Raw genomic sequence first — 72,089 nt, forward strand, 5'->3', positions numbered from 1 at the left:
GATGTCATCCTCTCTCCCTTTCAACTACTGTAAAAGTCACCTCTCTCTAAATCCCCCTCTCCTGGCCTCCCCCACCAAAGACTTGCTTTAATCTAAACAGTCACTCTCTCTCTCTATGTTTCCCCTTTGCTTGATTATTCCCTAACGGTGTTTTACCTTTGTTCTTCTAATATTTAATGAGCGCTAATTGCCTACCTGGCTTAAACATTCTGACGTTTCCAGGAAGTAGTTACTGTTGTTAGTGCTCTCAGCGCACAGGTAAGAGAAAGTGATCTGGACGGTTAACAACTTGCCAAGACAGGGCCACACAGAGAGCAGTAAGTGGTGGCCCTCAACTTTGAACCCTCGTGGCTTAACTTCAGACTCAGTTGTGTCTGCCCTACGTGGCAGGCTGGCTTACTCCGCCCAGCTGGAGACACGAATCAGTGTTTGATGGACAGCTTGCTTCCTGGACCACTGGGCCATTATCACTACGGGGACATAAACATAGGAAGAGTCATGTCCCTCCCCTCATGGATTGTTGAAAGTCACCCTACCTACTAGAGTCAATGGATATTTCTTTAGTTTTTAATGCAAAGAACTGAGCCCTGACTTATAGGAAGGAGTTGTGAAACTAGAATCAAAGTCAAAATTTGGGGAAAACACTACATTCTTTTCAAAAACAAAGTACACCATTAATAAATTAGGGATACTTCTATTTATTCACAAACTCATGTTTAACATTAGGTAAAAGAGGAATACAGAAACTCCAGCAGGAGCCTGGCTTCTTTGCTATTCCCATCTCTAAGACAGAGTGTGAGGTTGTTTCTTCTTCACTTCCCCAAATGCCTTTCCAGTGGTTTCAGCATTTTATTTTCTGGGAATTGTACTGGAAATGCCTATTGCTTCTTACATGTGTTTGTTTCCCCATGACATTTAAGTTAAGCGAATTTTTTTTTTCTTTTTTGGTCCCTAGATAAACCTTTATTACGTTTAGAGAAAATTGAAGGCCCCTGTTGCTAAAAATAAGAGGGATGAATTGATAGTTAAACGTATTAAATAAAAACATTATACTTGGCTGAATGTGAGAATAGCAAAACATAAGAAGTACCATTATAATATATTCCACTTCCCTTAATTTGACACTAAACTGCTTGCTTTCCTTTATACATAGTCAACATCAGCTCACCAGAAGGTTGGTCGTTAAGAAACAAGCTGTTAAATATTAAAGCTGTATGAATGTTTTTGGTATGGCTGTGTTCTAAATATATGCCATTAAGATACTGTTCTGCAAAGATATTTAATTACTGACATCTAATCATGTTACTGCTGTTTCTTTAACAGAGCAAAAATATGAAGTGCTGGAAAGAAAACAGTTTCATTTTAAACAACAACATTTTATTAATCTCAGCAATAAAACCAAGCTCAAATCTCCAAATGAAATTATCCCATTTTTAAAGATAACACTTTTCAGCGTGGTAATCCTTGTGTACTGCTGAGATAGATGGCTATACTTAATGTGTTAAAACATTCCCACAAATAATGCGCACAATAAAAGTTAATTATGCTTGTTTATTACATCAAAATAAAATCTAAACTGTGAAATTCACAAGGAGAATTATTTCATAGTCAACTATGGAGCACTATTATAGATGTTTATCACCATAACGTTTTTAATGCCAGAGACAATTTGGAAAGATGTTAAGGCAATAATCCGATAATAATAATATCTTTCACTTACATAGAGTTTGCATGAATTCACCAACATTACATCATTTTATTGTAACAGCAGTTCCACGAATTAGGTGAGGAATATATTGTTATAATGACTTTACATAAGGAGAAATTGAGGCTAGGGAAATATATATGACTTGTAGTTCACACAGCAAGTTCATGGCAAAACTGGAATTATGACCCAAGACTCTTAATTCCAATTCCTGAGTATTAGAAACTAGATTAAATGTTAGTAGTTTTATAATAGTGGTTACTAATGTACATTTTTGCCAGGTCAGTGTTACTTTTTTTTTTAATTAAAGGGGTATTATTTAAAGTGATACGACAAAAATGACTTGACCAATAAATATTTTCTTTCAGATATATGAACAAAAGTTCTAACTTCATGCAAATACCACACATTGTGGCTTTTGTTTTTGTTTTGTTTTATTTTTTTTAAAACTAGAAAACCATCTTTGTTAAAACATAGCATTTTAGAAAAAAAATTTTTTTACTTTCTGACTTTTCTTCTCATCCTTATTCTGCTTCCTCTTGCAAAAACATTAATTTTTATCAGAATTGAGTGGCTGTTTTTCCCTGTTGTCTGTGAATGCATTCTGAAGAGGCAAGGAGGAAGCAGAAACAATGCATCGTAAAAGCTGAAGTAATTTTCTAAGGGTGCCACTGTTAAGCATTGGTAAGACAATTCAATCCACATTCATAAGGATGGAGTTAGGAAGTCGGAAGTTTGATTATTGGATAAGAAATTAGATACACCACTATTTTATCTCAGCTATCATTAATATATTCAAAATATATCAACTGACCAACTTTATAACTTCATGACTAGAATGTCAGCATACTAATCTAAAAGGTGGAGGGAACCCAGCCAAGTAGCTGGGCATTTGACTACCATGATAGTTGAATAGATGAATTCAGCTTTCAAAATTCATATTCTGACTTATTTGAAACAAAATTCTGATTTAATCTCTCATTATCTAGACCAGAATTCAGCAAACATTTTGTATAAAGGGCCAAATGCTAAATATTTTAGGCTTGCAGGGCAGATAGTCTCTGTAGCAATACTCAGCTCTGCCACTGACACACAAAAGTGGCCTTAGCCAATATGTCAACAAGTGGACATAACTGTGCTCCAATAAAACTTTATTTAAGAAAACATCTGGCCATGAGCTATAGCTTGCCAACCCCTGATCTAGACCTGTTGGATTTTGTTGTTCTGTGATTATCTATGAGACATTATGCCACATTGCTGAATTTGATTGAGTTTTTCCAATGATTTGTTTTGCCATCCATGTAGATGCAAAAATTTGTTTATTATATTTTCTTGTCAAATTATAGCCTTACAGTTGAATCATCCTTACTCTTTCCCTACCTGATTTTCTTTTCTACAAACATCTGATTCAATTTACTGAACAATCACTAAGTAACAAGCAAAATTCTAGACACTGGAGAAGAAAACTTAAAGACTCAAGGTATCTTCTGGGAGACAATAGGCTGTTAGGGTGATTTTTATAAACAAAATGCACTGGAATGTTATGCAGCTAACATGGATAATTGGAACCAGACAGTGGGGCTTCAAAAAGAGGTGCTGTAAGCAGAATAACTGCCCCCCAAAGATGTCTACGTCCTAACCCCCAGAACCTGTGAATAGGTTACCTTACATGCGAAAGGATCTTTGCAGATGTGATCAAATTAAGAATCTTGAGATGGGGAGATTTTCCTGGAATACCCAGGTGGACCCCATGTAATCAGAAAAGGTCCTAAAAGAAGCAGGAGAGTCAGGAGTTGGAGAGAAGGAGGAAAATGTGAAGGAAACAGACAGCAGAGTGATTTGGGGGAGGGGTCATGAACCAGGTAATGCAGGCAGCCTCGATGGAAAAAGGAAGGAAAGGAATTCTCCCCTCCCCACTTCCAGAAGGAGCACAGTCTTGCTGACACCTTGAGTTTTAGGACTTCTTACCTCGAAAGCTTTAAGATAATAAGTTTGGGTTCTCTTAAGTCACTCCATCTATGGTAATTTGTTATTGTAACAGTAGGAAACTCACAGAAGGAAGGAATTAATTCCTCTGCAGTGGAAAGGCTGTGGAAAGGATGCTGGAGAGGTGGTTCCTGAACTGGGTTTTAAAAGTTATTAGTATTAGTATTTGGAAAGCAGGAGGAAGTTGGGGAAAGAAAGGCCATTCCAGGCAGAGAGAGCAGTGCAGGAACAGACTCAGAGGCTCAGAAGAGCTTGCTGCATTTGGGCAATTCTGAGAGCTTTGCTAATTCAACATGGGGGTTCTGTTGAAGCAGGGCTATGGAGAGCGATTGAGGTGGAATGTGGGTGGAGGAGAAGAAGATACACTAGTAAGCGGTCATGATGACAAAGCCTCATTTGTTCCAAAGTCCTCAAGGTCATGACTGGAGGAGGCAATAACCCAGAACCTCTGCTCACTGTTCCTGAAATTTGGTAGCTAGAGGCTGCCACTGTGTCCCTCAGTTTTCCCATCTTGGACGTCCTTCAGGTGTCATTTGCCGCAGCAGGAATGGGGATAAGTGTGCAAAAAAATGTATTCTGATGGTAGTTTATCTAATAAACTCTTTTGGACCAGAAGATGAAATCTGGAAGCCTACCCTGAAAGAAAATATAGCCAGATGCCAGGCAAGGATGTGCACAGCTGAACTGCTACTGTTACTCAAAGCAGATCACTCCCCCTTAAGCAGAGATGGTGAAAAGGGGTTGGTGTTTTTATTCCAGCACATGATCAGGTATTTACTAAAAATAACTATGTTCTTTACACCGTGCTCATATTTGGGATATATCCCACCACCAACAGAAAAATGCAGCCTTGAGTTTTGCATTTGCATTTGCTGCAATGGCACACATATTTGCAAATGTGTTGAGATTAGCTTGTTTTCAGAGATAGTCCTCCCTGATCATTGGTCGTTTCTATTACAAAACATGTGTTAAACAAAGTCTAATTGATCACTTGCGAACTGACTTTGCTCTGATTATCCTGTTTAGGGAATGTAACTGGATTTGATCTTTTGCATTTCAAACCACTGACCTGGTCCCAGGAGAAAACTTTTCAAGGGGGAACAGCTCTGATTTAGGCAGATACCATCAAAATAGAAGGAGGGAGAAATAGATAATGTATTTGTGTCTAGCTCAGACATATGCTCACATCTCCTCTTATAAAGGTGGAGTTCTGCTTCCCAAGGTTTGTTCTAGGATGCTGCATTTGGGTGTAAATTACTTGAAGCTAAGAATCATATCTAGTCTTCATTGTTGCATCTTCCACAATCCCTAATACAATATCTGACGCTCTAGGTGTTTAAGAAAATGAATGAATGAATGAAGAAGTGCATTCAGAATAAATGTAAAGTTGGAATTAAGAACTATGCATCTTCGCCTTATTATTGATGGCCATGTTTTCTTATCTTTCCCAAATTATCTGGTTGAATGGGATTTCTTTTTTCCACTTGCATACTTCCTTGTTAAAAGACTAGCACCCTCTTTTCTAGGGACCAGTGAAGAAAGAAAAAGATAATCAGATTCACACCAGGTTCATAGGGCTTTAAACAAGAATTCAATCTGATCCTGGCCACCTATTGAAATTCTCTCCATCCATGTCTGTGCTGTATGGGAGGATATCATATTGCTGAACTTGTAATAAGATTCAGTCATTCTGATAAATATAAATTATTTATCACTTACTTCCCATTTTATGGCCTTGATGGTATTTGGAATTATATTATCCAGCATCATAATGCTCCCTTTGCCACTTCTCACAGTATTGAGCCCCTCTGCTAAAGAGACAAGTTGCAAATGCAGCATAAGAGTGACAGGCTTTCTAACGGATAGATGACGTGATTGGATAATTTAATCCCAGCCACTTACTGCATGGGAGCCTTTAGGAAGGAGAGAATCACATTAGCTATTTCTCCCCTTCAAGGATGTAAGCAAAGGGACATTAGTCTTCTATGACTGAGGTATTGGCTTGATTGCGCAGCTCCCTTCTCCAGGAGAGGGGTATGTGGCATGAGCTATGTGGGTTGTTAGTCTCCCATAGCAGCTTGATGAGGGGCCTTCAGATAGTTCAAATCAGAGACTGTCTGGGAAGAGGTCCCCTGGCAGATAGCTGAGCATCTAATTCCACGGGGAGAAATATGAGTGCACTAGGAGACTGGAGATCAATGTCTCATGGCTTGTTGAGGTTATTAACTCAAACACCCTCACCATTGACCTCCAGAGCCCAACAGCACTATTCCTGGAAGTGAACAGAAATGAGCAGAAACCAGCAATAAAAGCAGAGAGAAAGTAGAGGGGTTATCTGATTATATAAGACTCTTAGAGCAAGAGCCCTTCACTGCTGACACCTTAGGAGATACATGTATGTAAACTGAAGCAATCCTGGAACTGGGATTTGGCAAGGTGTTCACGTTCTTCTAAAGCAAGGCAAACAGAGTCGGGGTTCAAGAAGATCACTGAGCCAGGGATAGGGAACAGCAGCTATGAGAGTTAGGCAGCTGGTGATTCAGGAAGATGGTATGGTCTTGGGAACATCAAAGATGTACGTGCTGATAGAATCAAGAATACATTAATTAGAAAGGAGGTTCTGGCCAAAAGACATGAAAAATGAAATAATCAATATGTCAAGGGGAACTTGTTTGCAGTGATGGATGTAACATCTGGTAGGTGGTGACCTCCTGTAAAGAAGTCAATATTGATAGAGCCAGTTGGTCATTTGGGGATGTTTAAAAAGGGGGATAGGGTCAGCAAGTGTGCCCTCTCTAAATGAAAAGACTGCAATGCTTCAGAGAAGTCAGTGAAATGTTAATACGGGGTGGATTTCATTGATAAGCAATCTTGGGATTTATTTAAACTGAAACGTATTCATTCAAATAAGTCCTCCCTGGCACAATTGTGCTTCCCTTTCACTCCCCATAATACTTTTTACTTTACTCTGTGTTCTCATAGCAGGAGGAAATCACCAAACCACCTCTCATAATTGTCTCTTAATAAAATATAAACTCTACAAGTGCAAAGGTTGAGGATGGGATTTTTTCCCACTATATCCCCAGTGCCTAGAATGGGGTATGGCACTCTGTATGTGCTCCATGCATATTTACTGAATGTCTAGATTCTCCCTTTCCCCCCCTTTCTTTTCCTAGTTGCTTTCTGCTCACTCTCCAGCTTCAACTTGCAGCCAATACCCTAAGCTACCTAAGATAAAGCGAATAGTAGAAACCTTTCTATAGAGCTGAAAGCACCTCAGATGTATCCACTCTCCTTTCCAAACAATATCAATAGGGAGAAAACAATCTGGAGCAGTTCTGAGTCATTATTTAGTCTGAGCTTGATTACCTTCACAACTGGGAGCTCACTTCCATTCTGAATTCTCCATTGCAATTTTTGGGAGGTATTTAACTATTTCTTTATATTTTCCTATAGTTAACTTAATATACCTTCTTACAACTATCACAGAATCATGATTTTTTGCCCAGTACCAACAGAGTAAGTCTACAGACATTCCATTACTTGAAGAAAGACAAGTATTTCCCCCCTCACCTCAAGCTGTCAAATTGAGCAGACATTAATTTCTAGACTCCTCACCATTTTAGCAATCCCCCTTTGGCTGCATGGTAATTGGAGGATTTCTCCTCTTAAAATGTTATGCCCAGAAACAAATCTGTCCCAAGAAAACATAGTGGGACCAGCACAGAATAGAGTAAAACTATTCTCTTCCAGAAACTAAAAATAAATGCACATAGAAGAGTAGCAGTAACAGCGTTAAACTAACAGCATTTTGCTGTTGAACAAAACTTGTTTCAATAATCACCTCCTGAAACAGTCCTGGCTTTCTTTTCTTTTCACTCATGTTTGCGTCAATTCCATGCTTTTGCTTGTTTTTGGTTCTCATTTCAGCCTGTTGGGGTTGCTTTGTGGCTTGATCATTATCCTTTTCCAGGCATCTATTCCTTCCATATCTCATTTCAGCCTGTCGGGGTTGCTTTGTGGCTTGATCATTATCCTTTTCCAGGCATCTATTCCTTCCATATTTTGCATCATCTGCATATTTGTAAGCATGCTTGCTTGGTTTCCATTCAAGTTATCGGTAACAAGATTGAACAAGACAAAGCCAGAGAGCAAGCATTTCGTCTTTCACTAGAAACTTTGTTTCAGGCTTCTGTGGCTGCTAATGCACCTTCTTCAGGAGGGTTCTATTTTCTCTGTGCAGTAGATCCATATTGCAGCTAACATTAACCATCTTATCCACAAGGATATTGTGAGATACCCGATCTTACTGAAATTGTGATATAGGTCTGAATAATACGTTCTTTACCTACAATTGTAGTGACCCATCAAGAAAGAAGAAGTACAAGCCACTTGCCTCTTACTGTGAAAGAGAAGGGTTGTGCTATCAGTAGGAAATTGGTCGTCTTCTGAGCCAGGCAGGAACATATATGGGATCCTGAAAAATATGTCATCAGTCGTTTCTTTCAGGCTTAATCAGTAGTGTTCTTAAACGACCTGGAATTCACAACAACCTAGGTGGGGGAGCTTGTTAAAAAAGCAGAATCCTGGACCCCAACTCCAGAGTTCCTGATTTAGTGGGCTAGGGTAAAGTCAGGGAAGTTGTGTTTTCACTGAGGTTTCTTAGAAGGTTCGGATGCACGTGGGTGACAGACCGCACGTGGACAGAGTGTCATACTTACTCCATGGAGAGGGTCAGTCTTGGCTCTCATTCACTAGCCCCCCACTCCCTCCATTATGAGCCCTCCCTGCTAGATCCCTGGGCATCATTTGCTTGAGACTGTTGCATTGCTTCCTAGACATTTAAATTGACCCATCCTGGGATACATTCACTTGAAGCCTAACTTCCTAATCTAAATATGGTTACACATTGAATATTAATGTTGATCCCAAATATGTCGCTTGATCTTGGTTCCAGCATCTCACCAGGCTTGGTATGGCATGTTTTAGGGTAAGTTAAACTTTGTATAATCTGTAAGCAATACCATTATACGGTAGCCTTTTCTGCATTTACTTAATGCCAGACCCAAGCATTTGGCCTGTGAGTCTGGTGACAGTAATACCATTTATTAGACAATTGCTGTGGGCCGGTTACCTTATGTTTATTATTCTGTGTAATCATCATATAAGGACTAGATCCAGAACTGGTAGGCCTGACATTTATGCAAGTTGAGGAGCTCTGTTTAAGAAAAGGAGTAAAAAGTAGACATACAGTATTAGATAGAGGGCATTGAAGACACCCATACAAATGAACTATGCTGGATGTTAATCTTCAATAGCTCCACTGCAACTCCACCTGGATCTTTGACGACACTGACATATATGCGCATCACCCCGGTACCAATGAAGAAACGGACTTAGCAAGCTTGAACACCTCGTCAGGGATCACACAGCCAAATATGGGAGAACTGGGATTTGAACCCAGTTCTGCTTCACTTTGAAGATGACACCCCCAACCTAACAATGGACCTCTTCAAATGAGATGCGCCCATGCCTCCCAGCTGCTCTTGGTTTGGGTGACATCTCGTTTTAGGATGTCCCTGCACACCCTGAACTGAGGGCAAGGAAGAATGAAGACACTTGACTTGAGATAGGACATTTAATTGATGTGGAAGAGAGAAGGCTCAGTGATTAGGTTTATAGGTGCGTATGTTCTGCCTCAGTCCCTCTCATCAGTTTATGTTGTTTTCATGAAATAGAACAAAAATTGAACTTTACTAGTTAAGGATATTTAACGTAAAATCTTGACAAAAAGATGGTTAATAAGTGGGAGAAGTGGGTAGTTAATTGTTTGAGAAACTATTACATGCCAAGTATATATTCCTCACCACAGACCCATGGGATAGACACACAAACCTCAATTTCCTCAAGGACTGAGGAAACTGAGACTCAGAGATTAAATAGATAGGTTAAATCTTTACTACGATCACAGTAAAGAAGAGGTTGCTATTTATTTTAAATGGCAGCAGTTTAAAATAAAGGAACTTTCTACAAAACGTTGTGTCAAATTCACATTTATTTTAACACAAAATAAGTTAACATAAGATAGTGGTTTCTTGAAAAAGGAAAAAAAAGATGAGGTTTATTTTCACAGATATGAAATATGATTTATCCTATGTGGTAGAGCATCATTGAAATTCTTTAATTGCCGTCTACTTAAGGGGTTAGTTAAAAAGAGTTTGAAGGACCTATTAACACCCTGTATGAAAATGTGACAGAAAAGTAAGAGAGTAGACATTCCAACTTCTAATTGTGAAATCGTTCTGTGTTTGGGTTCAGTGCGATTTTCAGCAAGCTCATTAAAAGTCCTGTAAGGGACCATCTTTCTACCCAGAACTGATTGCAGGCAGCCCCCCTGAGAAGCAGTCTGACTGCTAAGCCACATCATTCCTGTCATGTGGGGCTAGATGTCAGCCTCTGACCTTACAAAGGTGGGAACTTTCCGTGAAGGCTGAGACAATATTTCTCTCCCTTGATTATCTATAGAGGACTGTCCCTAGATTGTTCTCAGCACCAAAGGAAAGTCAGGGTTGTGAATGCATGCTTTGAGTGTGCAGAATAATAAGGAAGAGTTTGTAAGTGCTCCACAATAGGCAATAATGAGAATGCATACATTAACTTCTGCCCAGAATGATTTTATCCCAGCTTTGTGTGGTGCAAACTTGCCAACTTCATACAAGGGCAGGAAAGTAGATTTATGTTGCTTGGCCCACAGGGCATTTGTTATGCTATAGAGGTTACACAATACTGGTATATATTTACTTTTATGCTTTTCCCCTCGTCTACATTTTAATGACTACTTCTTTCCAGAGAAGGTCTCAAATAAAAGTTGCAAATCTAGTTGAAGGCAATATAGTAGAAAAAATTAGATAGTAGAAAAAAATAAATAGTTCCTCCTTTAATAGTGGTAGTCGCTCCAAAAGAATTGTATAATCTAGCAGGTTACAATTATAGTAGGGTTTTGAGTTAGGCTTACAGTACTTTAACATTGTCACGGAATCATGTTTCCTGGATTTTCCTCCGTCTACTCTATTGCTGGCAAAGAGGTTTTGTGATTCAGTCCAGTTGTATTTCTGCAGGTATCAGTCAGTGCCCTTTCCTGGGGCTGAGTGGGTCTTATTCACAGAGAGCTGACCCAGACCACCTGAGCAGAGGCAGCTGGGCTGCAGCAGAAGTTGGCATGATTTCCCCACTCAGTTTCCAACCATATGCCTGATTCCACATTCTGGCACTTGGCCCTACGTGTGCGTTCATGCATACGTAAGTGTGTGCTTGTGTGTGTCTGTGTGTGTGTGTGTGTGTAGGAGCAGTCTAATGGGCAGCAGCAGCCTACTCCAAGGAGGCAGCCCTTCAGAGATAATCTGATTTGCTTCCTCCGTGGCGCTGTGGATTTTACCTTGCCCCTCTGTAGGGTGAGCGCCTCTGATTATTGCCATGGTGATCAATTTGTCCCCTGGGAACCAGCCAGAGACCATCACACTGATTCTATGCAGGCCATTAGATAATGCTGAGAATCTTGGAGAGAATTGCATTTTTGTATGAAAGGAATCCCTGTGGACAACCAGTGCTAGGTTTAATTGGACTGTATAGTTAATAGTGGTGGAGAGGGGACAAAGGGTCTGCAGGAATTGTCACAGAAGTGACCTGATGGATGGGTTAGTCATATTCTGCTCCATTGTCCTTTTCCTGACTTTTTAGATATTTAGCAGGAAGGAGGTGAATCTCAGTGTTTTATGCCAAGAGCTATAGGCTCATTGCAAGTAATGGATTTGCAGATAATGAATAGTTGGGAAATTTTTAGAGTGCAGCATGTATGTAGGCCTTCATCGACAGAACACCTGAAAAGTAATTGTTGCTTCTTAGAGACAAATTATTGGACATCAGCCCAGCTGGAGAGTGCATTCCCTCCCTCCTCAGTTCTGGCTGAGATTCTGCCATAGAGAACAGACCGTTCATGAGGATTATTTGGGACCTTAGGAGCCTCGCCCCATCTTTGCAAACATTACCTAATCAACACTGTTCTGATACCAGAAAGGCCACTGTGGGTGTGAGTGCCACTGCCCTCCGGGAACATCTAAAACAGTCTTCAAACCATGATATCAGGGTGTGCACTTAAGCTGTTAATGAGATTCATAGGCTTGACTGATTGATTTCGCTGCCTTTGGGTGGATGGTCTTCTCTGTGTCACCTATCAGTCCTGAAGGAAGAGTTGCCAGTGACTTGCCCTGAGTGGTCACACAATCAGAGGAGGGGGTAAGGCTAATATTAAAGCCTTTTGGCTTCAACCAAATGGACTTGATGGTCACGGGGTCACATTTGCCTTGGTTGCCACTCTGTTCAGATCTTCCAATTTCAATGTGGAGTGGGTTAGTCTTTTTTTTTTTTTTTCCGATGATGAGAATGTGTAATGGTACAAACATATTGGAAAAATTAACTTAACCCTACAAATTCTGCACCAACATGATATCCTGCACCCAGGATTTTACTTAAGGGTAAAGCAGGTCCACAAAAAAATGTGTCCATACGTGTTCAGAGCAGCTTTTACAGTTCACTTCTATGACTGGCATGTAATAGTTACCAATACTGTCTTGAGAAATGAGGCCTAATGAGTATTCAAACTAAGTTAAAAGATTTTTCTCAGTTACCATATTCCTTTCACCACTAAGAAGACATAACCCAAGCATTTGCTGAATGTAGAAAAAGATCATCATTTCGTGGTGTGTTCTAAGAATTCCAATACAATTTTCAGACGAGAGAAGCTGACCATGGAGGAGTTCACAGTTGTGCACAGAATACAAAGTTGCAGGAACTCTGTTTAAAGGAGGGGCTTGTCTTGCTTCTACTGGCTTCAGTGCAGCTCAGGGGTTGATCCTTTGAAATGGGTGCCTGAGTGGAGTGGAGGGAACAGCAAGTCCTTGACACCTAGGCCCAGTCCTGGGAAAAGGATTACCAGGGCTGGGTGCTTGGCCCCATGAATCGTTTAAAAATGTCCCTTGAGCCATGTGGATTCTCATGACATCTCCCAGGAACTTGAGCACTTTTAGCATCTCTTCTCATTTTGACTGCAGGAATCTTGGACTGGTTCTTTGACCAGAGAATTGAGTTCCTTTCTCAAACACAGGTTAACCCTCATCATTTTTCTGTAAATATCAGCGATGCTAAGTATATTCAGTGAATCTTTGTTGAGCCTGGCATTCTCTACAGATGTCTCCATGCCAGCAGGACACTAAGCTGTTTCTTTTAGTCACCACTAGAAATGCCCTTGAGTTCCCTCCTCTGTTCAAGCCTCCCAGAGATGGGAACTGAGCTCACCATTTCACAGTACAGTAAGCACATGCAACTCAGTAGCCACCTGATGCCGTCTTGATTATATATGCCTTATTTTATGTTGCCAAGATGCATTTATTTGAATAACTGCTCCATGACATATTTCGGAGAGTTTCTTTTTTTTTTTTTCCTCTTCGATATTCCTGTACATGATAACCTAACACAACTAGTTGTGCACTTAATGCGTACCAAAGTGACATACTAGGTAAAAACTAAGAATATGAAATTTTCTGGCAAAAAAACTGAAACAGGACCCCCCTAGTCATGTATAATTGACATTTACTAGCTGCTTCTGGAAGATGATGGTGATGGTTTATGACATTTGTGATGAACAAATCACACCTGCTCAAATGTGATAGAAAAATCACCTAATTTTAGTTGATGGACTCAGAGCTTTTTGAGTTGTGGTTTCTATTGCTATTACTTCTTCCAGGTTACCCAGAAATGTTTCTCATTTTGTTTAAGGTCTGTAAAGTTTTACTTTTCCTCCTGAATGTCCAGCATTTTTGAGTTTTTCCTCCCCTTTTGTTCTCTGTTTATTTTTCCCTTCCCAAGACTTCATTTTTGTTTTGTATTCATTTTCCCATAGCTTCAGTCCTTCCTGCAAAATGCTTTTGTCATCACTCAGCAACATCCTCCCATCACTTCTCTATATTCTGGTTGCCATAGCATTCCATCTTGGTGCAGACACTATAAGTAGCAGAGAAAGAAACATTCCTCACTCATTAATCATTTGCTCAGTCTCCAAGTCGACTGAGCCCATAGCAGAGGTTAGTCATGAAGCAGGTGTCCATCTGTATGAAACAGTGCTCATGGACAGTGGACACCAATGAGTCATCTCTGAATCAAGAACTTCTGTAGGTGATGCTTTCCTTTTCAAGAAAAGGTCAACCATCTGGTCTGGGTGAAACCACTGGTTGCCTCAAGTTGCAGAAAGTAATGTACAGCTAGAAAAAAAAATGGATCAACCATTTAGTAAAAGTAGTTCACTGTGGTCCTGGACCTTTCCACTCCTCAGTAAGATTTTTTTCTTTCAATATACTCTTCTATTTCTTTGCGAAGGATTCTTTAGACTAAGGGTAGTTTTAGATAGCCCTAACATTTCACTTCTAGTAATTCATTATATAATATTCAAATTTGTTTTACACCTTAGGAAAGTCTCTACTTTATGAAAATTTCATCACTTTTTAAAGTTAATTCCGTTAACCGTCCAAGTCATTCCTTGGCTTTCTTCGGATGGGAGCTATTATGAGTTCTTCACTATGGAGAAATATGTTTCTACCTCTGTTTAAATTCCTTGTTACTCTTGATTTATGTATGCTGAAAATGTTAGGATGTAGAAAAGAGATCATTATCTTTTTTTTTTAAGGCAATTTATATCAGACGAAACTGTATTAGTTTTAATATAGAGGCTTAAACTTTGTAGTCAAATTAAAAATTACAAAAAATAACTTGACTGGGTAAAGAAATGAAATTTGAATAGAATTTGAAATAGAAATGGAGTTAGTGGAGGGAAGCTATTTGGGTAGAAAATGGAGGCTCAGTTACGTCCAGCAAGCAAAAAAAAAAAAAAAGGTGGGGGGACAGATAAGATCTAGCAGACATGGTCAGGGGTCTTGGGTAAGCTGTATACTACTGTACGACTTTGGGCAGTAGTTAACTTCTCTGCCTTGTCCTTCTCAGTTGTGAAATGGAGGTGATGCTAACAATACTTCATCAGCTTTCTATAGGGTGATTTTGAGAAATTAATGAGTAGAGCATTTTCACGGTATGTTAGCACAAAGCATTACCAAATATTTCATTTTGAGGGTTGGTTGTTATTCACTCTTTGCTTGTGTTTATGTTTAAAATCTAGATAAAAGCCTCTTGATTGTGCAGAATGCTCCTTTGCTGTTGAGGATGTGACTCAAGATACTCCCACACTTAGGGGGGAAAATGTAATAGGTACAACTCAGCCCTGAGCTGCATGAGAAGCACCATTTTCATCAGCTCTCAGTGAAATCTAACCCTAGCTAAGTCTTGATTAGCCTTGAAGAAAGAAGTTTTGAAGTAAATCAGAAAAAGGAAAACTCTGGAAATATAAGCGGGGTCAATATAAGCAGAAATTGATTAGTCCAAAAGCGTATTTTAAAATTTAAATCTTAGCCTAAATTAAATCATATTAAATATTGCCTTCTACTACATAAGCTTAACTGTAGGGTAGCTGAAATTCAAAAAGCTCTTATATTTGCTTTGCTGAGCTGTTTGGAACATGGGGTCATAAGCTGGGCATTACTGCCCTCCTGATAGCAACTTTCCTGAATTTTAGCAACAGTGACTATGAGAAGTAATAGCCTCGGATACTATCCTTGAACACTTAAATATACAAAGGGGTTATAAAATTCACTGTTTTTCTTCAATCAACACACACACATATACCAATTACATATATATATATATATATATATATATATACACACACACACACACACACATATGTATATACACACACATATACATAGTATGTATATATATACACACAAAATTCCAGGAAAAAGGGAATGTATGTTTATGTGCACATATATAGGTATGTTATGTGTATATGTGTTTGTGTGTGTGTGTATAGATAGATAGATAGATACCATATCTGTTGAATTAGAGAAGAAAACACTGATCTCAAATTCAAGCCTTAGGGTTTGCTTGAATTGTGCTTTTGGATTGGGACTGGGGACTGGGAGTTATTCTCTGAGCAGCACCTATAAGCATTACATCTGTGACATATATATTTGTTACTGCAGAACAAGTTATTTTGTATAATTCAACAATAGTCTTGCAGGATGGGTCACAGTTGTTTCAGACTTGCCTCAGTTTGGCCAGGAATTTTGTTTTTCTAGCTTTATTGAGATATGATTGCCAAATAAAAATTGTGTATATTTAGGTTGTACAATGTGATTTTTTTAAGGTGTACAGTATGATGCTTTAATAAATGGATACACTGTGAAGTGCTTCCCGCAGTCAAGTCAGTTATATACCTGTCACCTCACATAGTTACCATTTGTGTGTGCATGTGTGTGTTTGTGAGAACACTTTAGGGTAAATCTTATATGTTTACAAATTGCTTTTGAATTTAAATGCCTTTAGGTAGTCATAACCTTTCTAGTTGGTAACAGGCTCTACTCTTCCCACTGTGTTAGTCTTCGCCCAGTTCCCATATTTCTCCAGGCTCTGAACTACACATACAGAAAGACGTTGTGAATTGAGTGAAACAAATCAGTTTAAACTTTCGGTAGTGGTGGTGGTGGTGTCGTTGGGTGGAGTCTGCTAGTCTAAATCCCAGCCCTGAACTTCAGGGGATTCTCTACAATCGCAAAGACCCACTATGGATAAACGCTGGTGCTCAGCACCAGCAAGGCTATATCCATTGTCCTAAACTTTCAGGCTGCAGGGAAAATTCATTCATGTTTCCTGCTCTCACACCTTGAATCAAGTGATTGCACTTGAGTGCCTTGGAGCCTTGAAGGCGGCTGACATTGGAGTGGGTGGGAGAAAGAACTGGGGGCGGGGATAATGGGCTTTGAAAAAGCGGAGGCATTTAATTAAAGGGAAGGCAAATTAAGTTAACAAATCTTTCCTCTAAGATGGCATGAGTCCAATAGATTTTTGTAAAACAAGTGAATTTCCCAGTATAAACTACAGTCCAGTTTTCCCCCTCTTTTTCCAATTCATGGTTTTGGAAGTACTCACAAAGTTTTGTAATGTGCACAATAGCTTGCAGGTGTTGGCAGAACATTTCCATGACATTACATGGTTCATACTACTCTTAAATTTGTAAATATGTAGGTATAGATATGTAAAGCATATATCAGTCCTATACAATGGCAACTAGATAAACATTGAACACTAGAATTAAAAATAGTCTTATTTTTACAAATATATTTAATGAAATTTACAAAAAATAAATGAATGTTTAAATAATTTTGCTTAAAAATTTTAGTTATATTAAGCAACTTAAATTGATCAAATTGATATTTTGACAAACATTAAATGCAATTTGTATTTTCCCTTTATTTTAATTAATAACTATTTAAAAATAGATAAAATGGGTTTTGGATTTTTCACAGTTACATTAATTTACATTTGGATGAAAATATAGTCAATAACTGTCACTTAAAATCACTACTGTAAATAATTCTAGGTGATTACTGACAATTAAATTGATAATTATATACATATCTTCATTATAACAACATAATTGATTTCCTGGAAAGATATAAAAAATGAACTTTGCAGAATTATTTATAATTTGTGAGTTATATGTCTTTATCTTATGACTTACTTGTGCAACAAAATAGTCTGACTACATAAAAATAGTTAAATTTAGTCATTTGCTGCTTTACTGATTTGCCATATTATAAAGCCACAGCTTTATATACATTTTTCTAAGTTGTCATTATGAAGGTATATTTGTTAAGTAGTAGAACATATTTTTTCATTGTTTTTAGCCTGCTTTTTAAAATGTAAATATTTTAACCAATATATGTCTGTATTTGTCAGCTTAACCTTCTGTTTTGCAAGTGTTAGGGGCAGGTCTACCCTGAATGCGAGAGGAGCATCTGCAGGGAAATGATTACTTGCATTCCCCTCCTGAGTTCTAGAGATGACTCTGTGGCATCATCCTTTATGGCCACATGACAGCAATTGCTTCCTCTACACTGACCCCAGAGAAGCTGATCCATGTGTCTGTGCCAGTTAATTATGGTTCCATATTCAAGTTCTTTGACCTCAGAAACTTCCATAGCTGCCCTCTCCATCTCGCAGCTCTTGTCTATGGAAACGGATCCCTTGTATTAGAACTGTGTCAGACACTGATCTGGAGAACAAAGAGGCATTGGAGGGTGGAATTAATAATACCCACTCTTCTAAAAAAAAAGTGTAATTGTTGTCTTATTATAGGAAAAAAATAGAAATGCTTAAAAAAATCATTTTACTTAAAATCATGCTTACATTTTGTGTCATTTTGGGGATGAACATATTTATGTACTACTCCTATACAAAAACGTTATGCACTTACTGTGGTATTTAAATGAAAAAAAGGAAGCATTGTAGATGCATTAGTAACTGTCTTCTCATACGAGGTATGCATCATACTGTTATTACGTGAATTCAGGATAAAAATACATTCAAAGTGTATTCTTTACAGAATTTGTGTTATAATTCCAGTTCTATTTTTTTTTCCTTTTAAGTACTTTAAAAGTAAAGACACAGCTTTTTGTACTACTGAAAATATACATTTGTGAAAATGTGGTTGCGTCTGTGCTGATGTTGAAGTTTGCTGCATTTTTCTCACCTTTCTCTCTTTTGATGGTGAAATTAATCTGAAGAGCCCTAAGTGCAGGCTCTGTGATTTGCCATTAGGGAAAGCTCTTATATTTTTCACCTGGCACCTGAGAGCAAGTGCTTTGCTCTCCTTTTTAGAGTCTCCCATTCTATGAAAAGCCTCAGAATAAAGAAGGGAGCAATTAAACAATTCTGGGAAGTAAATTGACCCCTCTTACTTATTCCTAGATGCATCCCCCACTTCCTTTTGCAAAAATAAGTTTAAGTATGACTGAGATTAACTGATCCCATAAACCCAACAGCTGCTCCCTTTATGGGAAGATGTCTCTGCCCATGACTAATGACTCTTATTATCTTATCTCTTAAACAGTTGGGTATCTTGACCTTACTGATTTCTCATGTTTCTTGTGACCTTCAGTGTTTTTCTCCAGGAATCCTCAGGGGTAAAGACCTGGGTAGTAAACTCATGAACTCCCAGAGAGGAAGGAGCCCAATGTCACTGTTCCAGGTGTCCCAGCTGCAATACTTAATTTTCTAATAGTCACTGAAGTGCCTTTTGCCTGTGGTATCAGCTTCCTCAGATTCCTTAGGAGAATGGAGCCTACAAATAAATATTGAAAAACAATTACCTGTTGAATCTCATGAAATTTTTGCCTATGTGTCCATATTATAAATTTTATTGTTGTTGACGATCAACACAGAGAGGTAGTTTTATGCAATGATCCAATCACTTACTGGTTGTCAGTCACCTGTACAGCTTTAAAAATTCAGATTCCTAGGCCCACTGTTGACCTACCAAATAACAATCGGGGGGGGGGGGGCAGTGAGAAGGATTGTGGGAGTTGGAAGTTATGTTGTGTATACTCCACTTGCCTCTCCACAAGCATGCTTCAGTCTTCTCTACTCTGCTTTGTACTCAAGAGGCTGATCTGTACAAACAACATCACTGAGCATCCTTGCCTCTGGCTTCCTGATATGCTCAGCAAAGGGGGCCATAGCAGGAGACAGGAGGGAAGGAAGAAGATGAGTTTGAGTATTAATTCCCCCTCATTCCCCACCTGCAGGTTGTTTCTACTGGAGATCTTCCTCCTGATGGTCTTATCAAAGCATACCTCTACACAGGATTGTCTCCTATGTCCCAGTAACCACTCCCTTCCTTGGCCCTTTGGTCTTAAGGTCTTACTGCAACTTCTCTTATAGTTTTTTAATACTCTGCTTATGGCTTTTAAATCAATTATTTTATTTAATAAAAATAAATTTTAAATTAAATATTTTTTAAATTACCTAATTTGAGTGTGTCATCTCTCTCTCTTTTTTTTTCTTTTTTCTGAAATCCTGATAGGGAGTTTACAATGTCCATCTAAAATTTACGAGATCTCTTTGTTCCTGGAGATAGCACATTGCTATATATCTTATGAATACATTGTGTTTATTTAGAACGAGTTTTTATTGTTTATCCTTGTAGCCAGTGATTTTTTTTTTCTTTATTTTGGCTTTTGAAATTTATTGTACTCATTTTAAGTGTGCAGTTTGAGTTTTGAAAAAAATATATATGCCTGTGTAGTCACCCTGACAATCAACTTTAAGAATATTTCAATCACATCAAAAAAGTTCTCTGAGTTCCTTTCTAATCTATTTCTTCTCTACCCCTACCGTAGGCAAAAACTGATCTGCTTTCTGTTGCTAGAGATAGATATTGCCTGTTATAGAATTTTATATAAATAGAAATATGCAATATATATTCTCTTATGTCTATTTTCCCAGGTGTCATAATGTTTTTGAGATGTACCCATGTGGTGTCTGTCAGTGGTCTGTTCTTTTTTTGTTTTTTAAATACTAAGCCATATTCCAATATATAACCATAGCAAAATTCATTTATCCATATCCATTAAATACCCATTAATAGACATTTGAGTTATTTCTAGTTTTTGACTATTGTGAATAAAGATTTGAACATTATTGGATGTCTTTTTGTGGATATTTGGTTTTATTTCTTTTGACTAAATATCTAAGTGTAGAATAGCTGGATTGTAGGGCAGGTATACGTTTATCTTTATTAACTGACATCTTTATAATATTGATCTTAAAATCCATAATATGACATATGTATATATCTGTTTAAGTCTTATTTAATTTCACCTTATAATGTCTTGCAGTCTTCAGAGTAGAAATTTGTATATCCTTTCCTAGATTTATCTTCAACCTATTTTATGTTTGTTATTGGTATTATAAGTGGTATAATTTTAAAAATGCCATTTTTATTTTTTGCTGGCCTTTAGAAAAAAAGTGACTTTCATAGACCGAACTTGGAACCAATTATCTTGCTAAATTTACTTATCAATTCTAATATTTTTATTTTCTTTTGCATCCTGTATGTGCAAAAAATCATCTTTCCTGCAAATAACAGAAACTTCTATTTCTTGCTTCCTAGTTCCTAGGCTTTATATTTTTCTTGTCTTATCACACTGGCTAGAACTGTATGATATGCAATAATATTGTTAACAGGTACCCTTCTCTTTTTCTCAATTTGGGAAAAGTTTTGCATGTTTCACAATTAAATATGGATTTTGGGGATACATTCTTTGCCAGATTAGAGAAGTCCCTTCTATCCTTACTTTTAAAGTGTTTTTTATTGTCATGAATGAGTACTGAATTTTGACAAATGATTTTTTAGAACTAATTTAGGTAATTATCTCTCACTTTTTTTATAAATCTGTTACTTGCAGACTCACTAATTTTTAAGAGCCTCCTTTTATTTTCTGTCTCCATTATAACTTGGATAATTTGATACTTTCTCATGTTTATTTGCATATTTCATCCGAGATTTGAGAAAACTCTTATTTTGGTGTCTTGAGTAAAAACAAACAAAAAAGTATGTTTATTCAATTCACATTTTACAACATTTATAAGCTAATTAAAACCACCTTTAGTTTTCGTACTTTTTTATGGATAATGCTCTAAAACATATGTCTAAACTCTCAAACCTACTTATATTTTCAATCTCTTAAAATCCATATGAGCTGTCTTATTTCCTGTGAATCTACAACTCAGATAATGATTGTATCTAATTTTAGAGCAAGTAAAGTTAACCAATAAGTGTGAACTGTATGTAACCAAAAATAGGGAGATAAGAATTGGTAGAAATGATCTTAAGAAAACATATATCTGCTAGTAGTTAGTTCTTATGTGCTCAAAATGTGAAATTCATTATGATTTTTGGAATCAATCTGATGTTTATTGTTAGAAGTCACATTTCCTAGTAAGCAGACTCTGAGGTGGAGATTAGATCAAAGGCAGTGGGGGAGCCCCCCACTTGTAAGGGAGTGAGGGAAGCCAAATTGGATCAATAGAAAAGTCAAATTGCAGTGCAGTTACAACAGAGGCCTCAGTGATTCCCACAGGGGCTTCTAAAGCTGTGATGGTCTTCAGAGACATCTCACCATGAGGTAAGATGTCAAGACTATATATTCCTCCCTGAGCCAATCATGGGATACTTGCTGCCCTCTGGAAGGACAGGTGACCTTGGACTAAGGGCAGTTCCTGGAGAAGGGCTGAGCTAATAACTATCACCGACATTTCCAGCAGCCAAGAATGAAGACCTCATTCCTGCAGGGGAGATCTGAACAGCACACAATGGCATCTATTACAGTTCTGTATTTAAGAAGATACGGTGTTAAACCAAATGATTCAGAATTGTGTTAGTCCATCTTTTTTGATAACATTTTGATACTGTTTTATTTAGTGCCCTGCAACACAGTTTGAACCATGCTGTCATGGAAACAGATGGAATTTGGAGACAGAAGGCTGTTTTTTAGTTTAGTCCTGCCATTTTACAGCTCTTTGTATACCTGTAAGTAGATCCTCTTGACTAATTTGCATCTCAGTTTCTTATTCTATTCAGTGAAAATAATAGTATATCTTAAAGTTTAAAGGTATAAGAAATTAGTTGGTAAACTGCTACCTTGTACGTTCCTTTTGTGTTTTTTGCTGAAGAACTTTCTACAGTCATTTGCAGATTAGCTGTTCACAAACCAAATCCCATGGAGTGATTTAAAATTACTTGATTGCACTGTTTTAGAAGTGGAGTAAAATGGCTGATTCTAAGGACCTCTGAATAAATTAATTAGTCTCACATAGACTTGACTTTCCCTAAAATAGGTAGAGAACTGGCCATTTCAGTAGGACCCCATAAAGAGCTTGAACTTGAACCTCACAAAGAGCTCTGCCCTTATAATTAGCATTACATTAAGTTTCAAAGGAAAAGTGTGTCTTTACTAGAAGACCAAGTAGGCTGATAATATTCAGGCATGCATTTTTGCACCCAAACCTAAATGTTAATATAAACAAGGAGAAAAATGGATAATATAAGCTAGCGATTACTGATTTCCAGACAAATGCCCTCTAAAATTTCCCTGCTGAAGATTTCATTGTCTCTCTTCTTTGAGTAATCTTTTCCTTGTCACGTAGATGCAGTGATCACTCTTTTCCAACACGACATGTATAGTCTTTCTCTTTCTGTGGCACAGATGATCAATTCATAAGCAGTGGCTCTTTGGGGCTGAATTTTTATTTCCCCTGAACTAAGTTGGCTGTTTTTCCTATAGCTCATCCTTCATGAAGACCCTGATTATGGAGGCTGCAACTGGGTTCAGAATAGGGAGTGTTGTTGGGGAAAACTACCAGAAGTTAAATAAAGCCTGATCATCCATCCGTGACTTTGTTATTCTCCACAAGTATGAGGTGTGTTGTCTCCTAAAATCTCCACTACACTACAGCTTCTCCTCTCCTCTCCCTGCCCCTGAAATGACATTCTGTGATTTCCTCTTGCATGCAAGTTAGTTAATAGCTAAATTTAGTCAAGATCAATTTGTGAATAAGTGAACACCTCGTAATAAATAACACACTTTCAAAGTACATGTTTTTGGATTGATCTAACAGCATCCAATGAGATCTGCCAATATCATTTTACATTAACTTCTGTCAAGTTTAAATGCTTTTATAGGTTAATGAGGTGGCTTGTAATTTTGCTATACCTCTGCTGTTTCTCAGATATATGGCACATAACAGATAAATAAGATGTCTGCAAACGCATTTGTACTGAATGTTCACTGAGGGTTTCCTCTCTCACTGCCCTCACATGCGGAAGCTAACCTGGCAAATGAATGTGCCAGGATAAGTTATCTGGGCCTCATAAAATCTTCTTCAGAAGATTGAAATAAAGTCAGTGCTTGCAGAAGACAAATCAATTGTGACATTTCTGAATAGAGTGCGATGCATTTAATTAGCACAAGACATACTGGCAAATGCTGAATTACCCAATAAATCACTGGATGCTGGAACCCATACAGAGTGGGGAATCAGCTGTCTTGTGAGATGTACAGCAAGTGATAATAGGGAGATCTGGCCATTTGTATTGTCACTTTGCCCCATTTTCTGCTAATTTTTTTTTATTTTGACATTTGCTCACGGAGCCCCTCTAATTGTTCTAAACTATCAGCCAACTTGAGCCCACCCACTCTGAGACTATTTTACAAATATTTGCATTTGCAAAGGACACCGCTATTGTTGATGTAGTCCTGCAGATGTGGCTCAGGAGGTCCTCTGTGAACGGGGAGTAAGTGCAGATAAAAATCCTCAGTGCAGACATTCTGGAAAAGCAACTGACAGGGTCACTGTACTGCAGTTCATTGAAAATATTGGAGGTGTTTCTTCAGCCGCTTTTAAGTCTCACAAAGATACCTACCAGTTTAGGCAGAAAAATGGCTTACTTGAATGTTTGACACCTTTGATTAAAAAAATTTTTTTAAACCTGTAACTTAGAAGCTACTTCAGTCTATCCTTGAAATGTTACAGCTAAAGAGCATTGAGGCTTAAATCCAATGCTTTGGCTATTGAGAATCTGAGGAAAGAATTGAAAATGAATTTGAAATGAGTCTTGCTGTCTCTTGAAGGCAAGGCTGAGCATTCCCTCCGTTGAGGGCTATTTTATACATAAACTGATGGTTCTACTAATCAGCCTTTAATTGACCAGCTCCCTGTTATACAAACAGTACGGTGGCCTCCCAAATAAACACTAGATCATGCAAAAGACCCCTAGTCTACCCCCACCAATACTGCTTCTCCTCCTCTGACAGCACGTTAAGCGATGACATTTCAAGCCCTTGATGGGAGACAGGAGTGATGTAAGGAAAAACAAACAGGTTTTTATTTGTAAAGAATCTCAGGTCTGTGAGGCTGGGGCCTGATCTTCTGGAGAGTGGGAACTCTAGAAAGACTAGCACCGTTTGTCTTGTGAAGGAAAAACCGGGTAGGTCTGACAAGATAACTCATAAGTCTAGGAATGTGAAGGAGAGGCTGGGCTGGTCTAACAAGATAACTCACAAGTCTAAGTATTGGAATACTGATCTGAGTTCTGCTGGACTAACTTGTAAATCTAAGTTAATTAGTGTTGGTTTGCTGTTTATGTTTTTTTGCTAGCCAGATGGATTTTCAAAGATACATATCTGGCTTTGGAATGTTGGTTTGCTGCCTCCCCGCCTCCACTTTTGTGATGATAATGCTGCTAAAGTTGTTCCATGCCTATTGGCCGAATACCCCATGCTTGTACTTTACCCTATAAAACCTCATGCGCACATCTTGAAGGTGCTCAGAGCTTCGGAGCAGAAGCCCCTCTGAGCCCGCCAGCGTAATACATCTGAGTACTCCAACCCTCCGAGTGGTGTTTGTTTCTTGACTGGCCTGTCGTTTCCGTAACAGTCTGAAGTCATGGAAATCTGGCTTGCATTGCTATGGCTTCTAATCACAGCGCAGAGACCAGAGAAGGAATCACTGTCACCTGGGAAAGTCCCACTGCTTCCCTCCCCTGACATCCTAAAATGTGGTTGGGGAAGAGATTCCTTTCCCCTTCAAGGAATCTACAGGAGCAGGGCGGCAAGCACACATTATAAAATAAGATCCACAGGCTTCCAGTAATATCTGCTGTGCAGACACCAGCCAAACCCATCAGCACCCTGTGCCTTTCTTCCTTCTTCTCCTCATCACTGAGCTTAGGGAGGATGACTTCCCAGCCCTAAGGGGCTGAATCCAGATTAGGTGAAGCCTGCTATGCCAATCCCATTTCCTTTGCCCATGACTGGATGAGGAAAAGAGAAGTCACAGAGTTCTGATGGAGGGGGTGTTGGGGAAGTGTGTTGGGCAGGTTCTAGGACAGTATATTTGCATTTATTTGGAGACAGAGAGAGTAATGGACTTTTCTGTCTCTGAATGTGTTTGAGTGAGAAGAACTCGAGCTGGTGTCATCATTTTTCACTCTAAAATTCAGTTAGGGCCAAAGCTAAGACTCCAAGGATGGAAGGGTTAATAGGTGAACAATCATCCCAGTTGTCCAGACCAAGAATGTTTCCAGGACTTTGAACTTTAAACACTAAAACCAGGAATTGTCGGCCACAATTGAGACAAGTTAGTTAACTTAAGAGAGAAAAGCTGGGGTATTTGGCAGTGTCCTCAAACTGCTGAGTTAACCAGCTCTGTAAAGCCCTCTGGACTTCCACCCTTGTGATAAATGTCCTTATTGTTTATACCATTCTGAGTTGTGTCTTGTTTCATGTGGCTGAAATTCCCAAGTGACCAATAAGGAAGGAATTTTATTCAAAATAAAGCACAACAAAAATAACTAGTGCTATGGTCATAGGAAGACATGGCCTTTTAAAATGTGCTATTCTTAATCCAAAATCTTCCAGTTATAGTCTATTAACCAACTCATGGGCACATTAAAATTAATTTGATAGAAATTAATAATCCATTCATAACCAGCCATATCATTTTGCCTTAACGCTTTACATGAACACTCTTTTCTCTTACAGTGTAGTTAATTCCTAGAAATATAAATACTCATAAGGCAGACTAACCCTGGACTATTGTTCAAACATCTTGTACGTTAACAGGAATAAAAGTCAAATGAGCAGATAGGAATTTAACAAGTGAAATAAAGTCTTGATTAGCAGCTTCAAATAGCAAGCACCAACAAAAAAAGGGACTTTGATGTTTATCTTTTTAAAATTAATTTTTCTTTCATTTAGCTAACTGTAGATTCACTGACTATCATTTTCATCATCTGGAGCTGTATTTGTCGTTCTGTGCTTCCAGGGAGAAGGATTATATTAGAAGTCTGTCTCAAAGTCTAAGCAAAGTATTAGACAGAGACTTGTACTCTTCAGCCTGCTCCTCACTTGACTTCATCACAAACAGCACTGAGTATCTGTGGAGTGATTGTTGAGTACCGACCTTCCATAGGACCTCAATCAATTCTGTCATCTATTTAAACACAAGAAGAATGGTATATCTTCAAGCCAATGGAATTGCTTAATTGCCTAAGTATCACGGCAATAACAATTCTGTAGACAAAGTGCCAGAGATAATCGGACATCATAACATTTGGCAATGGAAATGCTGGTCTGGAAGGCTCCATCTCAGTGAGTGCCTTGGGGATCTGTTTCCAGCCAGTTCTCCTTTTTAATGTGCTGTGACACCACTCAAGAAATGAGGAAATGTGGTTGGCAGTGGAATCATCAGCTCACTGACGGCACTCAGCCATTTATCTCCCTTTGTCAGGGTGGATGGTGGCAGATTTTGGGGTCTGGTCAATTGAGGCTCTGAATCAGTGAACTGGCAGGACTTGTGATGGACAATCAGTGATGATAGCCACCTGAGGGAAATCCTCAGCTGACTTAAGGAGGCCTCACACTTTGTGGAAGGATCTGTAATCGCACTTTGTAATTTGTACAATTTTAACAGATATTTCTCCTTAGAAAAAGATAAAAGTTTTTAAGGGATTCCAAATTAAACCCTTTTTCTAGCTCCATATATATATATATATATCTAGCTCCATATAAAATATATATATATATATATATATATATATATATATATATATATATATTTTGTTTTGTTTTGTTTTGTTTTCAGGTCAAATAAGAAAATCCAACAGTGAGAATACTTCATTTCCAAAATAATGTGTTTTCAATTAGTTGTTAATTTACAACTACCTGAGTTTTAATTAGACTTTTCTTGCCTTCTAGTATTGCAGTTTTTTCTTACAGAAATTTTTCTCTGATGAAAATATGTGGTTATAAATGTTTGATCTTATCAATTTATCATTACTCATTTGACTTTCCCAAAGAAGCTTCATTCTGCCTCTTTAACTATCCTTAAGAATGTTCCGACTAAGCACTCTGGGTATGCACCATAATAAGTAAAGTTTCCTACTTTTATAAGTTAAAAACAAGTATCAAGTCAATTATTGCTTCAGGAAGGAATTAAGGAAAGATCATAGAAATCATTTATAATTTTCCCCAAAGAAAATTAGGGGAATCCTAAATTTCCAACCAAGCCAATATTCTATATGCCTTATTTTTTTTCTCCCCTTAAAATGAAATTGTAGAGCATCGAAGCTTTAAACTAGAACAAAGACCAGAAATTTTGTAATCCTATGGCCTTGGAATTCAAATTTTTGTTTTGCCACTTGCCTGTGTGATGTGCATCAAGTTAGACTCTCAGAGCTTCGGTTTTGCTCATTTGAATGTTGGGAATCTTAATATCTGCTCTACAGGGTTGTTTTATATTAGATGATATAAAGCAGTTAGTAGAATGGCATACAGGTCTCAATAAATGGTGTCACTGTAATTAGTAGTAATTTTGATTTGTGTTACTCCTAACTACGTGCCCAGTTTCTTCATTTGACTTCATATTGCCCTGTCAACTTGACACGTTTATCAACCTGCTAATCTCCTCAAAAACACGACCTCCTTTCCCTGATACTTTACATTTTTTTAATTGTCACCACTCTTTCAGCCAAAGCACTTTGGTACTACTTTTGGGGTTTTTTTACAAAAGAAAAATAAATAATTATTGTTTTCATAGTTATAAAGTTGATTATTCTTTATAGATACATGTGATGAATATACAAACAAACAAAAAATGCACTGTAAGTCATTATCAATATCAGAGAGGAAAAGAAAAGAAGAACAAAAACAAATTTTCTTGCTTTTCTTCCACAGGGTCATTTTACAGGAGAGAATTAACTGCTGTAATAATTTCTTCGGGCTACCTTAACAAATTACAATAAACTGGGTGGCTTAAAATGACAGAAATATATTTTCTTACAGTTCCATAGGCCAGAAATCCAAAATCAAGGTGTTGGCAGGGTTGGTGCCTTCTAGGGGCTCTGAATGAGAATCTGTTCCCTGCCTCTCTTCTAGCTTCTGGTGGTTGCAGAGATTACTTGGCATTTGGCTAGTGTCTGCATCACTCCAGTCTCAGCCGTCTTCTTTACATGGCCTTCTTCCCTTTGTGTCTCTTCTGTGTCTCTGTGTCTCTTTAAATCTCCCTCTCCTTCTAAGGACAATAGTCATTGGCCTTAGGCTTCTCCCCAAGTCTAACATGACTTCATCTTAACTTGGTTACATCTACAAAGAATCTATTTCTAAGTAAGGTTGCATTCTGAGCTTCCTGACGGACATGAATATTGGCAGGATACAATTCAACCAAGTACAACTATAAGTAAAAATTGATTAAAAAAAAAAGAGGAAATAAAGTGAGACTTCACTCTTTTAAAGACACTACCACAGAATCAGTCTTTTTTTATTTGCTCTCCTTTTTTGTTTCTTTTTAATTCTTACTGTGACTAACCCTAAAGTACAGAGTTAATATTTTTTTAAGGGTGTAATCTGATCTTTTTTGATTCCTCCAGTCCATAAACTTGGCCCTAATTGGTTTGGGACAGCCATCTCATGGCTGTGGGAGAGGAGAATTAGGATTTGTTATTTGTATAGAAATAATATCACACTTTGATGTTCAAAACAGGTTTTTGCAGCCAAGATAATTTCCCTGTAAACCTTCTATTTAGTTGAAAAGGAATTTAATAAATTCTTTTGGCACTAGTCTCCCTACATTTTGGCATATTAATTGCTAAACCAGGAATTTGGGTCATAGAGTAACCCCCAAAATATAGAAAATACCAATTATTGTGATTAATGCTTAGCTAGTTATTTGGAATTAGAATGTACAAGGTAGATAAAAATTCCCTGGTTTCCTGGATAGTGGGAAGAAAATTGGGGGAGAAAGGGAGAAGAGTTAAATAAGAAGATACGGGTAAAAAACTTATCTTCTAGGTAGGATGAAAAAGTTCATGATGGGCCATCACTCCTGTCATAATAAAATGGATAGCCATAAAATCTACATATGTTTTAAAGACAGCCGAGAGCTACGGGTGCACAGAAATATAAAGGGACTATGTTCCACAAAAGGGTAAGCCTTTCCTGAGTGAGCAAATACTGGTAGCCAATTTCATCCCAGAAGGAAATTGTCCTGTCTGAACATGGGCAGGACAATGATTAGGTCTGCAGGCAGAAGGACTTTTCAGGGTAAGGAGGTACCAGCAGAACTTTAAACCATCTGCTGATAGACTGGAATGTGGAGCAGCCTCAACTCACCCTAGTTACCAGATAGAAGAAAAGGGTATGTCCTTTTCTGGAAGTAAAATACTCCTTACTTCCGTTTATGCAAATCTTTATTTAGAGTCTCTGACACACAGTAAAAACAATGAGAAACTTGCAAACAATTATGAGAAAATAACCATCACAAAAGATAGCTAAAAGGAACTGACCCACAGATGACCCAAATGTTGGAATGAGCATATTAAAGTCGTCAACAATTATAATTGTCTTAAGGAAAATACAGGAAAGGATGGGAAAAAATCAATGAAAAGATGTAGAATTTTAAAAGAGTAAGAAAATGCTATTAAAGAGCCAAATTGACATTCTAAGTTTGGAAAGTACAATATCTGAAGTTAGAAATTCATTGAATGGGCTTACTGGCAGACTGGACACAAGGACAATAAAAAATGGTCTAATACTTGTAATTGGAACCCCTGAGGGGGAAGGGTAGGAGAATGAGGCAGAATAAATATTTAGAGAATGGCTGAAACTTTTCCAAAATTGATGATAGATATCAACCCACAGATTCAAGAAGTTCATCAAATTTCCATCTGGCAAAATACTAGGAAAGCTACACATTGGCACATCATAGTCAGATTGCTGAAAAGCAAAGCAAAGGGCAGCCAGAGGAGAAAAGACACATTACACTCAGAGGAACAAGAGTAAAATTGACTTCTTGTCAAAAACAATAGAAATTAGAAACAATGTCATGACTTCTTTAGAATGCTTAGTAAAAAATATGCCTGCCTAGGATTTTATACCCAGCAAAAATAAATTTCAAAATGAAGCTAGCATACAGACATTTTCAGATAAACATAAGCTGGAAGAATAATTTCCCAGATGATCCAATACTGTAAGAAATAATACAGAAGAGCTTTCAAGCTAATAGAGAAATACTCCCAAACTGAAGCATAGATCTATAGAAATGAATGAAAAGTATCATAAGAAGTAATTTTAAAATATTTTGAATGTTTTCTATTGAATTTTTATGTACTATATAATACACACAAAAATAAAATACATGGTAAAAGTAGCAGAAAGAGCAGGAAGGGTTAGTGAAATTATAGTTTGTAAGGTTCTTGTATATGAAGTGATAAAATAATAATAATAATAATAATAATTATTATTATTATTATTCATGGTAAACTGAGACTGTTGAGTGTGCATATAATAATGTCAAGAGTTAACCATTAATGAAATGTGGAAATGTATAGCTAAAAAGAAAAGGTAAAATGAAAAAATAAAATTTTTGTTTAGTATAAAGGAAGGCTGAGATATTTGAACAAACAGCAAGATAGTAGACTTAAGCCATATCAGTATTACATTAAGGGCAAAAGGAATAAATATTCCATTGTCTGATGTTAGTCTGAATAACAAAAGAAGATCAAATTATGTGCTGTTGATAAGGGTCACACTTTAAACAGAGGACACTGATACGCTGGTTGAAAGTAAAAGGATTTTAGAAATTATGCTATGCAAACACTATGAAAAGCTGATGTGGCTGTATTAATATCAGACAACATCTGATCAAATGCCTATTCAAATCTTTTCTCAGTTACCATATAATCATCTTAAACTCAACTTGGCGAAAAGTGAACTCTACTTTTTCAGCTTGTGTTGAAGCCTTTTTATATTAATTTAAGGTGACAATATTATATCAGTTTTTAAGTCCAAAGTTCTTGGAATTATCTCTTTCCTGCTTCACATCCAATCCCCAAGGAATTCCTATTGCCTCTACTATCAAAATATATTCAGAATCTAAGCACTCTGTACCATCTCCATTGCTGCCACCCTGGTCTAACATACCGGGAGCTTGAACTTTCTGGCTTTCTGCAGTAGGTTCTAACTGAAGTCTACACTTACATACTCCATTGCACAGAAGTTTTTCAATATAGAAGCTGGAACGATCTTTTCTTTCTTCTCAAGAATGAGAGGCTTATTTATATATTTATTTTAAATATTTTTAAAATTGGGATGAAATTAATGTAATAACCACAAAAGAAGCCTAACCATCTTAACATGTACAATCCAGTGCTATTTACTACACTCAAAACAATCTGTAACTGCTACCTCTATTTAAAGTTCCAAAACATTTTTATCATCCCCTAAGAAAACCCCATAGCCATTAAGCAATCACCCTCCTTTCCCTACTCCCTCCATCCACCGGCAACCACCAATTGCTTTCCGTTTCTATGAACTTACCTATCATGGATATTTCGTTAAGTGGGGTTGTTCAATATATGACTTTTGTGACTGTTTATTTCACTTATCATAATGTTTACAAGGTTTATCCATGTTGTGCATCTATCAGTACGTCATTCCTTTTTATGGCTGAATAATAGCCCATTGTTTGTACGTATCACATGTCATTTATTCATTTATCCATTATTGACTTTTTTTCCCCAGCTTTTGGCTATTGTGAATAGTGCTGTATGATCATTTGTGTGTACATATTTATTGGAGTCCCTATTTTTAGTTCTTATTTTTATTTGAAAAATTTGAAACAATTACAGACTCACACAAGAATTTAAGAACAGTACAAAGAACACTTATTTCCTGAATCATTTGCAACTATGTTGCTGGCCTTATGCCCCAACTTTCCATATACCTTAGCGAGTATTTCCTACAAACAAGGACACTCTCCTAAGTAATCCTAAGACGACCACTAGAATTGATATATTACTACCATCCTGTCTTCAGACCTCATTCAAGTTTGCCAATTATCCTAATAATAGTCTTTTTTTTTTTTTTTTTTTTTTTTTTTGCTGTTCACACTATTTATTTGCTTCTCTGGGAAAGTCAAGAACATCAGGGCCTCATCACACATCAAAAGCAGAGGGGAGCCAAGGGCACTTCAGTGGGGGCTCACAGCTCGAGGACTCGGGCGGACTCCAGTAGGGAGGGGGATTCCACGGCCACTGCCCAGGGTCACCTCAGAGAGGGTCTTTCCTCCCAGCCACCCAGGGGCAGAGCTGAGATGGGGACCCAGGCTGTGGTCCAGGGTGGCCCCTACACCCACCCTGCTGAGGAAGGAGCAGCCTGTGCCCTAGGCACCAGGCTGCAGGCTCCTGGGGGAGGGGCTGCGATGGGGCCTGGTCGTCCACAGCCCACACGTGAGGGGCTGTGAGCACGTGTATGAATGTGCCTCTGGGGATGAGCGTGGCTGCCACCAGGGAGATGTGTGTTCATCTCTGGGTGTCAGCTGCTCTCAGGAGGGGAGCCCCTCGCCCCTCACCCCTTCCAATGAGGGGGGCAGGCGCACATCAGGCTGGGCAGCAAATGGCGGTCTCCAGCTGCAAACCAGGGGATGCTCCCTGCCCTGGGCTGTGTCCCCCTCCACTGCCCAGAATGCGCCAAGCCCAGCAGAGCCGGTGGTGGGCCTGATCTCTGGGCTATGGTTGGGGAGACCCAGAATCCTGGTCCAGGCAGGCCGAAGAAGGGGCTGGGGGCAGCCCCCCAGGGTCCCCAAATTAGCACCAGGAGGAAGGAGGGCCCAGTGGGGTGGGAGCTCAGGACAAGAAAGGGCTCATGTGGCCCTGCCTTGTACAGGAGGCAGCTCAAAGACCTCTGGCCGGGCCTGGCCAGAAGACAACACAGGGGTCACACCCTTCCCGAGTGGGGGGGCATGTCCCCAGGGCTCCCCCTTCCCAGGCTCCATCATCTGCTGGCTGTGCCAAAGAGTGTGTGGAGCGAGGGGCACATGAGGCTGGGGGTGTCCCGAGGGACCCATGCTCCATTCTAAGACCAGGGAGCCTGGTCTCCCTAGAGAGGCACAGCGTCACCCTGACTGCCCAAGATCCAGACCCAGTGCCTCAGCCTTCACTTCCAGAGGCTGAGCGGGGACAGAGCAGTCCCCCAGAACCCCTAGCTCCCCAAGTCTCTCTCTGGCAGGGTGTCCCCTCAGGGACCTCATTGGAGGTGGCAGGAAGGCACAGGCAAGAGGCCCAGAGGTGGCAGGTTGGCCTGGGGCTGTGTGGAGGCCCCGGGTCACATCGGCCAGGACCGCTGTGGGCTAGAGTCACCTTGTGGAGCTGCCGCCAGGTGAGAGGCCCTCGTGCAGGGAGAAGCGGGAATGTCGGTGTCTCTCCTACCGGGCATCGATGCACGGCTCAGTGGTTTAGGGTGCGTGGGTGTGGTGATGGGATGGCGGACCCCTGAGCCTCTCCTTCCAGTGAAAGACAACTCAGGAGGAACACATGACGACACAGCGCGTCCTGGGCCCATGACTGTGGGTGGAGGGTGGGCAGGCGCTGTGAGGGCCAGGCTGTGGGTGTCCGGTGCAGAGGCAGGGCCGGGGTCTGGGGGGCCGGGCGGGTCACATGATGGAGCAGCGTTTACAGCGCTGCTTCTTCATGTCGAGGTCCTGGGGGTCACTGGCGGGGGCCTCAGGCCCCACCTGGTTCTCTTCTCTGGAGCATTCAGTGGCGGGAGGTTGGGGGGGGGGGGGGAGGCTCGGCTGCACTGCCGTTGGGCGGGGCAGGCTCCTTGGGCTCGGCTGCGTCTTCGATGACCCCCAGCTCTGCAGTGACGGTGTCCTGCAAGCCCAGCGCCTTCTGGGTCTCGGCTTCACCCTCCACGTTCTGGTAGCCCATGAAGATCATGGTGACTGGGGGCTCCTGGCCGGGCTGGATGCCTGGCGGGCCCGACGTGGCCTCTCCCGGCTGGGCCTGAACTCCCGTGATCTCCCGCCTGGAGGGCGTGGTCCGGATGGCCTCCTCTGACGGTGGTCCCCGGGGCTCCACTGGCCCTGCCACGGACCCCGCTTCGCTCAGCGTGACCTCCTCTGCCTTGTGGGTGAGTTCCTCCACCTCAGAGGAGCTCAGGGGGTGGATCCCATTCTCCGCTTTGCCGTCCACGGCATGGACCACTGCCTTCATTATGGCGGAGCCTTCCACCATCCTCCTGAGGGTGTTGAAGATTCTCTTCTCCTTGGGCGTGCCCACCGGTGTCTGCTGAGAATTCAGCACCACCTCTGCCTTCTGGTCCTCCTGGGCGGGGGGCAGGGCCGGGGCCGGGGCGCGGGCTGGGCTCCGGGCTGCTGTGCCCTCCTTGGTGGCAGGCAGCGCATCGGGGTTCTCTAGCTCCTCAATCTCCTTCTCCAGCCTGGAGACGGAGCCCTCCAGGAGCCGTGCCTTCTGCTCATCCTCCTGCGTCTGCCTCCTCATGTCCTCGTCCCCCTCGAGAAGGAGGACAGGCATCCCCTCCAGCAGCCAGTGTTCCCGCAGCGCCTTGGACTTCAGGTGCTGCAGCTGCCGCCGGCCTTCCTCCAGCTGCCGGCGCCTTAGCTCGATCTCTGCCTGCCTCCTCCGCTTCTCTGCAATGGCCTGGAGCCGCTTCTGCTGGGATGTTGTCTCTGCCGCCATTTCCCCGCCGAGGTCCGTGGGTCCGCGAGGCCGGGCGGGGCGGTCGCGGGGGTGCGCCGCCGCTGCGCTTCGCTCTCGCCCCCTCCCGCCCCTAATAATATTCTTTACAGCAAAAAGATTTTACGCAGAATCGCATATTGCATTTAGTTGTCAGGTCTTTTTGGTTTTTTTTTTTTTAAGTTTCCTTCAGTGGGAAAAAATTTCTCTCTTGAACTTAGGTAGTGTTGACATGTTTAAAAATTACACGCAGGTGATTTTGTAGAATATCCCCCAGTTTGGAGTATCTGAAGGTTCCTAATGATTAGATTCAGATTGTACATCTTGGTCAAGGATATCATAGAAATGATGCTGTGTTCTCTCAGACGATACATGATTTCAGTCACTGGTGGTGTGCACTCTTCCCATTTGTAATTAATAAGAATTTTGCAGGGAAGAGGTAATTTGAAACTGTGTAAATATGTCATTTGTCATCAAACTTTCCATTTATTCATATGTTTATATCTGTATGGACCTATAATTTTCTATTTCATTCAATGAGTTATAATTTGTTCCTTTTATTATTTATTGTAATGCTCAAATGGCCCATATTTGATCAATGGGAACCCCTTCAAGCTAGCTTCTGTGTCTTTTTAACATGTCGCCTTTTTAATACTTCTGTGATTTCTAGTACAAGAAGGTATATCATCATCTTATACATTCCCTGCACTAGCTTTGGAATTAATCACTTATCCAAGGAGCCCCAATTCCTTACAGTGAAACAGAGTATTTAGAAGCCATGATCTGGGTCTTAGGAGTTCTCACTGCTATGGGGGTGTCACTGTTCCCAGCCCTCTCAGTGGACAGATTAGGGAGCGGTATTTACACACATACATCCACATTTAGATTATAGGCATGCCTCAGAGATAATGTGAGTTTAGTTCCAGGCCACTGCAATAAAGTGAGTCACCTAAGTTTTTTGGTTTCCCAGTGCATTTAAAAGTTATGTTTATATTATGTTAAGTTTGCAATAGAATTATGTCTTTAAAAAATGTACATACCTTAATTAAAAATACTTCATTGCTAAAAAATGCTATCATCTGAGCCTTCAGCAAGTTGTAAATTTTTGTGCAATAGTAGCATCAAAGATCACTGATCACACATCATCATAACAAATATAAAAATAATGAGAGTCTGTTTCTGTTTTGCAAAAAAGTTCATCTGTATCACTTTTTTTAGATTCCACATATGAGAGATATCATAGGATATTTGTCTTTGTCTGACTTCATTTAGTGTGTTATAGCACAGGGAACTATTTTCAATACCTTGTAATAACCTATAAAGGAAAAGAATCTGAAAAAGAATATATATGTATGTGTGTGTGTGTGTATATATAACTGAATCACTTTGCTGTACACCAGAAACTAACACAACATTGTAAATCAACTATACTTGAATAAAACAAATGAGAAATTTTGAAATATTGTGAGAATCACCCAAATGTGACACAGAGATATAAAAGTAAGCAAATGCTGTTGGAAAAACAGTAGAAAAATAGGTTTGCTCCATGCAGGGATGTCACAAACCTTCAATTTGTAAAAAATGCAATATCTGTGAAGCACAATAAAGCAAAGCACAATAAAATGATGTGTCTGTATTTTTATAACTGCATATATTGAAAACCAAGAGTTTTTACCAATTGGCTTCCAACAAGACAAGGTTTGTTCTAATCTTCTCCCTTTCACGTTTTTAACTCCCTTTTATAACCATGAGAAACTTGGCCCCCATTATCTCTAATAAGTTTCCCTATTTGTAACCATGTTTCTATCTGCACCACAACCCGCTCCCTTGCCTGTACACCCTCCTCTCCCAGCTTGGGCTGTAACAGCACTTTCTGGGCTGCACTGTATGCCTCCCACAGCCAGATGCTCTCCTCACCCAGCACGGGCTCTGATTCCCTACAGCAGACCACCCCTCTGTAGAGGTGCCTTCTGCAAACCCTCAGACTTCGATTCCTCTTGTTGGGCCCCCCATTTGGTGGTCCTCCTCACCTGCTCAGGCTCCAGTATCCCATGTTGGGCCAGCCCTCCTCACCCTGCTTGGTCTCCGACACCCTGTGCTGGGCAGGCTTCCTGTGTAGATGCCCCCTTCACCTCACTTGGGCTCTGACCCCCATTCCGGGTCACCCTGGCTCCACCCCCTCCATTCTGCTGGCATGGATGCCAACCCTGCTTTGTGCTACCTCATGGCTTTTGGAGTTGTTCAGAAAGAGGAGGAGAGAAGAAGAAACAGAACAATTCTTTTAAAACTTATATCAGATAAAAATGGTTATAGCAATTTGCATAGCCATCAGCACTCTACAAGGTATCTTATTCCTCTATATCCTCCTGAAATGACTCCCTCTCTAATGCAGAGCAAAAGTCAAAGTCCCCATAATAGCATCCTAAGCCCTACTTGACCATTGCTTGTTACCCCAGTGTCTCAGCTCTTTCCGAAGCCCCCCTCCCATCCCCGTGTTCTGACTTTCCTCGCATACTTGGCTTCCTAGCTGTTCCTCAAATATGTAAGGCAACCTCCTGCAGGTTCTTTGTTGTAGCTGTTTCCTCTGGTCCAAGCATTCTTCCTCCAGATATTCCTTCAAATATCTGTGCAAATCTCATGTTAGTAAGCTCTAATCTGATGCATTCATTTGCTCAGGCTGACATAATAAAATACACAGCCTGGGTGGTTTTAATAACAGAAATGTATTTTCTCATGATTCTGGAAGCTGGGAGTCCAAGTCCAAGGTGTCAGCAGGTTTGGTTCGTGGCCTGCAGATGGACACTGTCTCATGCCTTTTCTCTATGCATGTGCATATCCCTGGGGTCATAAATCCCTGGTATCTCTCTCTGTCTTAGCCTTCCTTTTTAAGGACACTATTCAGAATAGTTTTATTTAAACTTATCTTTTTAAAAGGCCCTGTCTCCAAATACAGTCACATTCTGAGATCTGAGGGTTAGGACTTCAACATATGAACTTCGTGGGAACAAAGTTTAATTTATAACATCTGACCACCTAACATAATGTTGAAATTTGCAATGACCTGGTATTTCCAATCAACATCACCTTGTTCTACATTTTTATTTCCATAACTCTGATCAACTTTTACCATAGTATATAATTTGATCGATATATATTAAGCTTCTCCTCCCGCTATTAAAATATATGTTTTACAAGGGCTTAGAACAGTGCTTAGTAACCACTCCATGCATTGCGTCTAGTGAATGAATGAAATTAATATGTCCGTTTATTGTTGATGAACATTTGGGTTATTTCCAGTTTGGCGAAGAATGTGCAATGAATATTATTTTAAATGTACCTTGGCATACATGCGTCAGCATAGTCTCTAATGTATGCCCAAAGTGTGGAATTGTGGGGTCATAGGGTATTTGTGTTATATTATTTTCCTAGGAATGCTGTAACAAAATACCACAAACTGGGTGACTTAAAACAATAGAAATTTATCTCTCATAGTCTGAAGGCCCAAAGTCTGAAACAGAAGTGTCAGGGCCATGCTCCCTCTGAAAGTCTTAGGGAAAACTCCTCTCTTTCCTCTTCCTAGTTTCTGGTGTTTACTGGAAATCCTTACATTCCTTGGCTTGTAGCAACACAACTCCATCTCTACCTCCGTCTTCACATGGCCTTTGTCTCTACATGCCTGTGTCTATGTTTTCAAATCACTTTCTCTTTTCCCTTATAAGGATACTAGTTACTGGATTAGGGCCTCCTCTAACCCTGTATGACTTCATTTTAACCTGAGAGAGAGCATATCACAAGGTACATGAAAGGCAGGCTTGAGCTACAACTTTCGTTGGGCAGGTGACATTTAGGTAGACAGAAGACTTCAGCCCTGGGACCAATAGATGTGGCCACTGCCCACCCAAGAACTAGCACAAAGCCTCCTCCTCCTCGCCAGTGCCTTGGAGACACGTAGGTCACTGCCTTCCCTTCGCATACGTGCACAGCATCTTAGAAAAGCACGTCAGAGGGAGATCGCCTCAAAGATTTCAGTTCCATTGTCCAAGGGGTACATTGTCCAAGGGCTACTGAACAGCAGCTGTAAGAACTGTTTAGATGATTGGCTCGGACTAAGTTTAAACCAGGTTAGGCATTTAGTTTTTCTTTTTTCCCACTTACCTGTGGGTGCAGGAGAAAAGCCAAATGAAATAAAGACCAAATTTACAAATACCTTTTCTGTGCAAAAGTGAGTCATGACGTGTGTCAAGAAATTGCAGCTCACTACTAAATCTTCCAACTTGCTGCCTCTTTTGCCACTACCCATCCTGCATTTTGAAGAATTCTTAAAATGTTTGATTATTCTCTTGTTCCACCCAAGTGTATAGGTGGCTCCCTCTTCTTAATAAATGGTACATCAAATGTAGGCATACAGTGTTCTCCAAGGCACTGCCTCACCCTGCTAAGCTAAGTGGGGCCCCTCCAACCTCACAGCAGTGTCTACATTCTGCATCCTGTCAGGATCCCCTGCCCCAATGCCCCAAAACATTCCACGTTGGTGTTTCTGTCCAAATTTATGGTCATAATGTTCTTTTTGCTAAAGATATTTCTTCTCTCTTCTTAAAAGCACTCTGATTTCATTCACGGCCACGTTTAAAACACAAGAAAGGTCTTTCCCATTAGTAAAATTGTTCTAAAATCTTATTGTAGATACTATTTTCTTCTGATAGTTTGTATATCAGCCTCATCTTCTCTTTTTGGGAAACTCTACCTTATGCCATTTTCCATTTCTCTATGACAGTTAGCATGACAGCAGGTTGTAGTACAGACATTTATTATGTAGCTGATAATGGACAATGTTTGAAGTGGAGAGGAATAAAAAGAACCCTACTTCCAATTATTAGTTGCAGTTTTAATTTTTTCATTGATGCTGACTTTAACTTGTAATGATGTAGTATATAATTACTTCCACTCACCCGGCAACACCTCTACTTACATGTGCCCAGGTAGCAACAAAAATATCCTTGATTTACTCTTTATCATCCCAATAGTATGTATGTATATATGCATGTATGTATATTAAAGTACAGTCAATTACAAAGTATCAATTTCTGGTGTACAGCACAATGTCCCAGTCATGCATACACATACACCTATTCATTTTAATGTTCTTTTTCACTAAAGGTTATTACAAGATATTGAGCATAGTTTCCTGTACTATACAGAAGAAAATTTTTTAAAATCTATTTTTATATATCATGGCTAACACTTGTAAATCTCAAGCTCTCAAATTTATCCCTTCCCACCCCCTTTCCCTGGTAACCATAAGATTGTTCATTATGTCTGCAAGTTTGTTTCTGTTTTGTAGATGAGTTCATAGTGTCCTGTTTTTCTTTTCTTTTCTTTTCTTTTTTTTTTTAAAGATTCCACATATAAGCAATCTCATATGGTATTTTTCTTTTTTTCTGGCTTACTTCACTTAGAATGACATCCTCCAGGGACATCCATGTTGCTGCAAATGGCATTATGCCGTCATTTTTTTATGGCTGAATAGTATTGCATTGTATAAATATACCACCACTTCTTTATCCACTCATCTGTCAATGGACATTTAGGCTGCTTCCATGTCTTGGCTGTTGTGTATAGTGGCTGCTGTGAACATTTGGGTGCATGTACCTTTTTGAATTAGAGCCCAATATTATTTAGATCATTTATACTTGTGTCACTTAGCTAAGGGATGCTAATATTCAATTATCATATATTAAATAATCACTACACACCTATGGGGTATTATAAGCTTCATTTAAAGGGTGAGGAAACTGAGGTTTCAACTGGTTATTTGTCTAAAGTCACACAATGAGTAAGTGATGAAAAATAAGGATTTGAACATGGATCACTTAACTCCAGAACCTCGGCCATAGAGGCTTCCATAAAATACATTGAAATTGATGGCTTAAACATTAGGATCAGACAGAGACAGCACAGCCAGAGATTTCTGAAACTTGAAAGAGGGTGAGGGATGGGAGGTGGGGCAGTTGTGCCAAAGTTCAGCTTAATTCACTGTACTGCTCAGCCTTGCACTTTCCATGGCTATGAGGTCATGGTGTGCTTTGCAGAGAAACAAAAAAGCTCTGTTGAGCAACTTTCCCTAGAAGTTCTGTTTTAAGTCTTTCTAGACTCCCTCTTATCTTTGTGAAATGAGTGGGACTGAGCTTATTTTTATTTGAGGGGTAGTGAGACTGAGATGGAAAGAGATGCAGTGATTTTGGGACATGCTATTTCATAATAACAAACTAAGTAATGTTCCCTACCACCCAAGTCCAAGAAGTGGCCATGGGTTCCTAACAGGCTTTTACTTCCAACTAACAGATACTGTAATGTCTTTGTTTACTGAGAAAGTTAAAAAAAAAAAAAAAGCAGTACATATTTATGAAGTAACTACACAGTTTTGGCCAATGAAGTTACGTTCAGAAAGGCACCAAAAAAAGAAATCGTTGACAGCAATAAATAGGCCTCTAGGACACAAGAGAATGGGGACAGTTAAATGTCTGGGATTAGAAAATGTTTTGTGTGTGTGTGTGTGTGTGTGTGTGAAGAGTCACATTAATTAATCAGTACAAGAGGTTAAAGTCTGTAAAGAATGTGAAGCAAATGTTCCTGCTGAAATGGTAGTGACTTGAATTTCTTTTAAACAGAACCTGGGTTTCCTTCCTCATTTTGTGCAACTTTAGGGGCTCCATGGAGCCAGTCCATTCAATCTTCCTGACTTAAGCATCCTGCTGTTGACACCTCCTGGGCCTCCAGAAGCACAAATCAGTAGTATGGTACTGCCTACTTACAGAAGAAATCTCTCATCTGGGGAGCACTCAGTAATCTGCAAGTCTTCAGAAACCCACAGAAACCTAGAAGTTTCACTCTGGATGCTCAAAAGACATAAGATACTAGTTGTTTATGACACTGAGTTCTTAGATTATGTATGTTCAATTAGATGTATGTATTTTACATAGAATATAATGTGGCTTTTATAGTATGCAGCCATGTACTATGCTAATGCCTGATATTATTAAAATAAAATGCATCAAATACTGATTGATCTTTTTGATTCCCTCCATGACTCTCAGTTCAGAAGCAGATTGCAGGTTCATTATAAAATGGGGTGGTACTAGGGCAAACTCAGGAGGCCATTTCAGAAAATGAGACTCTAACTTGGCAACCTTCAAGAGACAGGTAATAGAAGCGATCTTCTCACTGACTTACCCAGGAAGGGGATGGTGAAGGGGGCACACACACCAACACATTCACTCCTTCATTCATGCAACATAGATAAGTGCTAAGCACCTACTCTGTTCTAGATGCTGACGGTACAGAGGTAAGGCAGATGACCATAGATTGTACGATCTTGTGCGGCAATCACCACAATACACCAAATAACTAATGAAAAGACTTCTAGTTAACCCAACTCATTGCATGGGCTCCTCTGTTTCATATAAAAGAGTTTACAATTTGAGAATAAAATGTTCTTTTTAATTTTGTATGGTTATTCTAGATGTTTGGGCAACACCCAGGGCCAATGTTCATTTTGCTATGTTTTGATTTCTGTACCTTGGCAAGGCAAGGGATATTTGTGGGTGATTATTCTGAAAAATTTTTTTTTCTGGATTAGATATGCCACCTACACTGTCCTCTCATAATCATCATACTCTCCTATTAATTTTTATTTTGAAGTTCTTAACATATAAAAATATATTTTGTCTACTTTGTTATGAACTTACTTATCATATACCCCATTATTTATAATAGCATTATGTAAAATATCCATAGCTTGAAAATACCCTTTCCTTTCAAATGTGGTTTGAATTTGCTAGTATAAATATTTTGGCATAGGGAAAAGCATTTTTAACAAGCAGGTGGCATTTAAACTATTTTATTGAGATGGCATAAGCCCAGGAAACATGTTCGAATTTTCAAATATAATTTGATTTATATGATTTGACTAAAGTTTATATTTTGGTTCTCTGTAAACCAGGACCAGGAGAACTAATTAGAATCAGGACTCAAAGCTATAAGGAGTACTCATTGATTCAGATCATGAAAAGACCACAATGATCAAGAGCAAACATTCATCTCCCTCTTCATCCAGTGTTCAGGGGGTTAAGTGCTGTTTGTTTCAAATCCTTGGCATTAACTCCATCTTCATAATGAAGAGGACAATTAGCATCTCTCTCCATTCACTGTTAAGATGTAGTATGTTAATTAGCAAATCGCTCAGTTAACAGAACTCAGTGAAACATACCACTTGTTTCTCATCTTTCCTCATCTACTTGAACATATAAACCATTGCCACATTGAGGAAAGTGCCCAAAGCTCCTGAAATGCATATTTATTTACATTTTGACTGCACTAAGAACCAGTGTTCTGGTATTTAAAACAAGGACTGGTATACTGTGCACATGTGGAGGTGATCCAGTCACTCTTTTAATTTGATTTAATTATATCACACAGTTGGGAATCTGTAAATATGCATACACAGAAATGTCCTCTCCTTTTACACATTTCTGATGCTCAGAAAGGTTAAGTAACTGCCAAGGGACGCAGAGCTCAAGTAGTAAAGCTCAACTTTTAACTTAGGGTAGGGTAGCTTCAGAATCTGGAATTTTTCTTTTACTGCTGATGGTAGATGGCCTTCTGGGAATACATACATGTCACAGAATAATCAGCAATGTGGTTAAATATGTACGAGTTAGTCATCTTAGCATTAAAATAGTGAAAAATCGGAAGTAGCATAAATGTCCAAAAGTTCAAAAACAGTAGAGTTTATGGTACAAGGGATTACTATTCTACCATTAAAAATCATGTTTTTGAAACACAGAGCTATTTGAAGATACTAATAATATAATGCAAAGCAGAGAAGTAAAATCAAATTATAAGCCAGCAGGGACAATATAAGCCTATTTTTTTTTAAGAAAATATATCCGAATATAAAATGTATAGGAAAACAAGACTGGAAGACTAAAACATTTTCAGATATTATTTATATTTCTGGATTTGGAATAATGAGTAATTTTCATTCTTTTCTGTATACTTATCTGTTTTTTTAAAATTGTCTTCAATGATCATATGTTAGTTTTATGATTAAATGATGGTAAATTATATTTTCTAAGAGAAATGTACAAATGTAACTCTTCAGTGTATTAAATTCTTTCTTTTGACAATGCAGTAAATATTTACTAAATATCTACCATCTTTCATGGACTAAGAATCAAGATAGGACACAAAGTTGTAATTCATGAGCTCTGCCTTCAAGGAGCTTCCAATCTAGCTAAGAAATAGAAAAGGGTGTACATGCTGAGTCTGTAAATCTTATGTACTAAATATTGAGTCACTATCTTTTATATTCTGGGTTCTGTGTTGATCATATTCTCCTTTAGTCTGGACCACGGTTCTGTGAGGCCATGCTTTTATTCTCATTTTACTTAATCAATGAGGTGCAGAAAAAGCTGCTTAAAGTAAGCTATGGGGCTGGTGTTCAGAGTCCTGGCTCACTGGCTCCAAAACATCTGCTCTTGTAGCTTCTGAGGATGAGAAACTGGAGCCCAGAGAGATTTATCTACTGGTGAAAATAGAGCATCATTTTAAATGGAGATATTGATCAACTTTGACAAGTTTGATGAACTGATTCCCTCATCTCCCATCCTGCCCCACCATCGGAATAACTGAGTCGACAGGTTAGTGAGTGTGTGTATCTTCTCTATGGCCTCTTTAGAATGACCTTGGGATCATATTTAATCATTTGCTTGGCCATTTATTCATTCAATATGTACCTTACACCTTGTAGGTAGTAACAACCAGGCTCAGCACTGATGATACAAAATATACATGAGATGGAATTACTGCCTTCTAGATGCTCACAGGGGGGATGATCTGAACAATTAGTTATAAAGTGTGTGTTAGGACTGCTGTAATGGAGGGGTGCTAATGGGCTGAGACCCCATCAAGAAGGAGGCCACTAACCCTTCCTAGGGAAACCAACTAGTTTATAAGCCCATCGAAGGCAGCAGCTCAGCTAATTTATTGTTTCTTCCTACCTTTGGAACCATCGGTTCTGCATCACAGTGGAATAAATAATCACCCAATAAATACATGTTAAACTGTTGATGTTGATTGAGGAAGCCAGGAGTCAAGGGAGGTCATCACTTAAGTTTTACGATGACCAATATAAACATTTTCCACTTGATCTTCTACTCAGAACAGTTTCCATCACCCCCCAACCACTACCCATCATCGTTCACATCTTCTGAAGATAAGACAACTCTTAGGAAAAGCATCAGATCATCCAAACGAACAATTACTGCTTCCTCCCTCTTAATCTCAGATTGGTGGCAGAAGCAGGGAAAGTAAAGACATGATGGTCAGACACCCTACTCTGTCTGAACTGGGTCCATGGGTATCAGGACCTTCTCCAGGTTCTATAAACCAATGCTACCGACATTGCCCAATTCCTGATTCAACACCACGCTTCCTTAGCTCCAGCCCACCCAGGATTGACACTCTGCCTCTTGTATGCCAATGAGGTTCTTATTCCCAGCTTTTGTTCACTTCATTTTTACCTCAAATGCCCTCTTCTTTCCCTTCTCCCAATCTTTTCATAACATCCACTTTATTATTAAACTTAAATATATTCATAGTGTTTGACCCACTGCCAGGAATTTAAAGATTTACTCCCAAAAGTTTATTAAAAATCATTACATGGTAGTTTAATAGAGGCTTTGTCTATAAATTAGGAAATTTGGAAATAGCCGCAGTACAATTCATTGGCAACTGTCAAAGTGTGTTAGGTAGCATCAGCATGGTGAAGTTCTGTGCAGCCATCAGGGATTGCCATTTTCCACCTTGTATATACTTAGAGAGGAGGGGGGAAGTAATTGGATTTATTTATTTATTTACTTTTAGAGGAGGCACCGAGGATTGAACCCAGGACCTTGTGCACGCTGGGCATGTGCGCTACCACTTGAGCTATACTGTCCCCCCTCTACCTTGTATATTTTGAGCTGAATTATCTCATCTCACCCAGGTCAGGTTTGCAATGCTTAGCATCCTCCCCCACCCCCAATCAACTTTACCTCTAAACTCTTCCCACTGCCTACCTTCCAGCTACATTCGCTTTCTTTTTCCTCTTGGAACATGTCAGTCTCATTTCTACCATATGATAGACACTTTTTCTGCCCCCACCTCTCCATGACTGACTTTCTTGCCACTCAGTTCTCAGTTTGGGCATCTCCTCCACAGGAAGTTCTATCCCCACCACCCAAGCCAGGGGTCTGCCAACTTTTCTGGTGAAGAGCCAGTTAGTGAAGAATTTAGGCTTTGCAGGCTAACAGGCAATAACTTAAGCAGTCTGAGCCACTACTGTCACTGAAAATTTATGATCTTTCTAAATATGTAAAACTGCAAAAACCATTCTTAGCTCACAGGTCATACAAAAACAAGATGGCAGGCAGGACTTGGCACAGATCATAGTCTAATCTGATTCAATTTCAAGAAGTGTCTCTGGTTATTCTTAATCACAATGCCCTGCTACATTTTTATTGCAGCACATATCACTGCCCACTATTTTATTTATTTGTTTTTTTGTCTCCCCACAGTAGACCAGGGGTAATACCTATCTTGTTCACTGCTACATGCTGAGTACCTGTGAGAGTGGTTGGCACATAGCAGTTACTCAACAAACATTTGTTGAATGAATGGTAAAATTTGAAGGCATACTCTACGCTCTTTTGGGGGCAGGGGTCATGGGAGAGTCATCTCGGCATGATTCATAGTCCCTAGGGGATTATCCTGAATTTTTTTTCGAGTGAAAGAGCTCTTCAAACTCAGCCTGTGCTAATAAGATTTTGTGTAAGCTTACTTCAAATACATTGCACCATTTTCAAAGGAAACAAGAGTGGAACCTTTGTCTTCCATGAATTTAGCGTTTGTGGATGTCTTTTTTCAGGTGATGGGGAAGCTCATGACATGAAATAATTTGTAATTTTGCTGAGAGGTTAATTTGAACCCTTGAGGCTGGTGAACAGGACTCAGCCTCTTAGAGGCTAATGTGACCAGAAGCCAGTGTGCAGCCTAGGATGTGTGCATCTAAGGGTGGGGTGGGCACAACTTAGGATCTTGCGGGTGTATGAAAAATTTTTTCTTCTGCCAGAAAATAGGTAAAAAATGCCTGAAATGAAGACAACTTCTAGAATGATGAGGTAAGTGAAGGAGACTAAAAATGTATTAGTTCTTAGCCAGAAAATAGACCTTTTGGATAAGGAGTGGAATGTTAAATTCATTGGTGACTAGGATCTATGATATAAACAAGCCAGCCATATGTTCTTTATGAAAATTAGAAAAAGCAGAATTTGTGAAATGGATTCAGTAAGTGTTTCAGCCAGGACAGAAGCTGCTCATCAAGTGAGAGTTGGATCATTTGCATCTTATTTTGCAGTTATACAAAACTACATTGTACCAGGAAAATGATATATTATGATGGTCTTTATGAAATTGAGAAATTTCAAGGGTTCCAGGAGCTCTCCCTCATGAGTTAAAGGATCTGTTACTTAATGAGCTCACAGGGAGTTGGCATCTTCACAAACAAGAGATGGAGATTAACCTACGAAAAAGAATTAATTAGATAGAAATATTAACAATGGTAAAATTCAAAAGTTGAGGATGCTCCGTCCTATTGTTGAAGTGTCCATTTCTCTGCTCCTTCCTCAAAAACTGCCTTCACATTTCATTCTCATCATTATGTACTGTTGATCCTTTCCCCTCAATTCCCCTGTCAGCCGTTTTCCCCTGGAAATGTTCTACCATTAACAAATGCCTTACTGTTTAATGTTCTCTCTGAAAGTTCAGAAAATGACATAGACAATGTCTAATTATTAGCTTTCACAGTATGACCAGCGTCAACATTGTTCCAGTTTGCATAATTTCATGGACAGAATCTGTTTTACTTAAATATCATCAGACTAATTTACTCTGGATCAATGGGCAAGCGAATAACAATTATAAGATGACTGCATAGACAGAGCCTATTCCCGGGGCAAATCTGTTTCATCCAAATGATGAAAAAGTAGCAACATAACATTTGATATATTAACTGGTGTGCTTCATTCCTGGCATTACTTTGCACCTCTCCCTTTACCCTGATTCAGCCATTGGTACACCGCCGGTTAATAAATTGCCACACTTGGATCAGAGAGCCAAGTTTTGAGTTTGGCATTTTAAAAGCTGAAAATCAAGCGTGAAATCTTTTGATTTGGAAACATATACAATTAGTCAGTTTTTCTTATGCCCGGAAACAGATAAAGATTGTCTGGACTGGGGGATGGGAAGGGATAGTCAGAGAGGAAGCAAGAGAACTGCAGTAGGTGTCTCTGAGAATGGGGCCATTACTGTGCTGGACTGAAAATCCCTGGATGGGAATAACATGCAAAGGAAGAAAAGTAGGTCATTTTTGGGAGTCTGAAAGTGGAGAGGAATTTTGTCCTCTGTTTCCTGGGTAGAACCCAAGAAAGCAGCAAGCCCTCAGGTCGTCTGCCCCGTGGGGGTTGTATCTAATCATCCATTCACTCATTTGTCCACTCAGCATGTATTTTCTGCCCATCTAGTGGTAGGCACTGTATTTGCCACTGGGAATGTCAATGTGTGGAAGCATGATGGCCTTGGAGCAAAAACCTATGGCCTGATGCTGTTCAACAAATCTCTTTGCTCACAGTCTGCCCTGCCAAGCTGATGATGCCTCCATCCCTCCAGTGTTCAAGACAAAACCTTGGCATCTTCTTTGACTCTTTTTCTCTCACACCGTGTATCCAATCCAACAAGAGATTCTGTTGACTCTACCTTCAAAGTATATCTAAAATCCGAATACTTCTTTCCACCTCCACTGCTACTGAAATAGTTCTTAACAGGTCACTGTGCTGCAAACTTCCTTCTGGAGTGTGTTCCAGGTATAACAACCAGAGCAACTTTATGATCTAAGTCAGATGACCTCAGTCCTCTGCTCAAAACTCTCCATGAGTTCCCCATTTCACTCAAGGAAAAGCCCAACCCAATCTGCCCCTCCCCATGGCCTTTCTGAATGCATCTTTGGATTTTCTCACCTTTCCTCACTCTACTCAGCCCCAACTGGTCTTCCTGCTGTTCCTGGAATGAGCTCACTCCTGCCCACCGTCCTTTTCGCCTGCTGTTCCCTCTGCCTGGAATGCCCTTCTCCCTACAACCCACCTGATGAGCATCTTCATCTCTCTCAAGTCTTTGCTCATATATCGCCTTCTCAGTAAGCTCTATTCTGACAAGCCTGTTGAAAATTTCAAACCACCAGCCCCTGCCTGTGCTCCTAAATTCTCTTTACCCTGCTCTACTTTGTTCCATAGCTCTTATCAACTTCTACCATACTGTGTAATTAGACTTATTTATTGTGATTATTTATCATTTATTTCCTCCTCCCAGAGTGCACACATCAAGAAGCCAGGGATTTTTTTTTTCAGTCAGTTTTGTTTACTGGAGTTTCCCAAGAGTCCAGAACAGGTCCTGGAATACAATAGACACTCAGAAGATATTTACTGGCAGAAGTTGTTGAATGGGTTGCTTCACAGCATAGTGTAGGAAACAGTGGAATGCTTTCTTAAGCACTTAAAAGTAGCACACTTGTGTTGGAAGATCTTAGTCTCACAGAGTTCCTTCATCAGTGTGGCATGGAGAAGGGCTCAGAAATGGATGAGGAAGAGTTCAACTCAAGAGATAGACCATTCAATGGGAGATTTGCTTCCACTTATGCATTTTAAAAACCTTACTAAATACCTACAGTTTGTGAGACATTCTGTACAAATGAAGTGCGTATAAACTGAATTGCTGGCAGCTTCATGGATTTCTCTGTCTGTATTCCCCTGGGACATCAAGAATAATGTGTCCAAGATGGAACATGTCCTCAGCCTCTAAATCTACTTCTCTGTTCTTTCCCTTGGCTAAAGTCATCTCCATCCATCTGAGTCATCCAAGTCAAAAACCCTGGACTCTTTCTAGGCCACTGCTACTTAAAGTGTGGTCTACAGAGGATTTAGACCACAGATTACCACTGCAACAAGAAAAGAACAGAAATTGAAAGTAAGTGTCAGAAACTTGTACAGCAAGTTGACATTTCTGCAACATCCAAGCATGTGATCATTTCTTTTGTTTTATTTTACAAAAGAGGTGGTCCATAATGGATTGGGAATTCCACAATTTAGACCTCACCAAGTTAGGTTGAGAAGCACTGTTCTAGAATGCTACTTTCCCCTCACCACCATCCAGGCTGACATCAATTCTGAAATACCTCCCAAATATATCTCAGATGTATTCTTTCTCTGCTTTATGTTTGGGTTCTTATTTCTTATCTGGCTTATGACAATGGCCAGGTAACTGCTTTCTTTCTCTTTAGTCCTTTCCACTCCTCTAACCATATACCATATTGCTTCCAGAGCAACATTTTAAGATGCAGATATGATCACGTGCCTCCCTGTTTGAAATCTGACAGTGGTTCTCCACTAACCACAGAATAAAATATATGCTCTATTGCATGAATTTCAAGGTCCCCTAACAATCTGGCCCTTTTCTATTTAGTTTAATCTTCTGCCATTCTCCACTCTGTAGTCTCTATAATAACCATATCAAATCAGGGTTACTAAATACATTGTCTTTTTTTTTTTTTTCCAGATCTCTGTAACTTCAAACATTCTCTCCCATGCATCTGTAATAACTGTCTGCATTTGCTCCTTGGAAAAGTTTTTTTCTGTAACATTCCACTCAATAGAATCATACTGGGGTTGGGGTAATGGGAGCAGGACAAAGTTTATTGTCACATCTGGGTCAGAAGTGAGTAAAAGAGTGAGCATATCAGGGCAGGATAAGAGAAGGTCTAAAGCTTGGGGTGAGGGTTTCTGAGCCAAATGCAAAAGAAGACATGGCTCTGGGCTAGTCCAGATCTAGGAGACAAGAACCAAATCAGAGTGATAGAGGACAAGTTGTGATGTTGAGGAGCAAACTCTGAGGTCAAGAGAAATGTCAAAATATGCCCCAGAAATGAAAGCTGGAAACTAAGCATGACCCAGGCCAAAGTACTATCTGGAATCTCAAACAAGAGCAGGAAAATTGCACACTCCACCTGCACTGAGGTCTGCTTGATGCCTTGTTGATGCTCCAGCTAGTTTTTTGTCTCCACTTGCCCACTACACAGAGGTTCTCACCCTAGGATGCTTTTTGTTAAGGAGTCTGAAACCTTCTGCTCAGATAACACCTTCTCTCATCTTCTTGCCACAGTTTGCTTAGTGTATATGCTCATATATTTATTAGTTATTAACTCATTTTACTGTAATTTTTAAAAACATATTTCCCCCCTCTGCTGCTAAACCATGAGCTTCTGGAGTATAAATCTGTATGTTACTTATCTTCGTATCCTCAGTGCCTGACACAATTCATTGGCATGTAGCTGGCGTTTGAACAAATGTTTGTGGAATGACTTATTAAGGGAATACACAAGTGTTTATTTAGGACATTCAAAAGGAGTAGACTAGGGCAACCTTTTAAATTGTCCTTTAGTATGCTTCATAATTCACTATAAAATTTTAGGTGACATCACCCTGGCAGTGATCATTTGACCTCAAGTTTCCAGTTAGCATTATGCAGGGGAAATATGATCTACAACTAATACACAACACAATATTGAACTGTTCTTGGAAAATAAGTCCAGGACTAGATTCATATGAAAAATGGAATGGTCCAAGTTATGCATGAATCTCACCCAGAGGTCGGCCAACTTTTGCTGAAATGTTTTAGCAAATATTTTAGGCTTCGTGGGCCATACAATTCTCAGTTGCAACTACTCAGCTCTGAATTTGCAGTGTGAAAGGATCCAAAGACAATTCATACATGAATGAATGTGCTAGTGTTTTAATAAAACTTTGTTTACAAAAATGGGCAGTGAGCCACATTTGGCCTGGGCTCTGTAAAATGTCCACCCCGATCTTGTCAGTTCTTCCGATACTTTGTTATCAGAAGGGATCAGAGTAGGAGAGAAAAACAGACACCGATGATTACTACATAGCCTGAGCTCTCTACTTGAGATTAATTATCTTGCACTGGAGTATCACTGGGACCTGTGGCGGGGGATAAGAAAAAAGCAAATCATTCATGCATTTTATAGGCTTCTGCCCAGACTCAGTTCACATCAGCTCTGCTCACTCTTCATTGGCTACACTAAGTCAGATGGTTTTATCTGACTTCGAGGAGACATCCGCTATGAATATAAGTGAATAGCTAACGTCTACCAAGATTTTAGTAGGAAAATTAAGACTTTTGCTAAGTGGATTAAATGTCAAAAGTTTTAATATCTGAAGTTATGCCAATGTGTGTGGGAGAAAGCGGAGGTCCAAAACATTTTTTTCTGGCTCATTTACTCCATTGTATATTTAGATAGTGAGGACCTTCTCCAAATATTCTGGCAGTGGGAAATGGAGGTATTCCTCAGAGTACTGGATATTATTTAACATCTTGTGGTGTTGTCAAATCAAGGTTTAAAGAAAATTTAGTAACATTAGAAGTAGCATTTATATGACAATAAATATTATCAGTTTTCCTACATGGAAAGACAGCATGAAAATAACAGAGCCAATTTGGAAACTAATGAAAATTAGGAAATTGAATATGGGTAATCTTGGCTCTTTGTGTGTATTTGATATAAAGTCAAATTCTGTCCTCAGTGACCCCTACACAATTTGCACCTCCAGAGCTGGGTCCTTTGTTACTATGTATAAATGCACCTGATGCTGTATCATGCCATCCCCCATGGACAGGAGTGACAGCTAGAAAACTGGAGAGTAATTTGCAAGGGCTTTAAACCCATGACTGGTTTTCACTGGCTGCCATCCACAGGGGGCTGTTCACACATTATGGGACATAGCTTCACTAATCACCACAGCCACTGGCTGGCTAAAGGCTTCCAAGGCTTCAGGGCTCATGCTGATCTTAATGCTGCTTCTCTCTGGTTGTCTATTAATACTTAAGAGGGGATGATGGGGGATATTGAAGACAGCAGATCTTCCTGTCTCCATCCAGGAGCTGAAAAGGAGAGGACTACATTCCGGGGCTCATGTTTTAACATGATGATGCTATCTATGCATGCTGATTTCACATTCCCACCTTCTGAGCTTCTCTTTGTACAGGTCAGTAATGCTAGAGGGATCCAGTGTGTTCGATGCAGGTGGATGTCTGAGTTAACTCTAAGTTTAGTTTATTTGCCTCCCTCCACCATGGCACAGTATATACTATGGTGGATGTGGGCCCAGAGTGTTGGTCAGAAATTGTGGAATCTCTTTAAATCAGTGGTAAGTTTGACTAAGGAGTTGTCTAAGTTAATTTTTGTAAGGAGGGTAAATATCTTCTGGTCAGTGTAAGAATCCTAGCAAATGATTAAGCTTACTGCCCGGGACTTATTCTTGATTCTTAGACAATTTCATTGTCTATCTTTTATTTTCTATGAGGTGCAACATTAAAAGGCCAAGTAAACAAATTTTTGTTAACTTTCTGCTGTTTCTTGGTCAAAAAAACAATCATAATCCCATCAATTGTAGCACCATAAGAAATACCGTGTTGGGCCAGACCAGTGGCGCAGCCAGCATCTTATCCTTGCCTGTGATTTAAACAGCTTTAACCAGTTTTTTGAAGAAAGTGTATGGTAGTTACCATTATTAAGTCAATCTCAACTGTGCCAACATTTTTTTTTTTAACTTAAGGAGGCTTCATTAGTATCTACTTTTTCTGAAATCATTTTAAGGATACATAAAAGTGGAAAAAGCTTTACCTAGATCCTCCTGAAAAAATTGTTTTTCATTTTAGCATCACTTCTTATCTTTTACAAGATAACACACAACCCTGTATGGCCGCTAATGCTCTTGGAGAAGGGGGAAGTGTCTGTTGAGTTAGGAAGTGGGTGTTACATTTTATCTGTTTGGTCCCCTAGATTCATGCCTCTCCCTTCTCCCCCAGGTCTGTGCCCTGGGAGGCTGACCTTTGTAGGCTACATCAACTACCCTTGCATTACCTTCTGATTTCTGTTAGGTTTCAGCCAACAGGAGGCACCGGCAGGAAATCAGAGGAAGACAGAAAGGTTGAGGAATTTATCTCTGGCTCCCTCATTCTGTGCTCTGAGGTTGGCCTGGGCTCTATTTCTCTGTCAAAGACTACAGCTCTGCTGGACAGCCCTCTCTACAGTGTCAGCTCTCACTGAGTTCCAGTAACTGCTCCCACACCTTCCCTCTTTCATCCTAGGCTCAATTTCCTTGTGGTGCTTGTCCCTGGGTGCTTCATCAACCCTTCTTTGCTACTCTTAACAATAACCTTTTGCAAATAGTTACTTTCATTAGCTCTCTTCAGCTGCCCTTTTCAAATGAGCCATCTGTTCCCTGCTAGGTTCCTGACTGATACAGGATAGTTTGTACCTTTCATCTGGATGCTCTGTTTTTTTTAGGGTGCTTGCAGAGAGACAGAGTGACTCTGACAGAGCTAGAATGGTCTTATATTCTAAGGTCTGATTTTGTTGAGTTCTGCAAAGAATTTGCCGTTAGGAATAATTGATAGGGTTTTTCTCCTTTGTGCCTATAGGAGGAAGCATATTTACTGCCTTCCTATATGCCAAAGAAGAAACTGAACTGAATACAAACTTGGACTGTATATTAGTTTCCTATTGCTGCTATAACAAACTACCACAAATTTACTTGACTTAAAAAACCACGAACTATCTTACAGTTCTGAAAGCCAAACATTTAAAATGGGTCTCACTGGGCTAAAACTAACAAGTCAGCCTAGCTGCGTTCCTTCAGGGACTCTAGGAGAAGAACTGTCTCCCTGCTTTTTCCAGCTTCCAGAGGCCACCAAATTGCTTGTTTCATGGCCCCCTTCCATCTTCAAAGCCAGCGATAGCTAGTTGAGTATTTCCCACATAGCTTCACTCTGCCTCTAACTCTCTTGCCTCCCTCTTTCACTTATAAGGACATTTGTGATTACACTGGGCTCACCCAGATGATCCAGGATGATCTCCCCAGTATGAGGCTTCAGTTGATGAGCAACTTTAATTCCGTCTACAACCTTAATTTGCCCTTGAAATGTAATTTGCAGGTTCTGGGGACTAAGACTTGGGCATCTTTGGGGCCATTATGCTGCCTATTGGATAAAGCCTGCCAATGTAGAAGGGATTTAGCTCTATAAAAACCCAAACATTTTGCCTCTGTCACTGCAGGGTGAAGAGTGTTACCTAAGAGTTCAGGACTTTAAGCTAGAGAACATAGATTCTGAGAGCTTTTCTACCACCAGCCTGCCATGAGGCCTTGAGAAAGCCAGAATTGTACCAGGGAAGCTGAATTTTCTTCCAACTCTATCACATAGTGATTGTTTTGTTTAATAGATAAGAGAAACATGTTTTACATTCTAGTACTTCAAAATAGGGCTACAATTTCTGTTACTTACTCATGATTTCAGTAGAAAAGATTCAAAACGTATGACCAATGTGTATCAACATTTTCCAACACATTCAAGCTAAGAGTTATGGTGATATGTTAGAGGGACCACAAGTAATGGTGACATTGACTCCAGCCTGTGAGTTTTTCCTATGCAAACTGCCTACTGGCCTGCATTGGTTTTGCTAGAACCTTGGTCTGCATTTATTCAGTAAGATCATTAAGTTTTCTTAAAACTAGAACATGCCATTGAAATAGGAGTTGGCTGGTCTGTGCTCCATAATAAAAGATTTTCCTCCAGAATCAGTTCTCACCTCCAGCCTCCTCAGTAAGAACTAAAAAGCAATGTGAAAGTGTAGAAATGATTAAACAAAAACAATCCTAGATCATCCCAAGAAGAAGTGAGAAGGATTTTCCAATTCTCTTAGCACATCATATGGATATTGGATGATGTGACATTAAGGCTGCTGATATACAGAGATCTGGGGCCCTGGTTCAAAATGCACTGAAATTCAGAGCCATGTTTTCTGTGCTGAGATCCCTGCTGGGAGTCTGGAGCACATATATTTTTTGAAAAAATGATATTGAACCTATTTCCCCAGCCATTTGTTTTTCCCTTCCGAAAACCATAGTAATAACATTTTCTAACTATATTAAAAACTGCATCCATGCCAAAAAAAATGCAACAACATATGCTAATTCAGTGCTGGAGCAACTTCATGACTTGATACTGTCTTAGAGATGAAGTCAGCCCTGAAACAGTGATTGAATTTGACCCTCTGAGCAAATTCTATGAAGACAAACACGCGATTCTGCCTGTGTCAAGGCCCAGGACTCCATCTCCTGGCCAAGGATGGGCGACATCCCCTTGAAGCATCGTGTTGAACTCAAGAGAAATAAGAGGCCACAAAGGACGTAGAAGAAGAGAAGAGGCACATATCACATCTATAACAGCAACATATTTTGCTGTTGGCACACAGCCATGACTGGTGACTAAGTCCTTTAGGATCTGGAAGTAGCTGTATGACCTCCAAAGTAGGTACTCTGATTTTGAGGGTGTTGGAGGGTTCCCTTCCCTGGATCTTGGAAAGCACAATAGATTCTTACCTTCAAATATTCCTTGAATTAGTCTAGTCCAATCTGGACTTAAAATTCAAGCACCTGATACATGTACATATGACCCTGTGTACTGTGTGATGTGGGAATAGTAGACAAAAGTGATGCACAGCCCCTGTGGTGTCAGGGACACGAAGAGATAAGATGTGAATAGATAGTGAATGACACAATGCAGTACTTACTAGGAGTCTGTTGAAACCAAAAGATCTTGTGTTTATCTGTCTCTTATTTTCTGCTATTTATTGAAATATTGTCCATCCTTTAAAGCCCATCCTCCAAGAAACCTTCTTAGATCCTGCTGAGAGGTAATCTTTTTTTTTCCTTTTTATAGCTTCATGGCCCTTTATGCTGCTTTTCTTGAATTAAAATATTTATTTGTGTATATCTTAATTTTCCCACTGAGTGGTAACTTCTGGAAGACAGGAAGTAATCTTAGGTTTGCTGTTCCTTCCTGGCACCTATGTCATGCTTCACCTATAGTAGGAGTCTGAGAAGGTTTTATGAAATGAAAAAGTGAATACATTATTTCTTGTTAAATGAGTAAATGAGAGGTGTAATAAGAACTTGGAGTATTAAGAAATTGCTTCTGCTTGGGAGGGTGAGGGAAAGGGTTATGGAAAAAGTAATATTTGATTTCCTTTGGAAGTGATTTAAGAGTGGAGTCTTTGCTAATATGTCAAATTCACGGCATAGAAAAGTGCAAGATTTATAAATCTCTGAAGAGACATCTGTGGATAGTATCAGGTTCTCTCTTTACCCACACCCCTTCCTCCTGCCCCTGCGCACACAGTGATCAGATTTCTGACTTACAGCTTTTAGCACAGTGACTGACACACAGAAGATGGTCAGCATAAGTTGAATGAATGATTGAAATGCTTTGATGAGACAAACACATCCCAGATGTACATTGAAAGTCAACAGTTCTTCATTTTAGAAAGAATAAAATTAAGATTTAAGACCTCCATTGTGGGAAATGTCACATGTATTTTCTACTTTTAATCCTTGCAACAATGCTGTAAGGCTGATATTATTACTACCATTTTTTATAGATGAAAACCTTGGGCTCAGTGAGGTCCAGTCACTTGCCTGGGCCACATAATAAAGCAGTGGCAATTCAAATCCAAGTCCTGCTCCTCACGATCTTTCCATTATGCAGAAGACGTGATTTAAAAAAAAAAAATGATGTAGGTCTCTCTCAGTGCCTAGGTGGTTCATCCTTTAAGACAGCATCATTGTTCTTATTTTTAGCCTTGCCTTCCAAGAAGTAAAAATTCCTTAGGTACCACCTTAAGAAACTACTGTGGCCTTTTTTTTTTAAGGTACTTGAGTCTCCCATCTCACCCAGACCCTCTGGGTTTAGAGACATGTCCATGAAATCTTTCCATCTTTTCCCTTGCATTATTTCAAACCCTGTTTCATTTTTACATTAACACATCCTCTGGTATTATATATATAAATAAACTAAATTCAGTGCTTCTTGTGCATCCTGATTGGCCAGACCAGATGGAGTGATTTCTGAACCAGAATTGAAAATCAAAACACAAGTGCTTTTTAAAGAGATGGAAGTTTAGAAACAACTTTCCGTGGCAGACTTAGCTTTAATCCTAGTCAGGAGTGGGTTCATTTTCAAGCTGTGTTTGATGATGGAATATTGGAATCTCCACCCTTGAGCTACTATATATGTACCACATGTCTATGTTGCCCTTGACAAAGAGGGGAGCAGAGCTGCAACTGAGCTGCAGAGTTTTGCAGGGCAATGTGGCCGTTCTTATTATAGGCATGGACACTTGTTTTTGCTCTTGATTTTTAAGAACCTGTGTGCAGAACCCAAGTGATGAAAAGACCCTTTGTTGAGTAAGTTCTGGCTGGTTCCAGAAAACAAATACTGAAGAGTAACACAGGCTAATTTTCAAGGGCTTGCTATGAGCTAGACTCCTTACACTATTTCATTTAATGCTCAGGATAATCATATGAACTCAACATTACAATTCCCGTTTCACAGAGGATAACGAGAGTGCTGGGGTTACCCAGCTGGTATAGAGAGGAGCAGATTTAAAAACCAAAGCTGTACCTCCAAACCCTCTAATTAATTTCAACACCAGTTCTGAACTTACTACCAGTTTACAGCATTAGGGCACAGGTCTTCTCTGTCACGCAGAGAAGGAAGGGGCTAGAATACAACTCTAAGTGAAGAACTCAGTGTTCCATAGCACATACGTTGGGGATGTCCAATGCTTGTTTTTACTTTTCACCAAGACCAGACAAAAGATGTCACACCATAGGACAGTGTAATGATGAAAGTCATATGGAAAATGCTGTGACATAATAGTTTATATATAGAATTTGGATCCAGAAATTTTTAGAGGATGACTTCTGTCTTTTTTCCTAGCTGTGTTGCTTTATGCAAATTATTTATCCTGTCTGCCTCTGTTTCTTCATCCATTCAATGAACATAATGCAGTCAATCCTCATTATTCATGAATTCTGAATTTCCACATTCACTTACTCACTAAAAGGTATTTATTTTTTTAAACCAGTTTTTGAAACACGATTAATGTATAAAAAGCGGTCCATATTTAATGTTTATATGTAGATGAGTTTGGGGAATGAGTATACACCTGTAAAATCATCACCACCATCAAGGCCATCGGTGAGTCTATCACCTCCCACAGTTTCCTCTTTGCTATTACTGTTGCGGTTTTCTGTGAGAACACTTAACATGAGGTCTACCCTCTTAGCAACTTTAAGTACACAATACAGCATCGTTAGCTACAGGTGCTATACTGTAGAGTAGATCTCCGGGACTTCTCTCGTATAACTGAAACTTTCTACCCTTCCACCATCACCTCCCCATTGCCCATTCACCGCAGCCCCTGGCAACCACTGATTCCACTCTCTGCTTCTATGAGTGTCTTTTTAAAATTTCAAATATAAATGACATCATACAGTATTTCTGCCTGGTTTATTTCACTTAATATAATGCCCTCCATGTTCATCCATGTTGTTGCAAGGGGCAAGATTTCTTCCTTTCTCATGACTGAATAATATTCCATCCCATATATATACCTCACCTTCTTTATTCATTTGTCCAGAGATGGACACTTAGGTTGTTTCTATATCTTGGCTATTGTGAATAATGCTGCAAAGAACATAGGAGTGTAGCTATCTCTTTAAGACCCTAATTTCAGTTCCTTTGAATGTACACCCCAAAGTGGGGTTGCTGGATCATACAATATTTCTATTTTTAATTCATTGAGGCAGCTCTATACTAATTTCCATAATGGCTGTACCAATTTACATTTCTACGAATAGTGTCTAGAGTTTCTTTTCCTCCATATCCTTGCCAGCACTTGTCACCTCTTGTTTTTGCCTTTTTAAAAAAATAATGGGCATCTTATCAGGTTGAGGTGGTACCTTATTATGGTTTTGACTTACATTTCTTTGATGATAACAGATATTGAGCACCTTTTAATATACTTGTTGGCCTTTTAATTCTTTGGAGAAACATCTGTTCAGTTCTTTTGTTCATTTTAAAATCATATTATCTATATGTCTTTTGCTGTTGAGTTGCATGAGTTCTTGTATGATTGGGATATTAACCTCTTATGAGATATATGGTTTGCAAATATTTTCTCCCATTCTGTGGGTTGCCTGCTCATTTGTTGATTGTGTCCTTTGGTGTACAGAAGCTTTTTAGTTTGATGTGATCCCAATTGTTAATTTTTGGTTTTGTTTCCTGTGCCTTTGGTGACATATCCAAAAAATCATTGTCACGACCAATAACAAAGAGCTTTTTCTCTATTTTTTTCTAAGAGTTTTATAGTTTCAGGTTTTAAGTTCAAGTCTTTTGTTTATTTTGAGTTGATTTTTGTGTACAATGTAAGATAAGGTTCTGTTTCATTCTTTTCATATTGATATCCAGTTTTCCCAGCACCATTTAATGAAGACACTATCCTTTCTCCATTGTGCATTCTTGGCATGCTTGTTAAAAATTAGCTGACCTTATATGCATAGGTTAATATCTCTAGGTTCTCTATTCTGTTCCATCTGTCTATATGTCTTTTTGTATGTCAGTGCCATACCATTTTGATTACGGTAGCTTTGTAGTATGATTTGAAATCAGAAGTGTAATGCCTTCAGTTTTGTTCTTCTTGATCAATATTACTTGAGAATTGATTTTTCTCTTTTTGTGGAACATGCCATTGGAATTTTGATGGAGATTGCATTGGTTCTGTAGATCACTTTGGGTGGTATGGACATTTTAACAATATCAAGTCTCTCAATCCATGCACACTGAGTAGTTTTGTGTATATTTGTGTCTGCTTTAATTTCTTTCATGACTATTTTATAGTTTTTGGTGTACAGATCTTTCACCTACTTGGTTAGATTTATACCTAAACATATTGTTATTTTTGATGTACATTACCCCCAAATCAACACTTGCTGAGGTTTTAAGGTCACAGAACTGCAAATAATGTGAGTTGCCTAATGTGCTTTCTCCCTCTCAGCTGAGGTTGAGCAAGGCAATACTCTACCTTCCTGTTTCAGCTCTCATACTGTAAACAAGTGTCTTTTTTTGGTGGTCTCTTTAGGGGCAAGTTTTATCACATTTTGTGCTTTTTCTGTTGTGGTGAGGATTTGCTGTTTAAAATGCCCCCTAAGCATAATACTGAAGTATTGGCTAGTGTTCCTTTGTGCAAGAAGACTGTGATGTACCGTACAAAGAAAAGACATGTGTTAGATAAGCTTTGTTCAAGAATGAGTTATAGTGTGTTGGCTGTGATTTAAATGTTACTGAGTAAATAATACAGTGCATCTAACAGAAGTATGAGGAAATTTGCCTGTCTCTCTGTAAGGCCACTCTGGACAGTGCTAAGGTAATACCTAAATGTGTGACAGAACTATGGAAAAGATGGAAATGCAGATCAATTTGTGAATGCATGAGATGAGTTTTAAAAAGCTTAGCACCAAATATTTCCTATGAATGGTCAAAGGATCACCCCCTCTGCTGTTATTAAAATTACTCTCTCAGATTATAGTATTTTTCTCCTAAAGAATTTGTAAGTCACAGGAGCAGGTGAATTTATTGGACTAGTTGTTTAGCATTTGGCAGGGAAGAGTTTGGTGAATATATTATAGGAAAGGTAGATTTTGGTAAAAATCTGAATCACCATCCAGAGTTGAGTGTATCAGTCATGGGGTGGTGATAGGGTGGAGATAGACTGTGCAGTTGGGGGAGTCCAAACACCCAGAAAGAGCAGGGAAACTCAGAGTGCCTCTTATGTGTTGGAGAGCACAGTTCAGGAGATGAGGAGAGAAAGGAGAGAAAACAAGTGGGTAATGAGTCTAAAAGGACAAACTTACCTGCTTGCTTTATTTCACAAGTTTGCCCAGAGTCTTGTTGAGGCTTACAAGAAATTATTTTATTGACCTGCCTCATACAATGAAAATTCAGTGCATTTGGCTTGAAAGAACAGTCCTGATTATTTAGAATTTGTGCTAAATGCTATTTGTGTTTCACCAAATTGCTTCATAGTCATTAATTAAACAGTTACTCAAATTGAAAATGTGTCTCTTAGGAGAATGTTAAAAAAAAATCATAAAGAACATAATCCTCATTAAGAACTATTAGTCTAAGTGTGACAAGCTTCATTTTGTCTTATAGAAAACAGAGACGTGATTTGGTATTTAGTCAAAATAAATGGGTTATGACACATTCCACCCTTTAAAATGTTCCGAAGCTGGTGGGATAAAAGAAGGAGATCTGCAGATGGTACAGCGAGCAAAGGCATCTAATGAACCTAGCATTGCTGCATAGCAACAGCTTTAGCATTTCATTTGTTGGAATGAATTACTTGAGTTTTTCACTTTTTTCAAAGGGTTGATGTACTGATCTTTATGCAATGGTGTAACTAATGATTAAAGATGAACAAAGGCTTGAAAAATAGGGCTTATTAATAAAGGTTACAAGACCTGAAATGATTAAATCTGAGGGAAGGCTGATGGAGTTATTTAGTCAGGATTTTTCAGTGCCTGAACGAGGACTGTCCATAAGATAGTAACTAGCTCTTCTTTCTCTCCATGGAATATATTAATAGATCTCAAAGGATGTCAACCTGAACTACAATAGGAGTTACTGGGGTGAGTTACGAGCGAGAACTTCCTGCTTATGTTGGCAGGAAAGACTGAAATAATTTAGCAAAGAAGAGGCACAATCTCATTCCCCTAAGAATTTTTCCCATTACTCCCTGCAAATTAGAGTCAATTCTCTTTGGCCTGAGAGAGAGAAAGGAACAGCCTTGTCTGAAGATAGGGGACCACTGATGTTTTGATGTCTCTGATTTCAATAGGATTGGTTGTTGCAGTCAATGTGCTGTGCTCAATGCTGTATAAGCCTTACACTATTCTAGGAGTGTATGGCTTTATTCTTTTTATAAGAAAGATCTCAAATTAGAGGTTGAAAATGTAAAAATAAGGATTGCCTTAGCCCTGAGGAATTCTTAAAGCATATCCATTTTCCTTGCCTCCTACAACTACAAGTTCATTATTAGCAAAAGTAATTTTATTCATATTTCCTCGCTTGCTTCCTCCTCCTTTGTGCCCCCTCCTTTTCCCTCTCTCCCTAATCTAACCCATGCAGAGTGGTTACTTGGGGGAATGGTTTTATGAATAAAGACCATATCCTTTACTCAAGAGCCTTGGTGTGCAATTATAGATTAAAGCTTTCATTTTGAAAGCCAGAGCAATATACAGCCATAAAAATAACAGTAGCAGCACTGTTTTAATTACTGTACACAGAAGCAGAGGACAGATTCAAGACAAATATGGGACTGTGGCTTGTAGGCTCCGAGAGCTGCACTCTGACTAATTGTATCAGTGTTCATGCTGGGGCCAAACATCCACCTCTTGGGGAAAGTCTGTGCTAGATATTGGCTGCACTGATTCTGTGCTTCTCCTGGTCCCTCTCTTCTGTTTTTGTTTTGCTTTAGATCCCATAATTAATTCACTTCCCACCACATATAAGCACTGTGGCCTTCTAATCCTTCACTACAATAATTTACCATATGCTCATCAACTGCTAGTTCCAGGTGATCTAAAATACATTTGCCCCATGTAAAATTTGGGATATGCCTACACTAAAAAAAAATTACTTCCTGTTTATCTGAAATTCAAATTTAACTGGGCTTCTATTCTGTTTTCATTTGCTAAATCTGGCAACCCTACAACTAGATGGTATTTTCATTAATTCAATGGTGTTAAATATGATTGTTTCAAGTGGGTAGTGTCTATTGCAAACTCTGTGGTAGTGAGTACTGAAAATTTATCAAACATAGCAATGTGGATCAAACTCAAAGTTTAATTTAGAGGGGGTTAATGATTTAAGGGTGAACAGAATATCTTTGAAGGGAGAAGCAGAGTAAGCTAGATTTTGTTGGCTAGCCGAACAAAATCAGATGGGTGGGCTGAGCTACAATTTTGGTTTGGCCCATAGATTTTTCTTAGCAGAATAGGAACTTAATGATTGTGTTTGTTTTTAACCCATGAAACTAAAAAGAAAAGAAGATATCATAAGGCAAATGGCTCACTGTGAAACAGTGGGAAGAGTACCATGTTGATCATTGAATGCTTTTGCAAGCAGTACAAGTGAGGTGCACATCTAATGTTGGGAAATGTTCTGTGTGTAATTGAGAAGAATGTGGATTCTGTTGTTTTTGTGTTGAGCTGCCTTTAAATGTCAATTTAGTCAAGTTAGCTGACAGTGTTCAACTCTACTGTATTCTTTCTCAACCTTTACTTATTCCAACAGTTATTGTGAGAGAAGTCTTGAAATATTTAATTATACTGTGGATTTCTCTATTTCTTCCTGCAGTTCTATCAGTTCTTATTTCATGGATTTTGAAGCTCTGTTATCAGAGGCTTAAGTCAGGATCATTATGTCTTCTCGATGAACTGATAACTTACTCTTTACATTTTATGAAATGACCTTCTTCATATCCTGCAAAGTAATGTTCTGGAATCTACTTTGTCTGACATTAATGCAGCCACTCTGGCTTTCTTTTTATTGGTTTTTCAGACTATATCTTTTTCTACTCATTTGCTATTAATCAATTTGTACCTTTATATTTAAAATGTGCTTCTTGTAGGCAGACCATTGTTGGGTCTTACCCATTATGACTATCTCTGACCTTTAATGGAGTATTTAGACCATTTATATTTAATATTATTATTAATCTGATTATGTTTGAGATTTTTATCTTGCTGTAGGCTTTCCCCATGATCCAAAAGTAGAATGTTCCTATGAAAACTTTCGTAAGCCAAAATGGCATGAAGTGAGGAAGCAATTACCTTTTTTTTGTAAAAATGAAAATCCTCTTTCAGTTTCTTTTGGTTGGCAAAAAACTGGTACTGGGCTGGTCTTTGGAAAAGTGAAGTGGTGTAAAGTGAACTTGTGAAAAGCAGGGAATGCTGTATTTGTTGTCTATTTGTGTCATTTTTCTTGGTCCTTCTTTTCCTGTTATTCTACCTTCTTTGGATTTGAACAATTTTTATGGTTCCACTTTAATCTCTGTTGGCTTATTAACTAGAATTCTTTTTTTTTTATGGTTTCTTTAAGTACATATCCAGTGTAATAGATGTCTCCTTAATATTGCGCAGACCATTAACCATGCTCCCAGTTCAGTGCCTTCTCTGGCCTTCTGCTGGAAAGGGTCTCCTTTATCTCTGTAGCTCACCTCCCCATTTCATTTGGTCTCTGCTCAAATACTGCTTTATCAGAAAGCCCTTCCTGATCTCCTAATCCTGGTCTGTAACTCTCCACCTTTAATCGTGCTCAGTCATTCTTTGTAGTCCCTATAATCTGATGCATATTTATTTGTTTACTGTCTTGTTCTCTCTACTAGGCATGTAAATTTCATTCACGCATGGAACTTTGTTTTGCTCACTGTTGAATTTCCAGTATGTAGGAAGGTGGCTGGCATATTAAGCCCTTACTATTTGTTGAGTGACTGAATGAATGTATGAAAGATTCAGAGTTGAGGGAAGGAGTAATATCTCAGTTTAAGTCTACCTTGATCTGCTGCAGGATCTGAACACCAGAACACATTGGGAGAGGTGAGCACCCCATCTCAGTCACTGCTCTGGCTGTGGCCCTTTAATAGTTGTACACTTGCTAGAAAAGGGTATCTTTTCTAGTCAGAAGAGGAATACGTACCAGTGAGATGAACACAAGGAAAGAGTCTGCAGGGCATTTTTGTTTTCCTTCCTAGTCTCTGTATTGTATGGCTCCCAACACACCCTGCCTTTCTTTTTTCACATTCACGATTATGTTTTGTTCACAAGTTTTACAGCACCAGAAAACTCAGAACTTCAGTCATCTTTGCTATTTAGAGGTCAGGATTTTTTTTTTTTTTCAGAAAAAAAATGATATGTAAGGAGAGAGAGACAGAGAGATAGAGAGAATGATAAAAGGTAACATTTGGGAAATCTGCATTAAGGAGCCTTAGGAATTCTTTAAACTAATTTTTTTTTTTTTACAACTTTTCTCTAAGTCTAAAGTCATTTCCAAATAAGAAGTAAAGAAAATAAATTCAGGCATCTTCACTTCCACCCCTGGCTCTCATCCCTACAGCCAACAGGGTCTCTGAGTCCTAGCCTTGTTTCTAGCTTGCCATCTGACTCTGTATGCATCACTTCATTTCCTTTACCTCTGGCTGTACCCTGCTTATTGCTCCTGCTGCTCCTGTATCCACTTGCCTTGAATCTCGCAACAATTTCGGGAACTGGCCTCCTGAGGCAGTTTCTCCTGGCTGCTGTCCACCCCACATATGGCCACCTAAATGCTTGGCCTGAAATACAGATCTAATCATGTTGCGCTTCTTCTCAAAAGCCCCTTGTTGGCTTACGGAACAAAGTGCCTGCCCTCGACTTGGAGCTTGCATAGTCCTACACACTTAGCCCCAAACACTCTTCTCAGACTTATTTCCCACCTGGCCCTTCTGCGTTCATCCTGCTGGATTCCCTGCCATTCCAAGAACACACACTTTCTGTTCTCTTTGCTCTCTCCCATCTCTTTCCATCAAAGGACTTCTTCAAATGCTACCTCCTCTGGAGGTCTTCCCTCTAGAGGTTTCCCAATAGTAGAATTTTCTTCTGAGAATCACACTTCTGTAGCACTGTGGTTTGTACCTTTGTTATGGAGTTTATATTCTTGGTTTCACCTCTAGTCTGTGTAGACTTTGACAGAAAGAAGCATGTCTTATTCATCTTTGTCTCCCCAAATTTGAACACCCCTACTGTTATACTTACAAAACTAATCAATGTTTATTGAATTGAACTGATTTAATTTTGAATCTCATTATCACCCTCCCTAATGGCTTTTTCCACAGAGCCCTTGTCCATCAAACTGTTTCATTTCAATCATATTTATTTTTACCATAACTTTCAAAAGACCCAATCAGCTAAATTCTATATGGTATTCTAAGCAGTAAAGGCACATGAATGACCAAATATTTACACCACTTCAAGAAAACCACATGGCAGTGTAATTTGATGTGCAGTTATGTTCAGGGTGGCTTAGAAAAGTTCTGCCATAGCTGAAATCATGCTTTGTCTTGTATCCTTAAACACAGGTGCTTATGCAGGTTTTTGTCTTAAAAAACCTACTATAAAATGTTGTCACAAGCACCTTTTCTACAGGACCATGATGTGCATGCACCCTGCTTAGTCTGGGCACTGGCTAATTTCAAGGTCGAAGAAAAACCTTTTATGAAATTTTTATTTGTTGACCTATTTTATTCTAACATAATTTCATTTTATTTATTTTTGCCACAGCTAACAATCACTGGAATCAGGAATTAGAATATGTCTTTTTTTGAATGGTGAAAAATAAAGATATACAGGGATTTCTAAAATCTTTTTTAATCAATTTTATTGACTGTGAAGATTTTCTGTTCCTTGAAATATGTCTGAATGGTATTAATTTAAAGAGATTCAAAGCAGAATAACATAGAAAAATTGCTGACATTTGTGCTGTCTAGTTAAGAGCTTTAGTAGTTCAGGAGGGAAATATTCTAGAATGTTCTTTTATAAGCAAATGCGCATCGGTTTGGTCTTGTGAATTCTTCCCCTAGGCAAATACAAGATAGAATTTTCCGCATCTTTTCCTTTAATTTGTTTTATGATCTGTTAAAATAGATTTTATGAATTAAAAAATGATAGTATTTTAATATCCGCTGAAATATTTAGTAAAGGTCCATTTGTTTTTATTCTTCCTTCTTGAGTTTACTATCTTCTCTTGAGATTAGTGGTATTTTTCTAACACATTTATGAGATAGCCATTAAATTCCAGGAACACCCCATTTTTATTGTATTTATTCTATTTCAAGAGACCTAAGATTTCATTTTTCCTACTTCTTTGGGGTCTAATTTATTTTTCAAACTATTAAGTATCATTTAAAATAAATTTGCTTTTGGATCTGTCACAGATGGCTAGATTCATAGGTGTTTTTAATCACTCACAAAGCCTGACTCTCTTTGATACTCCTGAATTTTGAAAGATTCCAGAAATCTTTGTAACTGGTTCCGTATATACGCCTGATTATATTCTTCAGTGAATGCGCAGTTCTGTTCACCACTGCCATGTTTCTCCTTACAGAAGGGGTCAGCATGACTCCATAATAGGGCCAAACACTTTCCACAGGGCAGTAGAGGCATTTTGTTCAAGTCTCTGGATGCTGAGACAACCCAGCTAGGACTAACCACAGGCGCTTGACTTGTGCAGTTGCTGCAGACAGTGTCACTGCATTCCTATAGTCTAGGGAACGCTTATGCGCTCTGAGTCCTTGAACTGCACAGAGATATCTCAAGGAATTTGGGGGGGAGAGATTTAGAACACACATCTAATATAGATACCTTGAATATACCTCAAATAACTACCCCCCACCCCCAGCTAACTTCTAATTACTCCCTTATAATTACCTTGTCCTCCACCACCCTACTTGCCTTCTCAACTATGTTTTGAACCATTTTTTTTGCTGGAGAAGTTTGAGTAACTTAGTCGTTACTTCACAGATTGATGAGAAAGGGTCTCATATGTGTTCAAACCACTTCAATTCTTATCTGGCTGCTCTTATCGAATCCCATCCTGTCTGTTAAACTTCTCACCCTGTCACTTGTGCCTTGGCAATAATTGACATCTGCTAATGATTCAATAGTATATTTTAATAGCAATACATTTATTTGCTGGTACAAACATTTCCAAATTATTAGTTTATGTCTCAGAAGTTATATAGAAGCATTCTTGTTAAATATTATACATATGCCCTAATGTTCTCAGTGGCACTTTTCACTCTTTTCTTTTTTTTTCCCACCATAAAAATTGAGGACAAAATCTCAGAATTTCTGTAGCAAATGTGTGGGGAGAGAAAATAAAGGAATAAACAGGAAGGAATAACTTATAAGGTAACCAAGAAGGAAGAACAAAATTCCCAGGAATATTTTCATTCTTTCACAGACTCTGCTTGTTACAGTGCAGTCTCGTCATTCCCATGTTTTCCTTCTCCTGTGGGCTTACCACTACTGGCACAGGCTTGCTCACCAACATTTCAACAATCCCTACACTCTGATATGTAAACTTTTAAGCCAGCTTGGCTTTCTGAGAATAGCCTGCCCCAGGCACAGACAGGTCCCTTCTCTCAGATCTGAGCCTGCTTACTCCCCAGTGAAAGCTAGCCCTTCTCACCCAGGAACTGTAGCAAGGACTACCTCCTGACACTCGTAATTATGGCACCAGTATCATCATTTTTCCAGTCTCAAGTCTCATCTTTGAATCTTTTTTCTTCCCACATTCTGTATCCAACCATTCCCTAAACCTGACTTCACATATACAGCTGAAAAGGCACCATGATGTAAGTCAAGGACATAGATTCTTCTATTACTTCTGATTAACTGGGGACCTCTGCTGTGCCCATAGGTTCCTGGCCCATTTCTCCCAGGCTCTGCCCTTCTCCATTGGCCACCCATGCCTCGTGCTAGACTAGCACACTGCTTGCTTCAAGTGCACAGAAAATCATTATTCAAGGGTGGGCAATTTCCAAGATAACCATTTCACATAATTGCTGCAGATCACAGGTACAATTTCACATTACTCAGTTCTAATTCTGAGATGCTGTATAATAAAATCCCAAAGTTCTTGTGGAAGAAATCGAGATAAAATTTCTTCCATTTTCAGGAAAGAGACAAGATTACCATTTGCTATGCTTTAGATGAGTGGACTATGAGTTTACTTAAATTACATACAAGTTTTGGATTTATTAGCCAAAATTTAAATCAGCTGCTGGGTTAGGACTTTCCATGGTGTATTTCCATGGTGCTTCTGTGGTCTTTGTTTTCTTCACTGAAATATTGATGGGAATTTTGTTCTCCCTTCTTGGTTGCCTTATTTATTTATTCCTCCTATTTATTCCTGCATTTTCTCTCCCCACACAATTGTTATGGAAATTCTGAGATTTTGTCCTCAATTTTTATTGAATATATGAGTAAAGTGCGTAAAATGAGAAAAAGACTCTATGTAGCCTCTTATATATAGAAATGTATATGCAATGTATAGAGTACTCAGTAAGTTCTGATTTTAATAAGTTGTGATAGACGACAAGAAAATATATGAATTTTAGTATTTTTCAGTCATTCTTGATCAACTGAGTTATGCTGGACACTGGCAAATTTCCATCTCTGATAGAAAAGAGTTGTTAATTATAACTTTCTCTGTTCAAAAATTATGTTTAAAAAGAGAGTTCTATTAAAGTATTTTAATAGTGTATTACTATCCTATTAAATTATTATTACTATATTACTATAATATAAAATTATTACTAATATATTACTATCCTAATAAATTATTACTACTATATTACTATAATATTAAATTATTACTAATATATTACTATCCTATTAAATTATTATTACTAGTATATTACTATACTTTAAATTACTACTACTATATTACTATATTAAATTATTATTACTAATATATTACTATCCTGTTAAATTATCATTACTAGTATATTACTATCCTATTAAATTATTACTACTATACTACTATATTAAATTATTATTACTAATATATTATGATCCTATTAAATTATCATTAGTAGTATATTACCATGCTATTAAATTGATAGCATAATACTATTATACTATTATACTATTGTAGTCTGTAGTTTTTCAAAACAGCATAAAGGTGTGTCTCACTTTTTGGAGTAATCTTGAATGGATTTGGAGTATATTAAATGGATTTCTTTAATATATGCCAAGAAAGTAAACTAGCAAGCCACTTGGCAATATTTGGTGAAGTTGAAAATGTGCATGGACTATGCTATGGCCTGTGCTTTCCTTTTCCAGCCATGCAAAGGCATTCCCCAAATGTGTTCTATTGCAGCAAGTAAACATCCTTTTTTAGTAGCTAAGCAAATAACATTAAACACTAACAAATACTGAGCCTTGCTATTTGTTCCGAGTATTTTACAACCATAATCTTATTTAATCCTATTGCATTTTATCACCTTACAAAATTCTTATGTTACGTATAAGTTTGGATTGATTTACTTGAAGGTAGAATTCCAAGAGTCTGCTCTTCATAATTTATTTTATCATTTTAAATATTTGTATTCACACTGCTTTGTAGAAGTCTTAGTTTATTGGATAAAGTTTCTAAGACAGTGTTTATTATAAGGTAACAGGGCCATCCTGACATTAACATAAATAGTCCTAGTGTTTGACCTTTAAGAGACTTTTGCTTTAGGGTCCTAAATAAAAGGTAAACAGTTACAGTACATAGCAATGAATTTAATAAAAATGTGTTGGATTTACATGTAAAAAGACATACCACTTAGTCAATGGACAAGAAATTAAGGCTTAAGTAAGAACACATACCAAGTTGACTATGCAAGTAAAAATATAAATTTTCTTCAAATGTAATAATTAATGTTTTGTTTGTGTTTTTACCACTTAGATCTTAAAAAGTTTTATCCAAAGGAAGAAAATATGAAAATATTTTTAAGTGTTAAAGAAAGAATATTGAAAGATGAGTGACTCAACCAGATATTAAACTTCTTCAAAAGCCATCATAATTAAAATGTGATATGATTCAGTCAAAGAGTTCAAATGTTTGCTGCATTCTTGCCCTGTGACTCAAGCTTGTTCTTTTTTTTAATTGAAGTATAGTCAATTTATAATGTTGTGTTAATTTCTGGTGTAC

At 38.9% G+C, this 72,089-nt stretch overlaps 1 protein-coding gene and 1 long non-coding RNA gene across 2 annotated transcripts; one reads left to right on the top strand and one right to left on the bottom strand.

The window, feature by feature from the left end:
* The first annotated feature begins 31,122 nt into the window (after positions 1-31,122).
* On the top strand, positions 31,123-47,690 carry LOC116661513. The gene is made up of 3 exons (XR_004317396.1): positions 31,123-31,419; positions 37,332-37,338; positions 47,680-47,690. It is a non-coding gene; the product is annotated as an uncharacterized LOC116661513 (long non-coding RNA).
* LOC116661512 (paralemmin-1-like) lies at positions 34,155-35,289 on the bottom strand. The gene has a single exon (XM_032473731.1). It carries the CDS (start codon positions 35,226-35,228, stop codon positions 34,284-34,286), a length of 945 nt encoding a protein of 314 aa, XP_032329622.1. The 5' UTR covers positions 35,229-35,289; the 3' UTR covers positions 34,155-34,283.
* Positions 47,691-72,089: the final 24,399 nt, after the last annotated feature.

This window comes from Camelus ferus, chromosome 35, assembly GCF_009834535.1.
Source record: "Camelus ferus isolate YT-003-E chromosome 35, BCGSAC_Cfer_1.0, whole genome shotgun sequence".
NCBI lineage: Eukaryota > Metazoa > Chordata > Mammalia > Artiodactyla > Camelidae > Camelus > Camelus ferus.

Coding starts and splice junctions, on each gene's coding strand:
- LOC116661512 (XM_032473731.1), bottom strand. CDS start 35,228: ATGGCGGCAGAGACAACATCCCAGCAGAAGCGGCTCCAGGCCATTGCA.